Below are 72089 nucleotides of genomic sequence, written 5' to 3' on the forward strand. Positions count from 1 at the left end.
AGGTTCCTACAGGAATTACAGAGAGCCAGAAATGGATACAAAAGGCAATTTGAGGGACAAGGAAGCTTCATGAAGAACCTATAAACCCTCCTATAGTCTTCAAACCTCCTTGCCATCATTTCCAAGCCTGCATCACACCCCAAGCATCATTTTTCTTCCTGTCCAAGAAAAACACAGAAAAAAATAGCTTTTTAGTAAAAGAAAAAAAACAAAAAATAAGAGAGGAAGCAGAACTATCCACCTCACCTGAAGCCTACCTACTACCTCTCCATCTTTATCTATACCTATGGCATCATCCTCAAGATCTAGGCACAAGAAGAAGTTGAGGTTTCAAGGGGAGAAGCAGCTACAGGAGCTCCTGTAGGAATTCTTGTAGCAGTCAATCCCATCAAAACCTAGCACCAATAGCTGGAGAATGCACACATGAAGGTTTAGGAGGCACCTAAAGCTCGGACCCAACCATAAAAGAACCTGCACAAGACACAGCCACACATAAGCAAGTAGATTGCATGCATCAAAAGAAATAAAGGCATGCGGCAGAGAGAAAGCCACAACATCTCACAACAAATACATTCGGATGACAGGTAAGTAACTAAATCGCTTCTCTGTTTGCATTTGTATAATTAGAAGTCATACGAAATAAATAAGATGGTTGAGGTTGAACGAGGGAAAGGTGGCTAGTTAACTTGGCTGCCTTCATCTAGTTGACTCCACTCATCCAAGATGTCACCCACACGTAAGCACAATCAACTCCAGCACAAGATGCCAAGGACAGGTAGTGGATGAAGTTTCAACTTTGATGCAATGATGGGAGATGATTACGAGGAGAAGCCATGATGACCAAGCAGGTGGGGACCAACGATCTGGACATGGCCAACGTATACCTTGCCAACTCACCCCTCATCACTGAAAATATCCATAAAGGGTAATAAGTAATCCTCCCTGAGCATTCTCATCACCTTTTCCTTCATTCTCTCCTCGTAACTCAGCTACAACAGTCTCCTTATGCCCCCACAGCCTCGTAACCATCATCCTCCATCAATCTCTCCCATATTTATGCTCTCAACATTTTCCAAAGGAGCACCTACAGGTTCTACAGGAGCACCTACAAGAATTCTATAGAAGGGACAACAGGCTTCTACAGGAGGGGCAGTGAGTTGTTTTGAAGGGGGAAAACACAAGTTTTAGCACAATTTTTGGTCTAAAGAGGTAGGGTTCATGCATGCCCCCTATTGAATATCAATATATGCATGAAGTGGTTTCAATTTGAGGACGAAATAAATTATTTAGGAGCGGATAAAATACACAAAATTTTTTGTTAAAAAAAAAAATAGTCTCCTCTGTTTCTCTGTTTCTCTCAAAATTTGTTCTCTCCATCTCCACATTTAGTTTCCCAAAAGAGTATAAACAAAATGACAAGAGGGTTTATGAGAAAGGATCCCACTAACTCCACTAGGCTCCATGCACATTCACAAGTGGTGGACATCTTCATAAGGGCAAATTGGATGAATTTCTTTGAGAAATTCCAAGGGTTTGATGAGGAAATTGCCCAAGAGTTTGCTCTCTCTCTGGTACCCCACACAAGAACTCATGCCACTGTCACCTTTATATGACTTTCCATGGATATAACCCTTGAATTTATTAGTAGGGTCACTACCATTCCTCTTGGGCTGCCTTGGAGTAAGGATGAAAAATCAATTGGCCAGACTGTTAAGAAAATATTTTTCCAAAACAATGAAACCCCTGTAGAGGATAAAAATGGCATTAGAAGGGCTAGCATACCATATCCTTGGGATGAGGTTAGCTATCAAATAATCAAATACATTTCCTATGAGGGGAGGTACAACAATGTCTATGGTTATCACTTTAGAATCCTCCACGAATTAAGGTATAGCATGGACACTCCAGTACCTTAGAAGCTCAGTATCCCTTACTTCCTCCTACAGTCCCTCATTGACTCTGGCACTAAGGTTTAAGCAGTAAATTCAAAGCAGCTAGTTCACCATGGGTTAATGAAAATCCTAGTGGAAGAAGTCCATAAATTTACACTCCCTATAGCATGGTAATTTTTCCGAAACATGATAGCTAAGGATGACATAAAGGCCTTAACCTATGATATCAGTCCTATTGGTAGTTAGGAGGAAAAGCAGCAAGGGGGAGAAGGTGAAGCCATTGGTGACTTAGCAGGAAAAGAAAGGAAGGAGGAAGAAACTAAAATAGAGGAGGAGAGAGTTGAATAAATAGAGCAGGAAGAGACAGAAGGAGGAGAAAAAGAGGCAGAAAAGGCAGAATAAGGAAAAGAGTCCCCTGAGACTCTGGAAAGGGAGTCAGTAGTTGCCCTCACCGCCCTTAGTACACCAATCAAGTGAAAGAAAAAGAGGAAAGGACAAGCCTCCATGTATTTCAGGGCTAGGAAGAGCACAAGGATCAAGCAAACCTCAGCCCTCTTGAAAAGTGCCAATTACAATTGAAGATTCACCCTCTCCTAAGGGGAAAGAATCCCCTTCCAAGACACCTATAACATATGAAAAGGGGACTCCTATATCTTCCACATGGAAGGAAAAGGTAGTACTACAGGACCCAAAAATAGTCTTACAGGAGGCTTAGATAGTTCTACAGGAGACACTGTCAAAACTACAAGAGACCCAAAAGCTTGAGAAAAGGATGGAATGGCAGCCACAAGTGAAGGAGGAAGCAAAAAAGCTTCAAGAACCTAATCCCCATCCTAGTCTTGCCTCCTATTACAATCTACTTGAGGTAGGAAGGATAATCCGACAAAAATTTGCAATACCACTATTCTTTGGATTGAAGAAAGAAAGAGTAAGAAGACATAGGTGGATGCAAATAGCCAAATCCAAAGGAGTTGAGGATGTTGGCCATATGGAAAACAAACTCAAAGAAATGGACAGAGAGTTGAGTGCTATCAGAGACAGGGAAGCAATTACAAGAAGCCACCTTGAAACTGAAAATGATTTTCCAAGGAGGCAGCTGCAAGAGAAAGAGACTCAGCTGGCATGCATGGTCATCTTATCCATGGAGGCATTGCAATATAGAACACCAACAAATTCCTATGGCCTCTATCTCAAGGACCAATCGTTACAATTCCAGATAAAGACTCTGGCACAAAGAGGCACAATGCCTTTCCAAGATTACAGGCAGTTTATGGATCTGTGTGACCAAAGAACATCATAGGATAAGGCAAAGATGGTAGAATTCTACCTACATAACATGGCCCTCATAGAGATGAATGTGTTGGATCCTAATGCCAAGCTAGGGGACATGAAATTAATGGCCATGGCCTCATGGATGAACCATGAAGAATTGAGGGCAACAGAAATAAAAATATTGATGGTAAATGAGCAGAATGAGCCACTAATGATAAGAGTTGAGCCATTAGATCCTATGGCACTCATGAACACACACAACCTGCTTACTAATGACCCTTAGATTGCCCCTAGATATCTCACTAATCAGGCACAAGCCATTGCGCACTTTAAGGATATGCAAAGGCTACTTGAGGATGAATGTGTGCATACATGCATGAGGAGATGGAACACCCTACCACACGGTTTGTAGATCAGGGAATATCATTACCCCATGAGGCTAAAGGAGGCATTGAAAAGAGTGCCAATGTACAAGAATTCCATGCAGAGGCTGAAGGTCAACTGGATTGGCCTCAAACTGAGTCTCCCACTGATGTTAGGCATACTGGAAGGCAGAAAAGAAGAAGAAGAGGAGGAGCAGTGGAAGGAGATAGACAGGAAGGCAGGATTCTATGGCAAAGAAGAGGATACCACATCAGAAGCCTGGGATGCTAGGGAGGCCACCAAGGCCATAAAAGATGAAGAGATTGACTAAGTTGCTCAGAGGATGAGCAACACTTTCAGTAGGGGGTGATGACGAGCCTCATAAGTGGGTTATTATATGGGCTCATTTTACCTCCTAACCTAGTGAAATCAACCATTCTCTTAGCTTATTGTATGACTTTCTGATTATATTTATGCTTATAGAGTATGTTGAGTTAGTTATTGTGCCATGTGATGTAATGTGTATTTAATGCAGATTATTGATGGATTTTGAGGGAAAAGTCAAGGATCCAGTGGACAAATGGCAACAATAACTCGAAGTGGATAGAGGAGAGGACTTATAGGAGGGAATCCCCCTCATTTATTACTCCTCACTTCTAATTCCCCTTCATTCAGCTCAGAGTACAAGCAGCTGAATCATGCACTAGAAGGCAATCGAGCAAGTGGAGGATGACTGATGATTATCTCGAGTTTTAGGAGCCAAGCCTCCCTGATTTTAAGGAAGCTATTGGTAGCTTCATTTGTATAAGTAGAGGGGCATAGAGCCTCACTAGGGTCGGATTTTTGTTGGATTTTTTCTTATGTAAACTTTGCTCCAACTTCAAGCTTAGTATTTTGTGACAATTTCATGTAATCTTGCTATTTTTTTGATAATAAAGATGGAATCCTTTTTGAGCTAACACTGAGTTACCTCAGAGGGCTGAAGCTCTTGGGTTAGGGCCCAATCCAAGTAGCCAAGCTCCTCTTTACTTGTATTTATATGCTTTGTTTCAGTTGTACATTAGTTTGCTCTTAGATGTATTTCTTTTATGGTTAATAATAGGTTGTTTTTGATGATATAGTAGTTTTCTTCCATTTTTACTTTCTATAGTAGGTTAAACAATGATCAAAAAATATTCAAAAGGTTAGAAACAGGGCCTTGGCCTCTCTTCCTCCCTTTGGGACCATGATTTGAGGCAAATACCCTCTTGCTTCCCCAAAAACACAAATTTTCCTCCTTCATAGGACTTCTAGTGTTTGCAGCTTTCTAGTAGGTTAATAGTCTAGTTTTGCTTCACTTTAGATCTTCTTCATCATGCTCACTTCTTGATTTTCAATAGTCTTCTTTCATGCTTTCCTTTCCTACAAAATTTCTCAGCATTTCCTTTCATAGATCATAGTTTAGACCATTTTTATGTAAAACTCTGTTTTTCCTAAATTCATTCATTTCACTTGTTGCACGATTTCCTTGGTTGACTGTCTGTTTCTATGAAGTATATCTCTTCCAGCAGCAGGCTAGCTTATCAGTAATCACACCCTCCATCTGATCCATGCCCTATAGGTCTCCCAAATCTCACCTCAATTCTGCCCTAGTTTCCTGCACTTTTCCGTAGAACTTTTTCCTCTCTCCTTACGCAAACCAAATCATCTTTCTCTCTCCTGGTGATTCATGGTAGACCTTAGGCACCGTAACTCATTCCAACCTTCATCTACCATTTTCACCCACTCTCACACCCTCAAAGCAGTGAAAACAGCTGTCGGCCTCCTCCTATAGGCGTCCTGTAGATTCCATGTTTTCCTCGTGTAGATTTCCTGTGTCCTCCTGTAGATTTTCCCGTAGGCTTTCTTTTGAAATTGAAGTGTGGGAAAAGCCTCCAAAAGGTCACCTGAGACCTTCTAGGACCCACCCACACCATCTACATCCTCTCAAGTAAAAAAATTGCCCTTCAACATACAATAAATTACATGCATGTCAAATTCACATAAAAATACATAAAAATCCAAAAATATCTCTTTTGCTTATTTACTTCTAGAAATAGCATAGTTAGATGTTGTTTACTTCCTTGAATAGACAATGGCATTCCTTTTATGGTTTTCATAGTGCTTTATACAAAAATATAATTAGTTGGTTAATTATGGTTCACTAGATTTTCTTTACACTTCAGTCTTTTTCCTCTCTGCAGTTAGAATATCATCTATCTTTCTTTCATTTCATCACATATAAAGCTTCTTCTGGAATCCATAGAAGTTTGCTCGAGCTCCTAGTGATCTTGCTCTGGTTGATCAAGTGACAACCTACAGTGAGAACTAGTACTTGTGCATATAGCATCGATGCTTCCAAGTTTGTTACGAACTACCGGGTTGATAAGAGTAAAGTAGGCAGCCCAGGGGTTGCAACATTATTGCTGAAATACTGGTGCTCACTAGCAAGCTTACCTAGACTTGTTCCGAGGAGGGTGAACATCAAGGACAGTGTTCCAATTGAGAGGGGGAAGATGTGATGACCCCTGGTAATTCTAAATTACCGTAGCTAAATAGTTTGGTTCATAAGTTATCAACCAAGTATGGTTAAAAGACAAGGATAATATTCATAAAATGGAACATACGTTGATTTTATTTATAATATAACATGATTAACTTTTTTTTTGTTAACTATGGCTGAAGAAAAATGCTAGAGTAAGCATACCCCAGGCAATTAAACAGTTATGAGTAGTTATCTACTACTACTCGGATCCCTTCTGAAAACAAAAACCTCAAAAAAAGGGGCCAAAAGTATATGGGGAACCTGAGGCGAGAAGGAGGAGAAAAGAACATAAGTGGAAATGACTCTATAGTTGGATGGCCAATGGAGTCTATTTTGGAGTTGTGGCTCAGGATCTATGGCTAAGTGTGGTAGTGACCAGATAGCTTAGTAGAAACGGTAAATGATTATTTTCGAAACTCTCTGGGATAGTTGGCTCGGGGGAGAGGTGTAGTGAGACAACTGACCTCACATTTGGCAAGAGCATTGCTTGTACCAGTGACTACTGGCTCACAAAAAAACAGATAAGTAACTACAACAAATTGATGAGACTACAAGTGTGAATTTGAATAGGAAAGATAATAGCTGGAATTTCTTCCTTTGTATTTAAGTATTACATGTGTAACTAATGTGAATTGAGATATCATGGTGAACTGTTATATTTATTGTGATTACTCTGCAAATCATATTCCCGTTTTTCCTTTATTAATTCAATGGTTTACTATTAACAACATTACATATAAATTGTAAAGGAAAGAAGTGGCATTTATTAATAAGGTAGTTGTAAATACATAGGAAGGAGAAAAACATCTTTAACCATGAAATAATCATACTAATTGCCAAAGCATAACACGGTTTTGAAGCAAACAACGTACCCGGATGAATGAAGTTTGTTTACCATAAGCAATGCGAGAAATACCTGTAACTTAAACAACTTGGGATGTATCTAATAGTCCCAAAATTACAGTTTAATATTACATAATTTACCACTCGGCGGTGTCGAGGGTTTTAATAAAAGAAAAAAAAACCTTTGAATAATAAAAACCAAAAAAAGTTGATACCCTATAGAGAGACCTTGCTAGGGTAAGTGCCAAAGGAGGACTACAGACCTGGGAAACAGAAAAGAAACCCTTAGTAGTTCTAAAGGAAAACTAAAAACTTGTACGCATCAGTTTTAAGGAGAAGAACCTACTTGTAACCAGAAAAATAAAGCACTAGCGTCAGCTGACCAATGAAAATCCTGAACATGAAATTTACTGTAAACCCAAATAATGTTACATGTGGAAGGAAATGGGTTGTACAGAAACCCTGCTCCATGATGTGGAAATCAAAGAAACCAAATTAGAAAAATAACTCACAGGACCAAGACAATCTTCAGTCCATGACGGATGAAATACTTTTTGGAAATGAGTAGTGTTACATGCCAGGAGGAAAAATGGCCTTTTCCAGTTGTGAATCGGTAAGAATAGAAGCGGTAAGTTGGAACCCTCGCCACAAATCTGCAAAACCCTGGACAAGACTCCCAACATTATAAGCCACAATTTAACCACACGAATTAGGAAATTGCAAAAGAAAATGTAACATCAAAAATTAGTATAGCAATGATAGGTTACCATCTCCAGTTTGAAGGAAAGGCAAGTGTATCGGGTTTGGTGGCTCCCATAGCTGTCATAGGGCACCATAATTTGCAGGAACTCCAACCCTAAAAAACCTAACCTTTTCACCGGAGGTGCTGACTCTAAAATCGAATTGGACAAATGTGTTGGAAGAATCACCGCACCTCTATAGAATCCGTAATTTCCACCCTGGGGATCCTAGTTACTGGCTTGTAATGTTTACCAACACTTGCGAGTTTTGGTGTAACGGCAAACCTCCACATGGTATCAGAGCTTGAACCCAGGTTCGATTCCCCCAAGTTGCGTTTGATGGGGGGTGTTGGAAGAATCACAGCACCTCTATAGAATCCGTAATTTCCACCCTAGGGATCCTAGTTACTGGTTTGTAATGTTTACCAACACCTGTGGGTTTTGGTGTAACGGCAAACCTCCACAAAATAATGCCAGCTTGTAATGTTTACCAACACCTGCGGATTTTGGTGTAACAACAAACCTCCACAAAATAATGCCAGAGCGCAGAGAGTCGAGCCCAATTAGTTTTCCATGTACCTTCCCGGCTATTTCCTAACCGTTCGATCAGCTGCTCAAATGAGCACCATGGATGGGGATGTAGATCCCATGCTTTAATTTCCAAATGGACGAAGATGAAGCAGCCTCTAAACACTTCTACAATGGAATTCTTATCTATTGCAATAAAGGAACCAACACTACGATGATTGAAGTTATTAAATTTGAAACTACGATGATTGAAGTTATTAAATTTGAAATTTTATAAATATATTAAAGTCTTAAATATGCATTATAAACATGTTATGACTTGTGTTCCATAATGCACAAATTCAAAAGAACACTAATTCCTTTACATAGTATCATATATATATATATGTATATATATATTTATTTATTGTGGTAAGTATTTTATTGAGCTCATATCTATATGTATGTTGTGGTAAAGGTTTTGTTTTTCGCTATGGGTACATCGCACCTTCTTTGGACGTTTTTCTCCAATCCGTAAACTTTTGTTTTGTTCATATTATTTGCACTTCAAAAAAATATTTCTCCATCCTCTTTTTTGATGAAAAATTTTAGGTTTTTTATTTTAATGAATTTTTTTACTAAAAAATTTGAAATTTTATTTAGATTTATTGGAAATTAAATTTTTTATTTAATTTTTTTTATTACTGTTTTAATTAAAATACATCCTATCAAAACTCTTACATATGTTAAATATTTTGTTTATTTAAACGATAGTATTTATTGTAAACTACCTTGTTCTGAATAATAGTCGTTCATTACTGAGTAGAAGTAGTATGTAAGTGATGATGTTTGCTTCAATAATTACGAGTAGTACAAAGTTTTTTTTTATTAGTCTTTGCCCAGATGAGATTCTCCCCATACATTTGCTTTTGATTACCTAGTATGGATTGCTTATGATTACTTATTAGATGATGTTTTATCAATATATTTTCTAACGTTTAATTTTATTAAAAATATATAATCTTTTAATATTATAAATAAAAAATCAATTTGTTACTTTATTATTGGTTCATATTTTGTAAATCTTAATTTCATCTTCATAACAATGCATTGAAACCTGATAAAATAATTGTCTTCTCAAACAAATTCTATACATCCCCAAATTTATGTAACTTCACTTTCATTACTCTCCATTGTTCTTTCCACCAAGTTATGCTAAACTGTCAACCAACACTAAAACCTTAATAAATTAATTAATATTTTGTTTCCCATCGTTAGATTCAATACGAGCTAGAGGAGAAGTCTTGGCATGCCACTGTCCGCAGAATGTGGAAGCAAAAAGATATTGTCCAGCCTATCGCTCAAATTACGCACCTCTAGACAAAAGCGTTTACAAGTAAGACCCCATATTTAAATGCTGACTTATGATGAATAGAATTTTGATGATATAAGGCTCCTCACGCATTGGCAAATACACAGCAAAAGCTAACGTTTCACTGGCATTCAACACAATTCAAAGATTTTGGAATTCCTATTCTTTAAGTAAGAAAGTGAATGGATTTGGGATTTACTTTTGCGGCGGTGGTTTGAGCAAGGATCTTTAGATGTTCATAACAGTCTTGTAGACGCACTCAAATAAGTAGACGTAGTAATATCAGTAGTTAACATTCCTGAGCATTTGGATCAATTATTATAAACGCCATTAAGGACATTGAAATTGCAAATATAAAGGTATATATTCCATTATTGTTTCTCTAAGATAAACAACTCATAAAAAATGAACCAGGCTAGTTGGGAATGTGTGCCTTCATGTTTAAATGCTTGTGAACCCTTCAACGATGTGGAATGTCAATCACATATTTTTTATATCTATATTGTTTATACGAATGGTTGTTATCTTCATTTCTTAAAGAAGAGGTTCGTACCCTCAGAGTTTGGCAACGAGGTCGACATAGTACAAGATCTCCCTCCCCTTTAGAGAGTATGTGACAATAAAAAGAAGATTCATAAGGCCATTGAAGAGGTGGGCATCCCATTCACCTTCCTCTCTGCAAATACTTATGCAACAAAATATGTTGATTATTTCTTTCATCCCTATTGTTAGTTCAGAGTATACATCACACACAGCAAATTTATACTCAGAGACTTAGACGGCAATAGCAAAGAATAATTTCAGAGATAGACAAATGAAGAAACAACAAGATTACTCAATTAGAAACAATGGAATAGATAAAACAATCACTGGAGAACAGAAATCACTTTGCATTACGTAACAGGCCTAGACCTTGGCTTGCTTTCCTTGGCCAGAGAAATTACAAATTTTTAGAGGCGGAAGAAGGATTTATAATCCTGCATGGAGAGCTAGAAACTAATGGCGGTGTAGAAGGATCTAGAATCCTGCATGTGATTTAGATGGAGATCTAGAAACTAATGGCAGTGTAGAAGGATCTAGAATCCTGCATGAATTTGGCTTCACACTTAACATTCTCCCACTTGAAGCCAAATAAGAGTCATGAATCAAGTCACACCAAGCCCTACCATGCCTCTACATAACTCACGCTTATTTCATGGTAGAATCTTAGTGAGCATATCAGCAAGGTTCCTATCTGTATGGATCCTTTCCAATGATAATTGTTCTTCCTCCAACACATGTCAGATCCAATGGTACCTTAAGTCAATGTGCTTGTTTTTTGAATGAAATGTTGGGTTTTTTGCCAAGTGAATGGCACTCTGACTATCACAATATAACACATATTTGTCCTACTTTATTCCTATCTCTCCTAGGAATTGTTGTATCCACAACATCTCTTTACAAGCTTCTGTTGCAGCTATGTACAGTGCTTATGTTGTATAGAGAGCTACTATTCTTTGTAGCCTTGACACTCAAGATACTGCTACACCTGCAAATGTATACAAATAACCTGTAGTGGACTTTTTTGTGTCCATATCTCCAGCCATACCTGCATCTGTAAATCCTTCAAGCACAGTCTCATCATGACCAAAACATAAACAATAATGACTAGTACCCTTAAGATACCTGAAAATCCATTTTACTACTTGCTAATGTTGTTTGCCTGGATTGGCAAGGATCCTGCTCACTACTCCTACTGAATATGCAATGTCTGGTCGTGTGCATACCATGGCATATATCAAGCTGCCAACTGCTAAAGCATAAGGAATCTTGCTCCTCTCTTCTTCCTCCTTGTCATCACTGGGACATAATTCAATATTCAGCTTGAAGTGGGGTGTGAGGGGTGTACCAACTGGCTTGGCATACTTCATATTAAACCTGTCAAGCACCTTCTTGATATATTTTTCTTGTGATAGCCACAACCTTTTGTTTTTCCTGTCACACAGAATCCACATGCCCAATATTTGTTGTGCTGGTCCCAAATCCTTCATTACAAATTTAGTACTCAAATCTTTCTTCAACCTATTGATCTTATTCTTATCATGACCAACAATCAACATGTCATCCACATATAACAATAATATGATATACTTTCCTTGATCATACCTCTTGATATAGACACAATGGCCAGCTTCCAACCTCTGAAAACCATGTTCCAACATGAATGAATCAAATTTCTTGTACCATTGTCGAGGTGCCTATTTTAACTCATAGAGACTCTTCTTCACCTTACAAACAAGGCCTTCTTTGCCTTTTTCCATGAAACCTTCTGGCTGCTCCATATAAATTTTCTCCTCCAATTCACCATGAAGGAAAGCAATTTTTACATCTCATTGTTCACATTCTAAGTCTAAAGCAGCAACTAGACGAAGAATGACTCTAATGGATGACATTTTAACAACAGGTGAGAAAATTTCAATGAAGTCAATACCTTCTTTTTGGGCAAAACCTTTCACCACCAGCCTTGCTTTATACCTCTCCTTCTTTTCGTCACCTTCATGCTTAATTCTGTAAACCCATTTGTTTTGTAGAGCTTTTCTACCTTTTTGGAGGTTTACCAACTCTGAAGTTTTATTTTCTAGCAAAGAGTTCATTTCTCCTTCCATTCTTCACTGTGCTCAACTTTACAAGCTTCTTAAAAACAATTAGGCTCACCTTCATCAGTCAACAAAATATAGTTTGAAGGAGGATACCTTTGTGAAGGCTTATGAAGCCTAAAATATCCACAAACCAACTATGGTGGTGCATTATCAAGTTGAATCTCCTATAAAGGTTCCTACAAGATTCCTTTTTCTTGTTGTTCATCATTTTCCACTTGTTGTTCTTCATGCTCCTGAATTTACTGTTCATTTTCTTGTATTGGTGGTATGCTTTCCTGCTGCTCTTCAAACCTGTCAATAACCTTCTTGACCTCCAACTCACCTACAGTCCTGTTGAACATTTCTAAATCATTAAATATAACATCTCTGCTTCTAATAATTTTATGTTTGACTAGATCCCATAGACGATAACCAAAACCCTCATCCGCATATCCCAAAAAATTGCATTTCATAGATTTATCATTTAGCTTGGTTCTAGTTTCTTTGGGAATATGTACAAATGCTCACATCCAAAGATTTTCAAGTGAGAATAATTCAAATTCTTACAAGTCCAAACTTCTTCAAGGACACCGCCATCCAATGCTGTAGTTGGAGATCTATTTATAAGGTAGCAAGCGGTCCTGACTGCTTCAACCCAAAAATTCTTCTCCAAACCAGAATTGGACAACATACTTCGTACATTTTCCATAATTGCGCGATTCATCCTTTCTATGACACCATTCTGTTGAGGAGTACCATGCATAGACTTCTCATGTTTTATGCTAAATCTATTGCAATATTCCTTAAATGCGTTTGAGCAATATTCTCCACCATTATCTGTTCTTGAACACTTGAGCAATTTGTTAGTCTCTCTTTCAACAACAGCATGAAATTTTTTAAATATTCCAAACACTTCACTTTTACATTTCATAGGATATGGCCAAAGCTTCTAGGATGCATCATCTATAAATGTTACAAAATATGATACTCCTCCTAATGATTTGATGTTAACAAGCCCAAACACATCTGAGTGTACCAATTCTAACACATTTTTCTCTCTATCATGGCCACCTCTAAGAAATGAAACCCTTCTTTGTCTACTATATATACAATACTCACAAAGATCAAGATTGTAGGATTTCAAACCTGGCAATAAATTTTTACCAACAAGGATTTTTAAGCCCTTCTCACTCATGTGACCCAAACTCTTATGCCACAGATCTACTGAATTTCCTTCTTTGATGACAGTAGCCAAATCTATTTTTCCTATCAATGTCTTCAATGTGTATAAAGTTCTTGTTTTGGGTCCTTTGGCCACGACCAATTCTCTTTTGCTAATTTTCAACCCTCCTATTCCAAAGCTTGTGGAATAGCCTTCATCATCTAGTCGTCCCATATAGATTAAACTCTTGCACATTTATGGTACATGCCTAACCTATTTCAACAATATATTTTGTCCATCTTTCATCTTGATCTGGACATCTCCCACTCCAACAATACTGCAAAAATGATTATTCCCCAAATGCACTCTATCATAATCACCAGGATTATATGAAAAAAAACTATCTTTGCATGAGGTTACATGGTGATATTCCCTAGAGTCAAGGATCCAATCAAAGCTACTGCCTGATGTATATACACATGCATCCTCTACTGAAATAGTAAACAACACATCACCATCTATGGCTACAGTAGTAGTCTCACCTTCATTTGTGCTAGATGACTTGTGATTTGTATTAGATGGTCTCTGATCCTTTTGTCCTTTCTTCCAAAATCGACATTATTTCTTCATGTGCCTGGGTTTTCTACAATGAAAGCAGATGATCCTTCCTCTCCTTGATTTTGATCGACCTCTCGATCTTGATTGCCCTTGCTAGCCTCAATCCATTCTCCTACCATGATCAGCTAGAGCTAGAGCTTCTCCTCCTTGGTTTTTCACAATTGACTTGCATCGTAGTTCTTCATTTATTAAATTGTTGCTAACATTATCAAACTTCAAGGTATGTACTCCATGTTTTAGGCTTCATGGCACATTTCACCATATGCCCACGACCTTTTTATTTCTTGCAACAACTATCTTAACGTTCCTCAGCTAGTTCCTCATCTATTTCCTAAACAGATCCTTTTCCTGGACTCTCTTGTTTGCAGCGATTTATGATTTCCTAGACAGATCCTTCAATAGCTCTAGAGGTAACAACCAACATTTTAATGAATTCTGCTAGAGTAAGGCGATGGCACTAAGTAGCTTGCACAGTGGATATTCAATCCTGGCTCTAATACCAGTTGTTAGTTTAGAGCATACATCACACACAGCAGATTTATACTCAAAGATTTAGATGACAATAGCAAAGAATAATTTCAGAGACAGAAAAATGGAGAAACAAAAAGATTACTCAATCAGATACAACAGAATAGATAAAACAATCACTAGAGAATAGAAATCACTTTGCATTACATAACAGGCCTAGACCTTGGCTTGCTCTCTTTGGCCAGAGAATTACAAATTTATAGAGGCTGAAGAAGGATCTAGAATCCTGCATGGAGATTTAGAAACTAATGGTAGTGTAGAAGGATCTAGAATCTTACATGTGATTTAGATGGAGATCTAGAAACTAATGGCGGTGTAGAAGGATCTAAAATCCTGCATGAATTTGGCTTCACATTTAACACCTATCAAATCCATAACCAAAGGAAGTTTTCATCTATGGGGATGGTCTTAGTAAAGGTTGTGAATTACCCTCTTTCCATATGAGACTACTTTTAAATCGAAAACAAGAGATTATTAATATGTGGTGGTTGAGTATTACCTAAAAGCTAGAAGTGATTATGTTGTGTAACGTTTATGAATTCATAAAATCACATTGCAGCTCTAATGACCGAAAAATTACCCTAAAACAATGAATAAGCTGGTAGTTTCTAGGCCACTGTTCAACATAATCAGCGAGAGTCAGCTCGTCTCGTTGTGGGAAAAGATGACTAGAAGAAGTCTGAAGAGAGATTTTTTGTTGGAGATCAGGATGGTTAGACTCTAAGGAGTAAGATAACAATTATCTTCATTTATTTGTATCCACGGTTAATCTTTAATCCCACTATTAATTCAATATTTTGAATAATTAACATGAGATTTATATCTATGCAGCTTTGTCTTGGTCTAGATCAAAACATTCTCCTTTTGATTATGTCTTAGTATAATTATTATTATACTATAATTCTTGGGCTTTATTAATTCAACCATGTTTATTTTAGTATTTTTAATATTTATCTTAGGGTTTGTATACATTGGGTTTATAATATTAATCCCTTTTGTTTAATATTATTCCCTCAGGTTCATAATCCCTTGGGATTTCAGTAGTAATCCCTTGAGTAATAATAATATAATAAATATTTTGTTATTATAATATTTATTATATTATAATAATAATAATATAATATATTTATTATATTATATTATTATTACCAAAGGGATTAATATTAAACAAAAGGGACTAATATTATAAGCCCAAGGAATTAGTGAACCCAGCGTATAAATATTAAAAACCTAAGGGATCAAGAAGCACAAAGGATTGATATTATACACATGAGAGATTAATTGATTGATATTATAAACCCAAGTTAATAATAAACCTAGAGGATTAATACTAAAACCCCAAGGGATTATGAACCCAAGGAAAGAATATTAAACCCAAGGGACTAATATTATAAACTAAACATTGGTAAACCCTAATATAAATATTAGAAAGACTAAAATAAACATGGTTTATTTTCATGATGAGACAATCCTTGTCACAATGTGACATTCAACCATGGTTGACCATTGTTGGCTATGATTGACAATGGTTAACCATGATCAATATTATAAACCTAAGGGAATAATAAACCCCAAGGGATTGATATTATAAACCTAAATGAATAATTAAACTAGGGGATTAATATTAAAACCCCAAGGGACTAGGAACCCAAGGGAATAATATTAAAACCATGGGACTAATATTATAAACCGAACATTGGTAAACCCAAATATATATACTACAAACACTAAAATAAACATGGTTTATTTTGATTGTGAGAAATCCTTGTCACAATGCGACACTCAAACATGGTTGACCATAGTTTGCTATGATTGACAATGGTTGACCATGATTAATATTATAAACCTAAGGGAATAATAAACCCAAGGGATTGATATTATAAACCCAAATGAATAATAAATCAAAGGGATTAATACTAAAAATCCAAGGGATTATGAACCCAAGGGAATAATATTAAACCCAAGGGACTAATATTATAAACCAAACATTCGTGAACCCAAATATAAATATTATATATATACTAAAATAAACATGATTTATTTTCATGGTGAGATAATCTTTGTCACAATGTGACATTCAAACATGGTTTACCATGATTGATATTATAAACGTAAGGGAATAAGAAACCCAAGGGATTGATATTATAAATTCAAATGAATAATAAACCCAAGGAAAAAATATTAAAACCCAAAGGGAAAAATATTAAACCCAAGGGACTAATATTATAAACCTGACATTCGTAAACCCAAATATAAATACTACAAAGACTAAAATAAACATGATTTATTTTCATGGTGAGACAACTTTTGTCAAAAGGTGGCATTCAACCATGGTTGACCATGATTGATATTATAAACCTAAGGGAATAATAAACCCAAGGGATTGATATAATAAACCATATTAAATAATAAACCCAAGGGATTAATACTAAAACCCCACGGAATTATGAACCTAAGGGAATAATATTAAACCCAAGGGACTAATATTATAAACCCAACATTCATAAATCCAAATGTAATTATTACAAAGACTAAAATAAACATGATTTATTTTCATGGTGAGACAATACTTGTCAAAATGTGACATTGAACCATGGGACAAATATGGTAAACCCAAATATAAATATTACAAACACTAAAATAAACATGGTTTATTTTCATGATGAGACAATCTTTGTCAAAATGCGACATTCAATAATGGGACTAATATTATAAACCCAACATTGATAAACCCAAATATAAATACTACAGACACGTGAGACAATCCTTATCACAATGCGACATTCAACCATGGTTGACCATGGTTGGCTATGATTTAAAATGGTTGACTATGATGGATATTATAAACCTAAGGTAATAATGAACCCAAGAGATTGAAATTATAAACTCAAGTGAATAATAAACCCCAGGGATTAATACTGAAACCCCAAGGGATTATGAACCCAAGGGAATAATATTAAACCCAAGGGACTAATATTATAAACCCAAGATTCGTAAACTCAAGTATAAATATTACAAAGACTAAAATAAACATGATTTATTTTCATGGTGAGACAATCATTGTCACAATGCGACATTCAACCACGGTTGACCATGGCTGGCTATGATTGAAAATGGTTGACCATGCTTGATATTATAAACCTAAGGAAATAATAAACCCAAGGTATTGATATTATAAACCCAAAGGAATAATAAAATTAAGAGATTAATACTAAAACCTCAAGGGATTATGAACCCAAGCGAATAATATTAAACCCACGAGACTAATATTATAAACCCAACATTGGTAAACCCAAATATAAATACTACAAACACTAAAACAAACATGGTTTATTTTGATGGTGAGGCAATCCTTGTCACAATGCGACATTCAAACATGGTTGGCCATAGTTGGCTATTATTGACAATGGTTGACCATGATTGATATTATAAACCTAAGGAAATAATAAACCCAAGGGATTGATATTATAAATGCAAATGAATAATAAACCCAATGGATTAATACTGAAACCCCAAGGGATTATGAACCCAAGGGAATAATATTAAACCCACGCAACTAATATTATAAACCCAACATTCGTAAACCCAAATATAAATATTACAAAGACTAAAATAAAAATGATTTATTTTCATGGTGAGACAATCCTTGTCACAATGTGACATTCAACCATGGTTTACCATTGTTACCATGATTGATATTATAAACCTAAGGGAATAATAAACCCAAGGGATTGATATTATAAACCCAAATGAGTAATAAACCCAAGGGATTAATGCTAAAACCCCAAGGGAATAATATTGAACCCAAGGGACTAATATTATAAACCCAACATTCGTAAACCCAAATATAAATATTACAAAGACTAAAATAGACATGATTTATTTTCATGATGAGACAATCCTTGTCACAATGTTACATTCAACCATGGTTGACCATGGTTGGCTATGATTGAAAATGGTTGACCATGATCAATATTATAAACCTAAGGAATAATAAACCCAAGGGATTAATATGAGAAACCCAAAGGATTAATAAAATGAAGGGATTAATACTAAAACCCCAAGGGATTATGTACCAAAGGGAGTAATATTTAACTCAAGGTACTAATATTATAAACCCAATGTATATAAACCCTAAGATAAATATTATAAACACTAAAATAAACATGATCGACCATCGTTGTTTTTCATATTGAGACAATCCTTATCACAATTCCATGTTGGACCATGGTCGACATCATAATAAACCATGTTTGACTCGGGAATAATAAACCCAGGAAATTGATATTATAAACACAAAGGAACAATAAACCCAAGGGATTAATACTAAAACCCCAAGGGATTATGAACCTAAGGGAATACTATTAAACAAAAGGGACTAATAATATAAACCCAAGGGAATAATAAACCCAAGGGATTGATATTATAAACCCAAAGGAATAACAAAATCAAGGGATTATGAATCCAAGGGAATAATATTAAACCCAAGGGACTAATATTATAAACCCAATGTATATAAACCTTAAGACAAATATTATAAACACTAAAATAAACATGACTCACCATCATTGTTTTTCATATTGAGACAATCCTTATCACAATTCCATGTTGGGCCATGGTTGACCATGGTTGAAATCATAATAAACCGTCATTGAACGAGGAATAATAAACTCAAGCGATTGATGTTGGACAATGGTTAATCATGGTCGAACATGGTCGTTTATTGTTGACCATTGTTGAATAATATTAAACCCTAGGAATATGAACCCTTAGATCGATAAACCGAAAGGATTGATATTACAAACCCACGGGAATAATAAACGTAAGGGATAAAATTTATAAACCCAATACATATAAACCCTAACATGACTACTATAAACCCTAAAATAAAAAATGATTGACCATGGTTGATTTCCATATTAGATTAATCTATTGTGATATTGACATAATCATAAATAGTTGGACAAATATTTAACCCTTAATATTGGATTTTATAAAACTAAGAGATTATTAATATTACAAACCAAGGCATTAATATTATAAAAACAAATGATTAATAAATGCAAGGGATCAATATATCCAAGGAATCAATAAACCCAACGAGCTAATATTAAAAACCCAAATGATTAATAAACCCTAGGAATTAAGTTTTTAAGGTCACGAGATTAATAAAACCAAGGTATTAAATGATAAACCAAAGGAATTATTAATATTAAAAATTTGAAGAATGAAGAAACCTAAGCATGTGATATTATAAACCTAAGGAATTAATAAACCCAAGGTAAAAATATTAGAAACCCAAGGGATAAAAAATGGCAAGGGATTAATATTAAAAACATAAGGGATTAATAAAACATAGGAATTAATAATTTAAACCCACGGGACTATGAATATTATAAACCTAAGGTATCAAAAAAGCCTAGGGATTGTTAATATTATGAAATAAATAGGTTAATAAATTGAAGGGATAAACATTGTAAACATAAGGGATTAATATTAAACCTTGGTACTTTTATTTAAACCTTAATATTGGGGATTAATAAACCAAAGGGAATAAATGATAAACCGTAGGAATTATTAATATTACAAAATTAAAGAACCAATAAACCTAATCATTTAATATTATAAACCCAAGGAAATAGTAAACCAAACCTAAGCCCTAAATCCATGGCATCAATATTATAAACATTAATAATGCTATAACACAAAACAATAATAAAAAACATAAACCAAAATCAATATAAGAACCACATTGCAAATCAAAAAGCATCAAAACATGGTAAATCATCATCACATTAATAATAACACATTTATATCACTACATTAAAAACAATAAATAAATTTTAAGCCATAAATACATTGATATCAATACGTGAATGTATTATAGTATAAATCTCAAGAATATTGATATAAACGCCTAGAACATGAAAGCCCAACAATAATATTATAAATGTAAAAAATATTTTCATTTAAAAAAGATGTGAACAAAGTGAAGGGATCCACACAAAAGACCACTACAATCACAAATGAAAGAGAAAAAAAAAAGTAACACTGCCATTGGAGCAAAGGAACATAAATGGAAAAAGCACATCTAAATTGCACACATTGGATTTAAAGAAGAAAAAAATTCAATTTCACCAACATTAAACCATAGAAAGAACATTGAGTCTTAACATATACTTTTTGTTTTCTTTACATCAAATAATTCCACTACAAAATTGAACTTGAAACACTCCATCTTCCAAAAAACAGCCAAATCGATGACAAAAGCAGCGCCAATTCAAATCAACACGATAATGATCATGATGCTTAATGCTTTCCAACCAATTCCTTTTTGTTATCCTCCCAGACTCCCTCTGGTGCACATGTAACAAGTATTTTACATGTATTTTCATTTGATCTAGCTCACGAATATGATCATCAATAAAAGCAGGATGGAACCCATGTTTTCTATCAAACTTGTTCCAAAGATAAGAAAGAAAACTTATAGGTCCAACAATATTGCATACTGTTAAGGAATAACATATGACATAATTATTGTCCATATGTGCGTTCGAAAGACAAAAAAAAATCAAAATCAATAAATACATGTAAATATAAATAAACATACACATATATATATGTATATACATAAAACATAGGACCCCATTTGTATTTATGTTAACAAACTTAATGTTATAATGTTACATGAAATAAACAATGTAGTGTTACATGAACCAAGTGATATAAAAATTTCTACAAATATAAGCCTCATTTCATAATACAATAGAAAAAACTGTGGAAATAGAATAAAACCGTGGCCAATATTCAAAACCTCCATTTTTTCATTTCATGATGTAATATGAATCCACAATATTAATGTCAATCTAAACCAGTTATAAAAATGATTTTGAATGATTGGTTCATATAACTTGTTGTTTATGTCTGAATGGTCTGTTGCAAAGAAAGAACAATAGGTATTTAAAAAAAAAAAAAAGTAAATTGAACAACATGAAAAACGATGTAAACAACTTTCTCAAATAATAATATAAATATGATGAATTTATTAATCTCATAAATATATGAAAATGATTATTATATTAAAAGTAAATCAAGAGGACAATAAAAGAAATTCAAAAAACATACTATAAAGAAGGTCACAATGTTATTAGTCGTATGTCATAGCGATATGGAATTCAATCGCTCCTCTTCTTTCTTCGTAATTTTAACATATAATTTATCTTTCATCTTGGCATAACGTTGAAAAGAGAAAGGCAGTGCAATCTTGGCATAACGTTGAAAAGAGAAAGGCAGTGCAATGCGTAAACCATCTATTGATTTCACTCTTGATATGGTTGTGAAGGTAAGGCCTTTCTTCTCTTTATTCCCGATATCAACTGACGCTCATTCTAAAGTCAATCCCTATGGCATGTGGATTTTAAGAGCCCATTCCATCTTCAAAGGAATTTGTTTTCGATTTCCTCTTATTAATGGTGTGATAGGGATAATGTTTGGATTGCTTGCATCAAATGGAACACCAACATACTTATAAAAAACAATAGTTGTGAACATTGGAAGTTGAGGTGGCTTAGAGGTAGGCGAATAAAATATATCCTTAACATAACCAAGTGCACCATTCACCAAGCCAGATTCAACACATAAATTACATGTCAACATAACACGCTGACCACGACACAACAAAACGTCACGGGCTAATTGATCATCATCAACACCAATAATTGATGAACACCTTGAATTATCAGCAACACATCGTACAATTGGAGAATTTAATGATTTTAACATATGCCTATTATGGAAGGAGACCAAATTATTTGTTGGAAACATGTGAACTACTGAAATAAAACTCTTTCTCTAGGATGCAAGCTCATATCAGTCCGTGACATAAGAAACTACCAATCTTCAAGGATAGGTTCTACATTTCTTATGTTATTGATGACTCTACGAAATTAAGATTGTTTCTCATTATTCCCTTGTTGGCAAAAGATTGTGTCAAGAGCGAAAACAATGTTGAATTTGTTCCACAAGAATTTCCATGTTGTATTACCTGCATAAAAAGGCTTATCTCTCATTGGAGGCAATTGGCCAAGGTCACCCACAAGGATGATGGATCTGTCACCAAAAGGACAATTCCTTTTTCTCTGGAAATGCTTCTTGTAATCGAGCATCTATTTGCATAAACAACCTTGATCCTAGAAAGCTCATTTCATCAACCAATATATATCTAACATGTCGCATTTATTCTTGGAATACTGCAAGTGACTGCCCCTGTAGTGGCTACATAACTTTAATTGGAATTTTTAGAGGTAAGTGTATTGTTTTTCCATGTATATTAAAAGAAACTATTCCTGTTGGGGCAAGAAGAACCAAAGGGCTTCTTCCATTACATGACGAATTTGGATGAGCTTCAAAAATGCAATGGATAAGGAAAGACTTCCTAGTGCGTGCAGTCCCTAAACCATCATAATAAGAGCTTCACAAATCTCATATTGATCAAAGTGCCTTAAAAAATTTCAAAAGAAAGTTGTTGTTTTTCTGAAAAAGAATATGGAGATGCAAATGTTCTGTTTGAAAGGTCAACAATATCACCCCTTGATTTTTCATTCCTTATAAAATTAATCACTTCTTCTGCAACACCATCAAACATAGTTTTACTTTCCCAGTCAAAAGATATATCAAAAGATAGTTTTACTTTCTTCTTCTGCAACACCATCAGAGATAGTTTTACTTTCCCAGTCAAAAGATTTTTCATTCCTTATAAAATTAATCACTTCTTTTGCAATACCATCAGAGATACCTTTACTTTCCCAGTCAAAAGATATATCAATGTCCCTTCGACCAAGAGTGTGAAGATAAAAAACATTCACATCATTTGGTAGAATCAAGCAAGAGAAAATCTTCCATTCTTGAAAATCATCTTCAAGATTCATTTCCTAGTTAGAAAAATCACCATCTTCTTCATCTTCAATATTGTCTATAATTGATAGATTTCGATCAACATGCCATGCTTGATATTGAAAATTCCTCGAATTTTCAATAATAAGTTCAGCTGAAAGGCCAATTTCTGCAGGAATATCATGAAATGGTTTGTATATGAGAAATTATGTCTAGCAAAAGGTTTCAAATTCCTCTAAAGCCTCACCAGGAATAGAATAAAATTGTTGCCAAACTTGAACAAAAGCATGAACATCTCTAGGCTTCCATGGATCTTGTTTATGCTTGCTATCAAATGCCCAAGATCTTGTTGTTTCTATCAAAGATAGATGTTCAAGGAAAAAAATTCTCTTCTGATAATGTTGAACAAAAGTATTCTCAGATGAACATTACAACCCATCCCTTGATATTTTCCTGAAAACCTTTCTTCCAACATTTAAGGAAACAGATTTCTGACCACAAACAACAAGAGGTAGCTTAAGCAACATATGACATGTTCTTGTGCTCCAATGTCACGATCAACAATCATTTATGAAAGAAATCTTCTATATGCACATAAAGAATGATCCTGAGAGCCAATAGAATTTGAAATTCTAGTTAAAATATGATGATAACTTTCAGACCTTTTTTTGCTTTTGATGATTACTTAACAATATATTTCAAGACAACATAGCGAGAAATCACTAGCTGTCAATTAACATTTGCACGACACATTGTTAGAAGGTCAATGTTATGTAGATTAAGCTTGTCATCATTTCTTGTTGGCTCATATTCTTTCTTCCTTTATCATCTATGAACAATCTTGATTCATCACAAAGATCCCATGGAGCATTGTACCAACATGTCAGAATAGTGCCCTTTTTGTGCAAACAAAAATCTACAATACACATTGTGTGCCTTTGGACACGGTTTAACAATTCTTCGTAATCATTATGAGGATTACAAGAGAAAATACGACCAGTATTCAATAGGCAAGGGTCATCATTGAGGCTTCATGGAACAATTATGTTCTAATGATGTATGTCACATGGATTCCTCATTTATGGCATCCTTATTTTGTTGATAACGTAAACGACGAATTTCATTAGACCTCTCACCTGATTCTGGTGACAAATTTCATTTTGTTGTATGCTTGCTTGTGCCTTCAAATGACATGTCTACAATGAATAATAAAATATTCATTATGGATTAATAAACATTGAACATAGAAAATGTCTAATATAAACAAACACAAAAGAATGAAAAAGGAACAAGTTTTTTTTGGAAATTGTAAAAAAACATAAAAAGTGTATATGTCATTTTTTCCAACGATCTAAACTTATCAAAATGTATAAGTCCTTTTCCAAATTGCTAAAAACAAAAATGAATTTTCCAAAATGGCTAAAAACATAAATGAATTCTTCCAAATGGCTTAAACAAAAAAGTCTAAATTTCCATGTATCATATTAGACTAAGAATAAAAACCCATACTATTGGGACACAATACTCTAAGAATGATATGACTTGGAAGCATATCTAAAAATTTGGAACTATACACTATCAAAATATAAATGAAAATATTAAAATGTACATAAAGATATACATTGTTTGAGATCAATGACAAAAACCAATACAAATAACATGTATAATATAACTCATAACAATTATAATTATAAAAGCAAAGAAAAATGCATAACATTTACACACATTTACATGTAATTAAGAAAACTTTAGGAGAAACAATGTGAAATATTTTACATCATAATTTTAAAGTATTACAATAAAGACACATAATATGTATAGAAACAAAGAACATTATAACCATATTAGTCCCTTTTATTTAATATTATTGCCTCAGGTTCCTAATCTCTTGATATTTTAGTATTAATCCGTTGAGTAATAATAATATAATATTATTACTATAATAACAATATAAAATATATTATATTATAATAATATAATATATTGATATGTATGTATTTTTGAATTGAAGTGTGATATTGTTCGTGTTTCCAACACTAAAGATATTAGTGGATATTCGTAAAGGCCTCGACCTCTTATCAAATCTGTTGCAAAATGATCAATTGACAGTTTGTTGGTTTTAAAATTTACTTAAGATATTTCAGGGGCAAAATAATCAACCTACATTTGGTTACAATGTGCGGTTTAAAATCTCTTAAAAGATATTTTAGTGATATAGTCACGAAGGATGGACAAGGTATCTTTAAATTTAAATTAAAATATTTAGCAGGTAAAGATCGAGGGGGTATGTTAAAAGTTTCATTTAAAGAATTTCAAAAGTTTAAAAAATATATATGCTTTAAAGTTTAAAAAATATATGCTCAGCGAATTTTAATATATTAAATATATATGCTTTAAACCTTAAAAAATATATTCTCAGCTAACTTTAACATAATGGGCACTTCAGCTAAATATATAATAGGTTACCTAATATACTATGCACTTCAGCTAAAATTGCAAAGCTTATCGTAGAAGAAGAGTGGGTTAAAAAAAAGGGAAGTGTTGTGTACACCATGTAAAAGAATGAAAAGCTCTATATTTTGCATCTATTGGTAATTTCCGTTACTGTTATAACTATAATTTCTAAACATATTGTGAAATCTCTTCAACTACTTTTGGAAACTTTCATAATCTTTTACTTGTTCTTTTGAACTCTATTGTATATATTTTCTCAACAACTTCCAAGTATACTAACAACCTTTTAATATGTTTAAATACATAGCAATTGTTTCAGAAATTCAATGCATTTGCCTGGGAGTTAGATGGATTAGTAAATGGTAAGAAATGGATATGCCTTGGATGTAGATGGTAAGAATGGTGATAATGGAAGCTCTATATTGATAATCATTAACTTTCAGTATATTCGTTTAAAACAAATAAATACCTTGGATTAGATTTTTTTTTAAACTCTGGAAAGTTTGAAAGCTGTATCGAAATTTATGGCCGTGATAATTCTTTTGGTAACTCAACTGAAGATATGAATATCTGTATCACTGAGACGGATTCATGATTCTATTCTGATTGATAATACTTGGAATCGTTCCAGAATGGACAAGGATTTAATAAGCTCGATGTATTTATAATTCCCTGGAGGCTTCTCGCGACACATCTAGCGCGATGTGTTAAATAGACTATTGGTCTTTCAGTTGAGTCGTATATATTGTTGACAGGGCGAGTGAGCTTCTATTTCATTTTTTTTTCAAGTTAGTTCCTACTAATTTCAGAAAAACATATTACAACAGGAAATCAGATACTTCAAAGAACATACGATAGTCTTTGTTTTAGAAACGAGGGTCAATTATGGGTTTTTATTTATTACCCTTTCTCCTAGAAACATCAATCTATCGTACCTATTATCGCAGTAGAGGATTGTAACACCTTAAATATTAAATAAGACATAAACAAAACAAAAATGTTTTCACTTGACCTAACTTATGAACTATATATATAAATCATTAAACATGCCAAGGTGGGGTTGATGATGTTGATTTGTGATATTTGTTATTTCATTTCCCACAGCCGGCCATGAGGTTTTTGCAATGCATTAAAGAGGCACATGGCCTTACTCGAGGTATAGAACTTATCCCACTGCTATGGTGTAAATGCACTCAGTACCATCCCCACCTGGTGATTTGGGTCTGTCCTCTGGCGGACTTTCGACCATCGATGAAACATCAGCTCGACAGTTGTGCTCCCTCATATCCGTCGATCTGCATGGAGGAGATCCAAAGGCGGATGATTGTTAAGTTGGTTCCAACTACCCTGCTCCCACCTCCGACTGGATCGAGCGCCATTTACGTTCGAAGCACTGAGGGTTTTGTCACTGTGCAATGAGTTCGACTATCAGGTCCTTAGTCGATTCTACAAAGGTGTATGTTGAGAGCCATGGTGTCGAATGAATGCTTGTCATGGAGGTAATGGAACCCTTTCCTTATTTTACAGTCTATTACATAACAGTGGTTTATACTGCCTGCTTTACTGCCTCAATTTTTGTAAGGGTTTGATAAGTGACTTTCCATATGTAGAGACCTCGCCACACGGTTCTGATTTATCGAGGGTTGAAGAGCTTCAAACCCGAATCCGAAGAGGTGAGCCTGCGTTCTAAGGCATTGTTCTTTAGTTTCAATTAACTCCGCATACTGTTAATACACAGGTCTGGTTGCCATGCAAGTGCATTACTTCTGGATGGAATCTTTAGGGTTCAGGTGAGGCTTCAAGCTTCAACCACTCTATCTTTAAATGATTCTCTACTACAATGCATACCTAGTTATTGATATAATGATAATGATGATGTTGCACGTAACTAACTGCCCTTACCATGGTTCTTATGGAGTGAGTCCATGCCCTCCGAGGTCACGAAGACTAATACCCTACTCAGTTGTCTACAGGTTGGAACGTTTCACTGAGGTTTACTCAGTTTGTTTGCTATGGTTTTGATGCTTGCGAGAAATAGCTTGCGAGAGGGCTTCAACCAGACCTACCCAGTTCTTAATTTTCTTTATAGAAAAGATTGTTTAAACAATTTAAAAGTCATTTCTGCTAGTTAATATGGTAGCAAGGTTGATATAACTACTCTGCTCTCTGGGTTTAGGAGGCTATTTAGTCTCTAATTTTTTTTTGTAAATTATGGGGACACAAAACCCCTCAGGAACAGTGATTATTTAGCTGTGCTATGAATACGAGGGTTTTCCCTCTTTTGAGGGTTTCATTGCTTTTTATGATTGCTTGGCATACTCGTTAGTAACAATGTCTTTCGATGAGAGCGTCTGACAATTGTTTATGAATAGGTTACAGTTTGAGGGTTTTCGTTGAAGTACTTCCTTTATGATTAGGCTAAGTTGAAACTCTTTTCCTTGAATGCTGAATTAAAAGATTTTCCTATTCTACTATGACAGAAGGTTTTCCTTGTTAAGCTCTATGAACATGGTTGTATTATGCCAGAGGTAATGAGATTAATTTCTCTTCCAATTTATATCTGCATGTTGTAGCTAGAAAAGTAGGAACCGAATGCTTTTTGGTATTTCGAGTTTTACTAGCTTACAACTTTATTATATAATTGCTATCATTCTCGAGCCTTGAATTTCTTTCAGTTTTTGTGTTGATCATCGTAATTATTTGTTCTTGTTACAAAAGAAGTCCTTCTATTTAACTTATTCTGTCATTATTTTAAATATATGTACTATGATCATGTAATTAGCTTATGAAAGAATTCCTTCCATTGAACTTATTTTGTCATTATTTTAAATTAATGAGCTATTATGCTACTTTAAGAAGTATTTACTCCATTAATCTATCACTATCAGTACTTAAATAAAATTTATGATACTTATCTAATTAACTTATCATAAAATACCGAAGATATCTGGAAAGTCTCTCCTCCCAGCCACAAGCCTGGCGATTACATTCAGGCTCTCCCCCAAGCACTTTCTCTATTTCACACTGGATTATATACAACTACACTCGGTGCCTTGGGCCTCAGGATTCCACTATCCAGCCTCAAGTCCTGCACTCTATTTGAATGTCAGTGAGTAACTTCCCACTCGTCTCCTCTTTTCCCAGCTCTAGGATAGCCCCCATTTTTCCTTCGTTTCCCCTCTATATTTCCCTTTATGGGGAAGGGGTGTAACTATTTCTTGTTAACTGTTTCTTTTAATTATAGCAAAAAAATTATTTTTATTAACATGTCTCAATTCATAATTAATCATAAATTAGGTAACAACTTCTTATCTGGCTTTCCAGCCTCAGTCATTGTCATAACATAAAAGAAATAAATGCAATAAATCACTAACCACAATACTTCTTTCATGGAGCCTCGGGTGTTACATCTCCCCCCCATGTGAGGAACATCGTCCCTGGTGTTCTTTCTAATTTAAGAAAATAACACTAGATAAGCTTCCCGCATAAATCCCTCCTCTTCCCAGGTAGCCTCATCTGAGCCAAAGTGCTTCCACTGCACTTTAACTTGGGTGATGGACTGCTTCTTGTTTGACCTACACACACATAATTCACAGTCATAATTTCCTCAAAACAACTTATATAAAAAAAAATGTATATATTCCCTTAGATTATTACCTAAATAGTTTCCCAATTTATTATATGTTGGGGGTTGTACACATATTTTTTTAACAAAGAAATATGAAAAACGTTGTGGACTCAAATGCGGCTTGGTAACGCAAGCTTATAGGCTACTAGTCCTATTCGTTCTAAGACTTGAAAAGGTCCACAGTATCGGGGTGCTAACTTAGCACAACCCCTCCACTGTAGAAAAAATTTTCAGGGCTTTACCGTTAGATATACGTGATCCCCTGGCTAAAATTCTATGTATTTCCTCTTTTTATCTGCATACATTTTCTACCTATCCTAGGCACCCCTTAGATTCTGTCGAACCTTCTTATATTTGCTAGCATATTGGGGTGCTAACTTAGCACAACCCCTCCACTGTAGAAAACCTTTTCAGGGCTTTACCCTTAGATATACGTGATCTCCTGGATAAAATTCTCTGTATTTCCTCTTTTTATCTGCATACGTTTTCTGCCTATCCTAAGCACCCCTTAGATTCTGTCGAACCTTCTTATATTTACTAGCATGTGGGGACCCAATCCTGGCTTATTAACAGGATTATTCTAGTCCATTGGTACTCTGCACTTTCTTCCATATAACACCTCAAAGGGGCTCATACCCAGTGATTCATGATGTCCATTATTTTATGCAAATTCCACGAGGTGGAGGTAATCCTCCTAGTTATGTGGCTATTGCATCACAAAAATGCGTAGCATGTCTTCTAGCACTTGATTTACCCGTTCAGTTTGTCCGTCCGTTTGGGGATGGTAAGTTGTACTAAATTTGATATGGGTACTCAATCCTAAAATGAGGGTTTTCCAGAATGTGGATGTAAATTTCACATCCCTGTCTGACATTACCACCTTCGGTAGACCGTGCAGGCGAAAAAATTCCTTCATAAATATGTCTGCGATTTCCGCATTTTTGTAAGTGGATTTCATAGGTATGAAGTGTGCGATTTTTCTCAATTTGTCTACTACTACCATAATCGAGTCATGTTGTTTCCTGGTTCGGGGTAAACCGGCGATGAAGTCTAATGATATGGTCTCCCATTTCCATTCCGAAATGGGAAGTGGTTGCCACAAACAAGATGGATGTTGACGCTCTGCCTTCACCAACTAACACTCCAAACATTTGGACAAGTACTCGGTAACATCCTTCCTTAATTCGGGCCAAAAATACCCTTTTTTGATGGCTGATAATAGCTTCTGGTAACTTGGGTGGCCTGCACATGGTTTTCGATGAAACTCATCCATTATTAATTGTTTAACAACGTTTTGGTTAGGAACATAAATTCTGTTTTTGAAGGTAAGGATGTCATCCATATTTATTTCAAAATATGATTTTTCTCCTTTTAGCAGAGATTCCTTTGTCTGCTACCAAAGAAAAGTGTATTTTGGATCTTTGACCAATGCCTCCTTTATAATTTATGGAATGTTTGAGCGTGCTTGACTGATATGAACATCATAAATGCAATCTACCTTCCTACTCAATGCATTAGCCACTCGATTTTCTTTCCCCTTAAGATGCTTCATTTCAAAATCGATCTCACTTAAAAATGTCATCCATCTGGTGTGTCGAGCATTTAAGCTAGACTAATTGAAAAAATTGGTAACGCTCCTATGATCCATTAACAAGAAAAATTTCTTCCCCAACATGGAGTGTCACCACATTTTAAGTGTGTGCACTACTGCTGTTAATTCAAGGTCATAAGTGGAGTATCATTGTTCATACTCCAATTTGCATGATTTGTAAACAATAACTTTTCCTTCTTGTGTCAGCACTCTGCCAAAAACCTCTTTACTTGCATTCATGAAAACCACAAAAAGCTTTTCTGGATCTACTAGTTTTAGCATGGGTGCAGTGGTAAGTAGGTGTTTTAGTATTTCAAAGTTTTGCTGACACTCTGTCGTCCATTGAAAGGTGCGTCCCTTTTTCTGTAAGGAGGTCATTGGAAAAGAAATTTTTGAAAATCCTTCAATGAAACAATGGTAGTACCCGGCCAAACCTAGGAAGGATTTGATATCAGTGACATTATTTGGAGCTGTCCATTCCATAATAGTATTGATATTTTTCGGATCCACCACTATTCCCTCTGTTGATATAATGTGACCCAAGTATTAGGCCTGATTTATGAAAAAGTCACATTTGCTAAATTTAGCATATAATTGGTTCTCTCGTAAAGTTTGTAGCACAATTCTCAAATGTTCTTTGTGCTCCTCCTAATTTTTAGAGTATATCAAAATGTTGTCAATAAAAATTACCACAAACTTATCAAGATAGGGCTGGAAAATATCGTGCATCCAAATCATAATGGTAGTTGGGGAATTTGGGAGGCCAAATGGTAACACCACGAACTCGTAATGACCATAACAAGTTCGAAATTTTGTTTTGTAGATGTCCTCCTCATGTATACTTATTTGGTGGTAACCAGATCTTAAATTAATTTTTGAGAATACTTTGGCTCTTCGCACTTGATTGAATAAATCATCAATACATGGCAAGGGATACTTATTTTTGATTGTCAGCTTATTTAACTAATGATAATCAATACACAATCTCAATGTTCCATATTTCTTCCGTACAAATAGTACAGGGACTCCCCAAGGGGACACACTGGGGCGGATGTACTTTTTATCCAGAAGCTCCTAAAGTTTCATTTTGAGTTCTGTCAGTTCAGGTATGCTCATGCTGTAAGGGGCCTTGGATACCGGGGCTGCACCCAAAATTAGTTCAATTGTGAAGTCAATATCTCGCTTGGGTTGTAATCTAGGAATGGATTCAGGAAATACATTAGCAAATTCCTGAATGGCAAGGATATTTTCCGAGGAGGTAATTTTACTCTTGGTGTTGGTAAATCCCACTTGAACAACATATATTTTACAACCGTGCCTAATACATTTTCCTGGTTGACTAGCAGTAATAGGGTGCAATTTCGTATTGGTCTTCATTCCTTGAAGTTCCCTTTTTTGTCCTGATTCTGAAAACTGACAGTTTTTTGTTTGCAATCAACCAAAGACTAGCATTTTTCCAACCAATCCATTATGATTAAAATGTTATACGAACCCAAAGGAAGAATGTTAAGGTTCATGTGAATGGGTTCTCCTGGGATTGTTATGGGACATTGCTCTATTTTGGCAACTATATTTCCTTTTTCCCTAGTGGCTAGTTGAACTAGCCATGGTTTTGGAAACTTACTGCTCTGCAGTTAACACTTTTCTATCACTTTAGGACTAATATAACTTAAGTTAGCAGCAAGATAAAATAAAACTGAAACAGGTTGCTTAGCAATCATACCTTCACATTCAATCATGGTGGGTTGATATTCTACTTGATGATCATCCAGGGCAGCATTAATTTTGGGTATGTTCCTCACCACATCTCCTACAGTGGATGCTTCCTGCATGTTTGCAAGTTGTTTCGTTCTTTGCTTATGCCGATAGTTTTTGTAGTAGTGGGTTCTCTGCATCCCCAACACTGCAGCGACGGTTTTGACTATTGATCATTACTAAATTTATTAACCCCTTCTGATTGTCTATTTTTAGAATAGACAGCCTTGGGTTGGTTCCTTGCTAGGAATTTACTGAGAGGCTTTTGCTGTATATTTCTGCTATTAGAAAATTTTGGGTGTCTGCTTGGAATCAGGCTTCTCCCCTTCTTGTTCGACCCTCCTTTAGATCCTTCATTTTTCTGTTTCATTTGCTCATAACATATGCAGGCTTTTCACACCACATCATCCATTGTTTTCGGGTATTTGAACTCAAGTTTCTCCTTCATGAAATTGGGTAAGCTACTAATGAAACGTTGAATCTTTGCTTTCTCTTCTTGCATATAAGACACATAGCGTAGAAGGGAGGTGAATCGTGCCACATATTCATCCATAGTTATGGCCCCCAATCTTAATTCATGAAATTCCTTTTCTTTTTCATCATAATAACGTTCAGTTAGATACTCAACTCTAAAAAAATTTGGAATTCGTTCCACGTTACCTATTCCTCGTCAATCTTCCTTACCGTTTTGATTTCTTCCCACAAAAGGGTTGCCTTACCTCTTAACTGAAAAACTGCCAAACACACCTTCAACTTATCGGTGTATTCGTAAATCTAAAAATATTTGCTCATATCAATTAACAAAGCTTTTGTGGCTTCTTCAGATTCCCCTTCAAAGAGTGATGGTTTAATCTTTATGAATTCTCCTTGTAATTTTGATTTTTGTCTGTTTGTTTTTCACTGGTCGAAGACATTATCCGAGCGTCCTTCTTCGTCCTCCCCATGTCTCTCAGCTGACTTAGCATTTTCCTCACCATGCTAAGCTATTGGGGTATTTTCTATGTCCTTAGAACTTGGGTCTATATGTCTTTGGTTCTGCTGATTAGACAGACTTCTGAGAGTCCTCTCCTGTTATAGGTGTAATCGTTCGTTGTCCATTCTTAAAATTTTCATCTCAACACATAATTGCTGAACAATTTCGAGTAAAATTGCATTAGCTTATCGAGTCAGCTATATCCTAATGTCAGGGTTAGCATTCACATAAGTTGGTTCTGGAGAATGGGGTGGCATTGAACTTATTTTCATTCTTCCCTTTTGTATTGAGACCATCTCTATGTTCACATAAATTTTTTATTTAGTTAGATTTAAGAAATCATAGTCTTTGCATGTACACACACACATATATATATCCCAAAGAGTCTCAATGTGCAATCCTGAGCTATGATACCATTTGTAGCACCTTAAACATTAAATAAGACCTAAATAAATAAATTATTAAAAAAAAAAGTTTCACCCAACCTAACTTATGAACTATATATATAAATTATTAAACGTGTCGAGGTGGTGGTGATGTTGTCAACAACACGTTGATTGATTTGTGATATTTGTTATTTCATTTCCCATAGCCAGTGATGAGGTTTCTTCCATGCATTAAAGAGGAACATGGCCTTACTCGAGGTATAACACTTATCCCACCTCTCTGGTGTAAATGCACTAGGCACCATCCTCCACGTGACACAATTTAGGGCTGTCCTCTAGTCGACTTCCATCCATCGATGAAAAATCGACTCGATAGTTGTGCTCCCCCACATTCGTCGATCTGCTTGGAGGAGATCCAATGTCAAAGGATTGCTAATTTGGTTCCAAATACCTTGCTTTCGCCTCTGACTAGATTGAGAGTCATTTGCATTCAGAGGACTGAGGGTTTGGACGCTTTGTAACGAGTTCGGCCATCAGGTCTCTAGTTGATTCTGCAAAGGTGTATTTTGAGAGCCATGGAGTCAAATGAACGTTTGTCTCAGGGAGGTAATGTAACCCTTTCCTTATTTTACAGTCTATTACATAACAATGGTTTATCATGCCTGCTTTACTACCTCACAGTTTGTAAGGTTTTGATAGTTGACTTTCCATATATGGAGACCTCGCCACACAGTTCTGGTTTATTGACGGTTGAAGAGCTTCGAACCTGGCTCCAAAGAGGTGAACCTACATTTTAAGGCATTTTTCTTTAGTTTCAATTATCCCCACATACTGTTAATACACAGGTCTGGTTGCCATGTAGGTGGATTACTTCCGGATGGAATCTTCAGGGTTCAGGTGAGGCTTTAAGATTCGACCGCTCTATATTTAAATGATACTCTACTACAATGCATTACTAGTTATTGATATAATGATAATGATGACGTCGCAGGTAACTAACTACCCTTACCAGGGTTTTGATGGAGTCAGTCTCCCTTCCTCCGAGGTCACGAAGTCTAATACCTACTCGGTTATCTATAGGTTGGAATGTTTCACTAAGGTTTACTCAGTTTGTTCGCTATGTTCTTGATGCTTACGAGAAATAGCTTGCCAGAGGGCTTCGGCCAGATCTGCCTAGTTCTTAATTTTCTTTATAGAGAAGACTGTGTAAACAATTTAAAAGTTGTTTCTGTTAATTAATATGGTAGCAAGGTTATTAGAACTGCTCTTCTCTCTAGGTATGGGAGGCTATTTAGTCTCTGATATTTTTTAGTAAATTATGGGGACACTAAACCCCTCTAGAACAGTGATTATTTAGTTGTGCTATGAATATGAGGGTTTTCCCTCTTTTGAGCTTTACCACCGTTGGCTACGTGATTATCAACCGCGCATCTGGTTGCTGTAAGACTTTGCTGATAAAACTATTTGTTTAATTGCAAAGTTTCTACATAGTTTTCTATTAATCGCCTATGAACGGTTTCACTCCTTTTTGTGACTGCTTGGCATACTTGTTAGTAACAGCGTCTTTCAATTCGAAACATCTGAAAGTTTTTTATGAATAGGTTACAGTTTTAGGGTTTTCGTTGAAGTACTTCCTTTCTTCTTAGACTAAGTTGAAACTCTTTTCCTTGAATGCTGAATTAAAATATTTTCCTATTCTACTATGAAAGAAGGTTTTCCTTGTTATGCTCTACGAATATAGTTGTATTATGCGAGAGATAATGAGATTAATTTCTCTTCCAATTTATATCTGCATGTTGTAGATAGAAAAGTAGGGACCGCATGCTTTTTGGTATTTCGAGTTTTACTAGCTTACAACTTTATTATATAATTGCTATCGTTCTCGAGCCTTGAATTTCTTTCAGTTTCTGTGTTGAGCATCATAATTATTTGTTCTTGTTACGAAAGAAGTCCTTCTATTGAACTTAATATGTCATTATTTTAAATGTATGTACTATGATCATGTAATGAGCTTACAAAAGAAGTCCTTTCATTGAACTTATTTTGTCATTATTTTAAATATATGTACTATGATCATGTAATGAGCTATTATGCTACTTTAAGAAGTATTTACTCCATTAATCTATCACTATCAGTGCTTAAATAAAAGTTACGATACTTATCTGATTAACTTATCATAAAATACAAAAGATATCTGGAAAGTCTCTCCTCCTAGCCACAAGCCTGGCAATTACGTCCAGGCTCTCCCCCGAGCACTTTCTCTGTTTCACAATAGATTATATCCAACTACACTCGATGCCTTGGGCCTCAGAACTTCACTGTCTAGCCTCAAGTCCTGCACTCTATTTGACTATCAATGAGCAACTTCCCATTGGTCTCTTGTTTTCCTAGCTCTAGGATAGCCCCCATTTTTCCTTCTTTTCCCCTCTATATTTCCCCTTCTAGGGAAGGGGTGTAACTGTTTCTTTTAATTATAGCGAACAATTTATTTTTATTAACATGTATCAATTCATAATTCATCATAAATTAGGTAACAACTTCTTATCTGGCTTTCTAGTCTCTGTCATTGTCATAACGTAAAAGAAATAAATGCAATAAATCATGAAACTGAATTTAATAACCACAGTACTTCTTTCATGGAGCCTGGGGTGTTACAAGGATAATGCGGCCTTTGCATTTTGTTGAGAAAGTTATATAGCATCAGGATTGAGTGAATTTGATAGATCATTTTCACTATCAGAATAATTCCAAGCACAATTATGGCCGAAAATCTCTCATTGTCATTTGCCAAAATATTTACCTCTAATGAGGATTGTGTCAATGCACCTTGGGTTGCCTGGAATACTAAGAGGCTAAATTGTTAGGAGATGGGTTTTGATTTTTGGAATTGTTCTTTTGACTTGCATAAATCTTTTGATTTGTTGCGGCCTTTGGATCTTTATAGCTGCAGTAGCTTCTCTTAACTAATAAAATCCAACAATTAATACTTTACTTGGCTATAAAATTGTTACATGCAAGCGAATTTTCCCAAAATTCTTGAAATACCTAACTCAAAAGTGTCTTGCAAGAAATTACACTCAAACAAGTTATCACGTGTGACGTGTGGATCTGTTTATCATCCTTAATTTTACATAAAACGAAGTGCATGTCATCAAATTAGGTTAGGCATTTTACCATCACTGAGTGTTTATCTCTTGGAGGAAACAAAGATAATATTATCACATTTTAATAATTCAATTTTATGTTAGAAATAGAAAGAGGAAGATTTTACGCATTCCCCATCAGACAAACTCATAAACTATGGTAGACTTATTTTAGGGTCCCAATATAGGTTAGAGGAACACATGTATGTGATGCTATAAAGTTTCAAATCTATTATGTAATAAGATTATTTTGTGATCACTTGATTATATTATTCGATCAATTATATATGTCATTGTAAAAATAGTTTATGTTATTGGACATACTATGCATGTATATTAACAAATGATGCATCATAGTTATAAGTAGTTCTATGATGATGTAAATTACTCAACATAATAGATAATGTGTGTGCAAAAGAGATAGTTCAATGTTTTTGACATGTTAAATAAAAGCCTCAACATGTTACTTAGGTAGGATAATAATCATTGCTCTCGACCATCCAACATTTTATATATATAATATTTTTATTTCAACTATATATTCAATATTTTAATTTCAACTTTATATTTATCTATAAAATAATTAAAAATTTAAAATAATATGAATATACAATTCCAAAACATTCTATATAAAATAAATAATTATAACACAAAAAAATAAACATAAATATATTTTAATTATGAATTTACCATATCCCTAAATAAATGAAGTTAATAAAAATAAAATTCTCATTTTTAAGTTTTTCAAAAACCATAAAATAAAAAATCCTTTATAGATCTTTCCTAAGTATACGAGAATAAAATTAAAGTAAATTTAAATGAGTCATGGAATACTTTTTTCCTGCTTTCCTTTAGACTTATTTGATAATTATAATTAATTTTTTTTTTTTTATCTCATTGTTATCTTTAATTTCTTTTAAAATTATTTGATAATTATATTTAATTACCTTTTCATTTTATTTAATTGTATCATTCAACATTAACATTTGATCCTAGAATCACGGTTATCCTTCCTTCCCCATTTAGACAGTTGAAACTATTGAGTATATAAATTCATCACATTGTCCCGGTCAAGTCGGCGAAACAAATGCAGGATGCTTGAATGGTGTGTTAATCACCCACTTGAGGTGAAATATTTGTATTGTACGAGTAGATTAACCGTCTAGAAGCTTGGACCGGTCAGAGGTCATGTCTCTTTCTGTATTGCTTTCCCAATGGTCAGGTCATAGCTTCAAACTTGGAAGCGTCAAGGCTCACTACCAGTTGGATGTCACGTCTCTTTCAATATTGCTATTGCTTTCCCAGTGGTCGGGTCATACCATAAAACATGAAACCCTATATCCAGTTGGATTCTAAAAATCATTTCAACGGTCAAAACTGACCGTTTTTATATTGTAAAACATTTAGTCCGAGGATCTTAGAAACTGTAGGTACGCATATTTTGACAAATGGCCGCTTGTTTCTATGAATTGTTATAATTATTAACAGCGTTCGAAGAACAAGATGTTCCGCGACTAAATTTTTCTAACACTACTCGCATCTAATTGAAATTCATACAAGACCGTTCAAATCTACAGAGCTCTGTACAATGAGATGGTCTACTAGGTGAGGACTAAGACTAGTCTTTAAAAAATTGAATTGCAAATGGTCATGAAATATTCGAGTAGCTACCAATGGTTGTGAATCCACAGGTCGTCCCACTAATTTGGTTTCGTTATAGATATGGATGGATTTCCTGATAAATTTGTGCGTATTTTTTGGATCTCTGGATGCAGATACAGAGGGTATATGATGTGCAGAAGAAGAGGAGGCGGTCTGGCGCGGGCGAGATGACACTGCCCTTATGCTGTAATCTCAAAGTTAACACATTTTCTGCGTGGGTGCAGTAGAACTCTGAAGTTTCATTTCTGAGATTTTAGGTACGAGGTGCCAATGAATAAATAATGATCTCTGTAGTTCATATTGATTAAAATTTCAATCAAATCTTGTGTACATATATGAATTTTTCATTATTAACATGAATGTTATTTAAATATATAATATCATCTTCAAACTATAAATGAAAGTTTCATAAATTCTTATAGGTTCAAAAGACAATTAAAAAAATTAACCATGTAAACACATAAATAATTTTGTGCTTTCTTGTATATATATATACCCCCACACTCTCTTAAAAATCTATAACAGTATCTCTCTTAAAAATCTATAACAGTATATAAATGCAAGATTAGAATATAATTGCAAGTTTGATACGATATGAGAATGGCCATTTGCTGGAGAAGTCGTTAGGAGCCAATACCACTAATTTAAATTTCGGCTAGGATGCGATGCATTGTTTTAGTATTGTAATTTAAATTTTGGTTATGTAATAGTTCTGAAATAAAAATATGTAATTTATTAGATTAATCATGCGATTTATAATCAACACGCAATTTATCAACTAATTGACATCAAATTTCAAAAATGTGAGTAGAGACATTTACGTGTGGCGACGATGTTTTTCACTTGTGATTTCGGTTTGAATGCTAGTTGAATTCTGCTAACTACAACAAAGTTTTGGGAAAGACTCTCCACCCAACCGTAGGCTCAATTGCACAAAATCTTGCTACAACTAGCCATCCTCAAGCTCTCAATCAACATACTACTGCTAGGGAATCCTTTGTCTCAAAACACTATTCTCCCAAGAGAATGGATGATGGAATCATGGAATGATGGAGTGCCTCTCATCTTCCTTACCATCTATTAAATAGAACAAACATTGGAAGGGGAACCACATGCACGCACTCCATGTGTCGACATGCAACTTTATTGCTTTCTTGTTTTATTTCTTTTGTTTTTACTTTTTGATAGCTTTACTGATTTTTACTGCTTTCTAGTTTTATTTTTATTTATATTTATTTAGAACTTTAGTATTGTTATTTATTATTTTATTATTATTTATTATTTATTTTCTTGTATTTTAATATTATATTATATTATTTATTATTTATTATTACTATTATTATTTATTATTTATTATTAAGGGACATTACATACTCCCCCACTTTAAGGAACTTCGTCCCGAAGTTAAGTTGAATTATTTAACATTTTATTTTGTTGTTTATTACTTCATGTTTGCAGACACCCTCTGTTGAACTAGTATAACCAGTGGGCATCAAAAGTTTCACAACACCCAGGAAATCCCAAGGAATCTCTGTCTTTTTTCCCACTTTCAGAACCAAACATAAGCCTCCCCGGTCTGTATCCTAGTCTAAGGCTAGCTCCAAGGCTTGCGCCCGACTCAGACCTCATCTGCCCCAAGGTAGGCATCCGGTATGGTACTCAATGAATCTGGGCATCTCGCAAGGTTGGCCCACTCCCTCCACAACTAACTAAAGCGCACAACCCCAGGCATCGAAGTCCTTACACCCCCACTAGACTTCGGCATCCCAATCCAATAACAAGCACCTAGCCTAGAACATCAGGGACTTGGCCTCCTCAAGATGGTCCCATAGCCCTTCAAGAGCTATCCATCAAGATCTACACAAGACAAATGAACCACTGGCATATGTAGTGTTGATTGAGTTTGTCCCCAACCCATATGGTGTTACTTATTGTCCCTCATGCGTATGTGCTCGCACGAGATCATCAAATAAACCGGCCCTCTCGACCCATTTAAGGAGTCCTGTCAATCATCACACCACAACATGCAACCAATGCATTAGCTATAACATCATAATATCATAGAAAGTAATCCAAATGCCAAGTTTTGCATGTCATCATGAGAACATTCATCATTGTTGATCACAACATTATGAATAATAACGAACTACATGCTCATGCATGTCATAAATTTGTATGAAACTATCACATGCTTCACCTCATGAAATACCATCATAAGTTAGAACATCAACATATTTGCATTAAAGACATATCATGACTTCACATAATAAATGAACCACATGTCAATAAAGCTCATATTATAGCATCATAATTCTTATGCCATGTTATGGATATCATATCCATCATGAGTATTCAATATTAAATACCTATCATCACGTAGTAAATGAATATGTTAATATACCTCGACATAACATCATAATGCCTATGCATATCATCATCATCATAAGCATACATCATCACTATAAGAATCACATGTGCATCATTATCCTCCTACCATTATACCACGAAACCTCATGTAACATTATACTCAACATCATAACGGTTAATTAAACTACACTGAAATCATAGTGTACGATTAAATTTTAAACAATAAAACATGATTTAGGTGCTCCATAAAAGTATCTATCTTAGTTAAGTAAGCACTCCTAATTAGTTCATCACATCTTAATCATCAAGGATTTGTTGTCATCATTAGAAGATCATATTTAGAGAGTTGTGTTCTTTCAATAATAGACCAGAGAAATGCCAAGCAAACTGTTATCGCTAAAGGACAATCCAACCCAAATAAATAGTGAATAATATGATCAGCCTTCAAGGAATTTTATCTCTATGTTTTTAGATCATATTGAAACCATAAAATAATGAACAGATGAAAGGAGACAGAGTCAACAATTTTGCCACATAAACAACGATCATCTAAAGGTAATAAGATATCAAAGTTTATACCATTGTGAATTGGAACAGATTTCACTATTTTAGAGCACTTCAAATGGTGACGATATTACAAATGTCAACATCAATTATCCAAATACTGTGTTGTAAAATGAACCAGTGGTGAGTAGTTAAGAAAATACACCAGTATTAAAGATTTGTTCCTCCACAAAAACATGCCAGTATACCATATCAATAGTGCTAAATTTTTTTAGGGAAAATGCCATCCAATGTGGATCGAATCATGTCAGTTGGTGTATTGTTCAATCACAAGAAATGAATGTTTAGGATGTGAAATTTAGTTGTTTACAATGTTCAGAAATGACCATCATTCAAGATATGTTTAACATCATAGCATGGTATCACAGGATTCTCAAGGCAAAATTCATGTGAAAATAAGTTGATAGACAGAAAATATACCGATCTTTCAGAGAATTATACATCATCAATTATGGGTAGATTATCACCATCCACAAGTTTATTAAGTGTGACCATAACTAGAGAGAAAGAATTCAGAATTTATAGCCCATGAGGATGTAGGAAAGCATGCACCTCAACTACCCTTTTAATAATTCACAAATAAAACCAAATCATTCAAAAAAACTCTCGTACAATGATTCAGTAGGCCTAAGCAAACATCTCTAGGATTGTGAGAACAAACTATATGACCTTGACTTTTTTTCTATTCCTTAGACTTAGATGTTGCAGTCCTTAAAGAACAAACAGTCACTTGAACCAATCAATTGTTAGCATCTATTAAAAGGTCATTCAAGCATTGTAGGGTTTGTTTGATTCTTAATGGTGTTTGGATGGAAGATGTTGCTGAAAAGTATGAGTTAGAACATGAACATCCATTCAGAAATAAATTACTGAGCTCAATGAGGAACAAGACCAGTATTCACCATATTTTTTCCAAACTTGAATAACAGTAACTCACTTGAAATGACAGCAGACTATGCATCCTGGACTTATCTTATTTGATAGAGGGTAGATCCAGAAATGAGTAAAAAAATAAAAATGAGATCTACCCTAGCCTGTGCCAAATTTAATTGGTTTGTCATGAAAGGACTAGTTAGCAACAATATAAATCAATGTTTTATAAGATATAACAGTTTAAATAAACCAAGATCCGGCAACCTATTCAGATAAAATGGAGAAATGAAACCATTAAATTTCTCAATAAAGAATGAAAACAAATTTAAAATTTAGTGAGAGTAAGGAAACAAGGAAACAGCTGAAAGAGAACTCAAGAAAATTCGTGCTCATTTATTTAGCATCTACGTAAAACTATTCGTTCCTCTATAAATTGTTTGCAAAGTTAAATGGTGCCAGGTCTCAAATGGTCATAAGGGTGAACTATTTAACTCAGTTAATTACGAAACTGTGTTTGGGTTTCTACATCAGTAATGAGAGATTAGTTTCATAGACACCACAAAACTCTATTTAAAGAACCGATTTCAGTTGAAGAAAATACATGCAACGAGAGATTGAAATAACAACAATAAATTAATTCTAATGCAAATAAGACATTCATTCAAATAAAATCTTTCAAATCTTAGGCCGAACAATAAAATGATTTCATTCCCCGACAAACAACAACACTGAATGGCTTCAATACACACCAAGAAAACACCAATACAAGACTCTCAAAACATTTTATCTTTGTTAGCACAATAGAATATCAAGACAAGAATTTTACCAACTAATACCAACAGTCTCTGTCGAGATGCATCAGTTCAATGTTCAGTGTTTTCTGTAATAGATAAGATACAGCGTGCATTATGGGCTTTCAATTTCATTATGACAGTTGTTATAATACATACCTATTGCTTGTTAGTTTAAATAATGACTAAACAAAGTCGAAGGAACTTTAGCATGACTAAAAACAATATGATAAGTTCTACCAAAACAGAATTGGCTAATTCACTATGGAATTCTAAACATTAAGGCACCCTCGAACTTTAATACATAAGACTAGTCCAAACACAACAGCGCCTTCGGGACTGTGTTAACAAAAATTGAAGTAAGAACGAAACAAGATATGGGTATAGGGTTTCTGGAAATACAGAACATGAACATCCTGCTCCACTTGTCCATCGAATATTATTAAGATAAACTTGATTAGAAGTGCACTGATGTAGTGTCAATATAGGAATTGGCCCAAGATACATGTCTTCTGGATTTGGGGACTGGAACACTCCACTCATTCTCGATCTAGCCCCAAGAGGTTCAAGTTCGATTCTCAGAATGCCCCAGAATGACAAGAAAATAATCATAAATTTGAAAAATAATAAGACCCAAATATACAAAAATATGCCAAAATCAACACCAAAAGGGACAGATACCAATACTGGTCAAGTATAGGACTTTCGATACATTCAATGATTTTATGAAGACTTAAATCTCTTAGCATTTTAGAGATCGAGATGCACTAAAATAGAGTATTAGTGCCTTCAAACTTTCCAGGCACTCATACAGGACATAAAGCCTTCAAACTCATTAAGTAGGCTAATATGGTCAATTCCGGAAAATATCTACGTGGAGCAGTTTTTCGAGACCAAAACTCAACAAAACAGTGGATCTAACATCTCAGAGAACATATCTTTCCAAGGACTGCATTGATTAAACATAGAAAACAGCACGGGAAGAAAGATTCAAGAAATTTTACCATTCAAAACACTTTAGAGGCGTGAATAAAAGCTTCTATAGAAAAACCACCAATCTAGGCATTAAGAAGATGAATCCTCATACAACTTTGGACAAAAAGAGCAGAGACAAACAAAGATTTGATAAGATTAAGGATTCAAGAAAGAAATCTTGGCTTACAAATTTTATGACCAAGGTTTATAAATATAAATAAAGAAAATTTATCTACTATCTTAAAAGTAATTGTATTACAGACCCTGTCACTGCTGGATTGGCTCATGGCAACCGGAGGGGGTATGCCTGAAAGGCATGAAGCCTAAATTCTTGGGGAAAAAGTGCTAAAAACCCGTGATAAAGTTTGGTGTTTCCTTCAAATCTGGAATTAATTTCTTGAAATCAGAAAAGCTAAATTGCAGATTGATGATTTAAATTGTCAAATCAACTCGAAAAAACATAAATCCATGAAATTCTCTGCCTGTTTTCTTTTTCCAAACTAATTGCAAAACAATAAGTTTGGTGCCCTATAAATGGCGGATTTTCACTTTAATATCAACAAATTAAGGTGAATTTCTAATATTACAGCTGGTCTTATCAATTCCGGTACTTTGCTTTGGGAAATGGAGTCAAGAAAAGAAGAAAATTAGTAAGGTGAGTCTGTCAAATCTCGTTGATTTGAACAACACATTGAATTCCAAATTGAAAACTAAGAAAGCATTTAGAAGATGAATTTTTACACATGTAAACACTAGTGCACAGTCAAACTATGTGATTTCCATTATTCTGAATGAAAATACGAGTACAATGTCCAATCAATAACAAAATCGAATCAAATTTTCTCTTAAAAAACCAAGAAGGGTTACTAACAAGCTCTAAGCAGTTAAATCCAATCATTCATCCATGCAATAGTATGGATCTCTGTGAAACTTGGTGAACATGCGCTACCTTCAAGTCAGAGAGTAAGTGCAGTAGAAAATGGAGTGGAAAATGAGGAGGAAAAGAATGAAGGAAATACCAGAGTTTAGAGAGTAATGGAGCCCCCCTATAAATTTTGAGTCTATATTAATAGACTAGTCCTCACCAAGTGATGTACCTTGCCTGGCTTGTTTTTCTTTTTTTTCTTTTAAATTAGTACGTCCATGCATCTAAATTTATTTAAAATATATATATAATTATTGTAAAAAGAAAGGTTAGATTTGTATTTATTTCTCTCAAATTTTGTTTGACGAAATTTTTCTTGATCATCACAAATAAAATAATTGGAAAAAATAATATAGTATTTTTCTCAAAAATTTTACTTAGAGGTCACACAGAGTTGAAAATCGTTCTGATACCATATGTAACAACCCCGAAATAAAAACATGTAATTTACTAGATTAATCATGTGATTTATAATCAACACGTAATTTATCAACTAATTAACATCAAATTTCAAAAATATGAGTAGAGACACTTACCTGTGGCGATGATGTTTGTCACTTGTGATTTCGGGTTGAACGCTAATTGAATTCTGCTAACTGCAACAAAGTTTTGGGAATGACTCTCCACCCAACCATAGGCTCAATTGCACGAAATCTTGCTACAACTGGCCACCCCCCAAGCCCTCAATCAACGTACTACTGCTAGGGAATCCTTTGTCTCACAACACTACTCTCTCAAGAGAATGGATGATGGACTCATCGAATGATGGAATGCCTCTTATCTTCCTCACCATCTATTAAATAGAGCATACATTGGAAGGGGAACTACATGCACACACTCCATATGTCAACATGCAACTTTATTGCTTTCTTGTTTTATTTCTTTTGTTTTTACATTTTGATAGCTTTACTGATTTTCACTGCTTTCTTGTTTTATTTTCATTTATATTTATTTAGAGCTTTAGTATTGTTATTTATTATTTTATTATTATTTATTTACTATTACTATTTTTTATTTATTGTTTATTATTTATTTCCTTGTATTTTAGTATTATATTATATTATTTATTATTTATTATTTTTATTGTTATTTATTATTAAGGGACATTACAGGTTATTTCAAATTATATATATTTATATTAATTATTTAGTAATTAAATTTTTATTATAATTATTTTATAAATTTATAATTAAAATATAATTATAACCGTGATATGATTTTTGAGAATTTTTTTAAATAAATTTATGTTGTTAATTTAAAATTTAGATAGGTTTAAGTTTATAAGGTGTTTTTTTAAAATACTTTGTGATTAAAGGTTAATAGTATTTTCAGAAAGATATTAATCATGGTAAATTCGGTATGACCTAAGTGTGATTTCAAATTGATTTTAAATCTTAAATGTATAAATTAATTGTATAGTCATTTCAAAACTTATATAAACTAACTAACAAACAAAAAAACATATGATTATAATTACATTTTAGTTACTGCATTATATATTTAATTATCAATTTACAAAAATTTCCTAATTTTAAATTTTACAAAAATTTCCTAATTTAAAATTTGAATCTTTAAATAATTTTTACACACATGATTCTAGCATTAGTTTTACACAAGTTTATCACTTCTTCTTATTAGTCCCTGCCGCCTGACAACATGGGACTATAGTAATCAAAATGCTCAAGTTAACATTAGTTGATGCCAAAAGTATCTAATTATTTCATCCCTTCATCTAAGCTTTTCGGTTGTCTTATTTTTGAGGACCAATAAAATTCCAATAAAAAATCTGGCCATCTTATTTGGCCTCTTCCAGAGGCGAGGAGGCAATAAGCATGGATATTATCTCATATGTATTATTCATATTTCATAACCGCAAACGTATCCTAGTGTTAGTTCACAGTATTAAATGCTATCTAGTTATTTAAATTATAAAGCAAAATAAGTCTGTATCATCCATAGCTTAGCAGTCATTCACCACTTCAATCGTTCTGTCTTGCTCAAACCATCACATTTGGCTATTGACGTGACATTTGGTTGTTGGGGTGGCTTGCTGGAATCATTGAGACATCTGGATGTTGGCTTTCGTGACATCTGGCTATTGGTGACTAGTGACAGTTACTCACTAGTGACATCTGGCTGTGGGGACTAATGACATTTGTGCATATTTTTGGAGAGCTCTTAAGAAGAATTGGCCGAGGTGAGATCTTAACCAGCATAGTAAACTGATCCATTTGTCCAACCACCCAGCTCAACTATGCAACCCCAGCTCCACTATGCAGCGTTGTCGAGTCATTCGTTTTTGCAGTAGATTGGGGATGGTTATGATCCCTCCCTATCATGTACCTCACTGCTACTAGGCTAAATAAAATCTTGCTACTGGGCTGAAGCAAATCTTACTGCCATTTATTTGACATTTTTCTCCATGGCCTGACCCTCTTCTAGCTGGTCAGCACTTGCCTTCTTCTCGTATTCAATGGAAGTTATGTAATTATACCATTGAATAGTATTCAATGGAAGTTATGTAATTATACAACTCAGCAGTATTCAATGGCAGTTCTGTAATTATACAATTCAACAGTATTCAATGGCAATTATGTAATTATACAATTCAACAGTATTCAATGGCAGTTCTCTAATTATACAATTCAATGGTAGAATGCAAAAATACACTCATCATGTTAAGAGAGCTTTACAAATTAGAATTATAAAAAAAATCAAAAAATAACTTTTCAAAACAATTTGGCAATTCAAATGTAAGAAACATAAAATAGGTATGACATGCATGAAATCCCCTTACTGACCTTGCTTTCTAGTGGAATGGGTTGGCTGGTCTTGCTTTCTAGGGGTGTTGGTCCTGTCCAAGTGTAGTTGGGGAGGTGATCCCTATAACTGGTAGTAGAAAATATATAAGGCTTTTCTAGCTTGTTCATCAAGATTTCAAGGAAGCATCTCTATTATAACAACATCAAAATCGCTCTGTTTATTTTTGTCTCTCCTAGTATCAGCTGCTTCTTTTCTTGTGCATCAACTAGCAACAACTCACCAACACTTTGTATTCCCCATTGTCATGGTTATGCGTCAGTTAACACAGTGCTCTCGAGTATCGAGCGCAGTACTAATTCATCCAAATTGAGTAACCTTAATTGTGTAACCAAGCCCCGTCGCAAGGGATTTTTTCTTTAACAACGGATTTCCTTTAACCAAAGCTCTTTAAGAAGGGTGCCTTCCTATTTTACCAGGGCTTATTCACTAGGGCTCTTACTCACTAAGCTTCTACAATGTTTTCAGGTTTGTGCCTCACTTGAGCTCCTCCTAGTCTGATTGTTTGTTAGGAATAAGAACAGTTCATGTGGCTGGGCGAACATGCATGGTGGATCATAAGTCAATGTGGGCAAGTGGCCAACAAATGGACCCACTCTTTCATGTGCTTCTACATATGTCCCTACTCATTAAAGTGTGTGGCATTTTGTCCATACCTTGGACAGTGTTCTTTGAAACTATGAATACGTGTCTATGTTTATAAGTATTTGTTGTTATTTTCCATTTCATGTATTTAGAATTGGTCTCTTGCAATTTGAGGTCAAAAATTTGTTTTCACAGACCTATCATATTTGCGTCCACCAAGTTCAAACCCCTGCATACAAACACAACATGTACAATGGTTTATAACTGTATAAAACATTAAATGGTCAATTCACGTGGAAGTTTTTAGAGAAATAACCATAAATGTTTGAATTAAGAATATAAAAACTAGTTGAACCATATCCTTCTCTCCCAGAGTTTGTAGCTTTCACGACAACCTACCTCTGGCTAACTCGCGTTCACCCATCTGAAACAAAAACAAAAAGCAAGTCTCTCAAACTATTTCTACTGTAGTGGTGTAATTGCTGAGGATTTTTGGGTTAGAAACGCATCAAATACTGATGATGGAACTGAAATATTACACAGCTATAGTCTAAACTCTCATACCACTATTGCTACAAACACTATCTTAGATTCTTGATCTATATCAACTGCAGACAAGGATTCCAGAGAAAAGCCAGATTCAGACGAACACCTTTCCACTGAACTAGACACCAATTCAAGTTGTCTAACTAGAAATCGGACAAGCTATTTAACGTGAACATATGTCAATCCAGGTTACTTAGCTCTATGTAATCTTATCTTTCACCTAGAAGAATGAAAATCGATGGGTCCTACATTTCTTCCATTCGCTAAAAAGAGACAGACACAACCGAGAGGGACTTGTTGCCTCTGCAACCCTTCTTGTTATATCATTTAACTGATTGAGAAAAGAAATATTAATAATGAATGATTAGAATTATAGTTTTAGCATTTTTTTATAGATATTTTATAATGTTATCATTTCATAATAATCATCTTCTAGTAGAATGTGTCATGTGAACAAGTATCTTCATTTTATCAATTTGAAAAGGGAAATTGATTGAGAAAATAAATATTAATAATGAAAGATTGGAATTATAGTTTTAGCATTTTTTTTTTTTATATAGATATTTCATAATGTTATCATTTCAAAATAATCATCTTCTAGTAGAATGTTTCATGTGAACAAGTATCTTCATTTTATCAATTTGAAAAGGAAAAACATTAAAAGATAGGATGAGTATTAGATACCAGTTTAGGTAAAATTCCTATAGAATTTTTTTATTCCTTATATAAAATACATATTATGTATTTAACCTCTAATATAAAAAAAAATTCTAGAGTTAATGAACACTTTGTAAACCTAATGTTTACTATTTTCGATATAAAATAAATATTTTCCCTTGATATAGTGGATGTGGTAATATCAATAATTTTAGGTATTTTCTTGTTGATGCGGATTTGATGGATTATTGTTATGTTATTTAGAATGAATTTAATATATTTGATGTTCATACCAATTGAGGATGTGGTTTTTCATTTTTAATGATATTATTATTTTACATGTTATCACTGTTTATTTTAATTTGTGAGCAACCATATAAATTTTTGAAGCGCTTTAGATATAGTTCTAACATCTAATAATATTTTTCGGTGAATTAATTTTATAAATTTGTTATTTTGTTATTTTTTATTTAAAGGTATTGTTAATATGAAATATTTTAGAAATTAAATTTACTCATTTTTTCGATGTTTTTCTCCCATTCTTGAACTTTTATTTCGTTCATATCGTTCACATTTAAAAAACTTTGGAATTCTCCATCCTTGTTGATGAAAAAATTAAGCCTTTTTATCTTAATGATTTCTTTAAAAAAAAATGATTTTTTTTTTATATTTATCAAAAATATATATAATTTATTGATATTTTTTATTACCATTTTAATTAAAATACATCCCATCAAAATTATTTTGTTGTAAATAATAGTTTTTCATTACCTAGTAGAAGTAATATGTAAGTGATAATTTTTATTTCAATAATTATGAGAAGTACAAAGTTCTGTCTTTATTAGTCCTTGCTAAAGTAGGACTCTAGCAATCTATTTTCTTTTGACTACCCATTAGATAAGGTTTGACCAATATATTTTCTAGTGTTTAACTTTATAGAAAATATATATATTTTAACATTAAAAAAATTAATTTTTTATTCTCTCATTGATTCGTATTTTGAAGGACCTTCATGATATGTGCATTGGAGCATGATGAAAGAATCATCCTTTCAAACAGATTCTATACCTCCCTATATTTGTGTAACTTCCATCACTATCATTACTCTCCATCCTTCTTTCCACCCAATTCTGCTAAATTGAACCAACACTAAAACCCTAATGAATTAAAAAAACTAAATATATTCAATACGAGCTGGATATAAGAGATATTGTCTAGCCTATCACTCAGATTACACACTTCTAGACAAAAAGTGTTTAAAAGTAAGACCCCATATTTAAATGTTGGCTTTTATCATGTATTTACCAATGTATCTGGTCAACAAACTCTCCTTCGGTAGTGATGAATAGAATTTTGATGATACGAGGCACCTAACACATTGGGAAATATATGACAAAAGATAGCATTTCACTGGCATTCAACACAATTTAAAGATATTGGCATTGCTATTCTTTAAGTGAATATTCAATGCTATTATATTCTTCGTTCCTTATCATATTTGGAAAAAAATAGTATTTATTATGGGCCACAAAAAAAGGAGAATGGGTTTTAGATTTATGTACAAGCCCAAATAAACTCCACAATAAAAGAACACAATGAAAGAGCGCAAGGAAAGAGTGTTATATTAATGATAAAATTACTTATTTATACATGTGCAATCTAGGTACGAGATAGTTGTGTCTCAATAACTTATTAATGGTAAAAATGGAATGTAAAACTAATTACATATTATACAATATACAATAACAATACCGAAGGATTAGTTAACATTCCCCCCACTAATCCGAAGGGACATCCAACATGCTGAGTAACATTCTGAACATTTCAAACTTTTCACGTCCCAGTGGCTTTGTAAATATGTCTGTGATCTGACTTGAAGTAGGACAATATGTCAAATGAATAACTTTGGCCTCTATCATGAAACTTGGAATTCTTGACCAATTGAATTGCAGAAGAGTTTTCGACGAGTAGTGGAGTTGAAGCCTTTTGTTTCTCTTGCAAGTCTTCAAGTATTTTACGAAGCCAAATGATTTCTTTTGTAGCTTGAGCTGCTACAACATATTCGGCTTCGGTGGCAGAATCAACATGAAAAAATTGTTTGCGTGATCTCCAACTGATGGTTGTTGATCGAAGACTCATAAAAAACCAGAAGTAGAGACTCCATTCTCCTTGTCTCCATCAAAATCAGAATCTGAATAGCCAGTGAGATGGAAATCTACAATTTGGAATATTTGATGCCATATATTTGAGTGCCTTTCAAATACTTGAGCACTTGCTTTGCTGCATTCCAATAACCTTCACATGGCTTATGCATGAACCTGGAAAGTATCCCTCCAACAAAAGTTATGTGAGGTCGAGTAGTAGTTATAAAATTTAAACTTCCAACAAGTTGTATGTACTTTGTTGGATCTTCAAACATACTTCCTTCAGTGGAAGTAAGCTTCAAATTCTGCTCCATAGGAGTAGTGACAGGATTACAATCCTGCATCCCAAATCTATCCAATAGCTGTCAAATATAAAAAAAAAAATGTGAGAAAGGAAAATATATTTGGGTTTCTGATCAACTTCAATCCCTAAATAATAATGTAATAAACCCAAATCTTTCATGTCAAAAACTTTCAATAATTCTCTTTTAACTGAAACTATATAGTCATCATTGTATCGAGTGATCATTAAATCATCTACATACACAACCAAATATACAACTGACTTTCCAATTTTTTTTAACAAAAAGTGTTGCATCATCTAGATCAAATAACTTATAATTCAACTTGAGAAGGTGTTCTATTAAATTTTCATACCATGCATGAGATGCTTGTTTCAATTCATACAAATCCTTAACCAATTTGAATACATTTTTCTCTTTTCCTTTAATAGAAAAACCTCCAAGTTGAAACATATATACATCCTCCTTCAAATCGCCATTCAAAAAAGTTGTTTTAACATCCATATGGTGTATCTTCCAGCTATTCTAAGCTGCAAGAGAAACCAGAGTTCTAATTGTGCCCCATTTTGCTATAGGAGAAAATGTCTCTGTGTAGTCAACGCCCTCCTTCTCAGTGTAGCCTTTTGCGACAAGTATTGCCTTGAATTTATCAATCAAACCATCTGCTTTGTATTTGATCTTATACACCCATTTACAACTAATGGGTTCGACACCTGTAGGAGGACTCACTAACCTCCAAGTTCCATTCTTAATAAGTGCATCATATTCCTTTTTCATTGCATCCTTCCATTAATCACAATTAGTAGCTCCTTCAAAACAATTAGGTTTTCTAATTGTACAATGATTGAATTCACAGCCATGAGAAACATTACTTGAACCACCTTTATAAGACTTTCATGTTTCAAAATCATCATACTTGCTTGGAACTTTTCGAGCACGTGTAGATCTTCGTAAAGGTTGCTGAAGTGGTTGTGATGGTTGCTCATCTTGAAAAACAGGCTCTTCAAGAGCAATTTCTGGTCCTGCAGAAAAATTACTATCATCCAAATTTTCTTCAAAAATAACATTCTCATGAGTCAAACATGGAAGAACCACAGACTGATCCAGAGTGGGAACCCCCCCTTCAGTGTGTGGAACAACATTATCAGATTCAAAATACAACTTCTTGGATGCAAATTTCTCCAAATGAGACAGTTGCTTATCAACAGTGGAATTACTTTTCTCTGATTCAAGGAAAATAACATCTCTAGAAAGAATGAACTTCTTTTTCTCCTCATCATACAACCTATAATCTTTGGAAGTAGCAGAATATCCCAAGAAAATACATTTGCAACTGCTAGCACCCAACTTGTTGCATTGATGTTTAGGAATTAATGTATAGCATAGAGAACCAAAGACTCTAAAATGTTGAACAACAGGAAGATGCTTATACCACATTTCATAAGGATATTTGTTATCGATGATAGAAGAAGGACAATGATTTCGAATATAAGCTACACAAAGCACTGCTTCTCCCCAAACCATCAACTTAACATTCTTAAAGAACATCATAGATCTAACCATATTAAGAAAAGTTCTATTCATGTGTTCTATGACGCCATTTTGTTGTGGATTATAAGGTATGGTAGTATGATGTTTGATTCCGTTGTCCTTCAAATATTGTTCAAAAACATGAGAATTGTACTTGCCACCATTATCAGTTCTCAGAATTCCTATATTCTGTTGAGATTCATTTTTAATCATCGAATGAAAATTTTTAAAAACATCAAACACTTGTGACTTATTCTTTAACAAATACACCCAACACATTCTCGAGTAATCATAAATAAATGTCAGCACATATTTATTTCTATTCGCAGTTTCAATAGGCATAGGTCCACATAAATCTGAATGTATGAAACCTAATTTTAGTGTAGATCTGAAAGAAGAACTATGAAAAGGTTGTTTACAATTCTTTCCTAGAATACAAGCATCACAAGGTGTAATCTTTCTTGGAACTGTAGGAAGACCTTTAATACCTTTCTTTTTCATAATTTTGATGTTGTCATAATTGATGTGACCAAATCAAGCATGCCACAACAAGCTAGGAGATAGGATATCACTTTGTTGCGCCAAAAGAACAGAACTTTCATGAGAATTAGTAGAAGAAATACCATTTAATTTTAAAAGCGTACCTTCTTCCACACTAGTCATAACAACTGCATGATCATGTGTTTTTCTTATCTTGATGATGCCATCAAATATATGAATAAAATGCCTCTGCTACCGAATATGGATAAGAGATATCAAATTTCACTGAAATTATGGAATATAAAGTACATCCTGCAGAACATAATTCTACAAAATTCGATATCTTCAAACGAATAGACCAAATTCCAGATGGTTTAATTTGAGACTTGTCGGCAAAGTAAATAACACCATCAATATCGTCACTGAATGTTTCAGAAAAATCTCACCTAAATGTCATGTGACAAGTGGCTCCTGAATCCAAAATCCAAGTATCTTGCCATGAATAAAATGCAGTGTTGAAAACATCATTCATATTAAAGTTACAATGAACAACAATATAATGTGCAGACTGTGATCATTTTCCCTTGTCTGGTGGTGGTTGATCTTTATTTTCATTTAATTGTTCTCTCCTTTCAATGACTTTCTCCCAAGGGATTTTGCAGTTAGTAGAAGTATGACCAATTTTACCACATCTAAAACATTTGATAGCTAGTCTATCATTAAAGTTCCTTTGTTGTCTATCTCCCTGATTATTTCCCCCCCCCTACCTCTATAATTTATCCTACCATGACCTCTACAACTTTTATCACCTCTATAAGTTTCAGCATGAGACATATGATCCTTTTGTGCAGGGGACAAAGTTTCTACATTAGAGTTAGGTGGAGCCTCTTTCTTCCCAAAGGATTTTTCTCTCTCAGCTATTTTGCTTACTAGTTTATAAAATGTAATGTCTTTTACCTGCCCACTAGCTTGGAGAGATTCCAAATAATTTGAATGATAGGGTGAAGCAATTTTGTAAAATTTGTAAGTTGTAAATCTACCTTAATTCTAGTGGCTTCTATATCATGAACAATGGCTTCTATTTCAGAGCCACTCTTCAAAGGATCATTATCCTTCATCTCCAAATTAAACAACTTTAACAATAACTGAATAATTTTGAGTTCTGAGTGTGAATCATACAATTCTTTCAACTTCTTTAGTGCTTCAAATGCAGTATCACAAGAAACGATATATCTTATTACCTCTTCTGTCACCGATGCAGTTATTAATGCATATGCCCTGTTGTCTTTTGTCTCCCAAATTGCATGTTTCTTCTCATTATCAGGCGGCTTTGATGCAATTTCTTTTCCATCACTATCCTTCTTGCCTTGACAAACTTCCTACAAATTGTTAAAAACCAGGGCACTTTTAAGCTTTCTAAACCACTCTTGATAATTTTCCTTTCCATTAAGAATAACTCCAACTATGGAAATGATTGAAGTCATAATTGTTATGTAGCCAAATATTCTTCAAATCCTTTCAAATTCAAAATATATGCAATACTTCTGAAAAGATATAAATTTGTTTCTCCTCTTGTTTTAACAAAGTTAGCTTTGTGGTTTCGTGGTAAGTTTCAAAAATAGCCTAGCAAAGAGCTAGGGTCAAATCTTATTAGCCTTCAAAAATAAACTTTTTTTTTACCAATGGCCTCTTAAAAAAATATGTATTTTAAATCACCAGAAAATTGAATACTCTTTAGTTAAAAATTTAATTTGAACTACCAAAAATATACATCCTTGCCAGAAAATTAACCACTCCTCAATTAAAATTTCAGCCACCAAAAAATATATATCCTCGCCAGAAAATTGATCACTCTTCAATTAAAATTTTTATTGAAGACACCAAAATATATATACTTCATTTTAGGTATCTTTCACAAATACTTCAGTAAAAAATTTTGCATTCTTCAGAAATATTTCTATAAAAAACTTATACCCTTCAAACTTCGTATCATTTTCAGTAAAAAAATTGTATTCTTCAGAAATATTTTTGTAAAAAACTTGTATCATTCAAAATTTGTATCCTTCAGTCGTCTCTCGTTTATAGTAAATGTATCTTATTATCCTTCAAAAATTTTACTGTAATTCAATTCATGTTTACTGTGGTGAATACAAATACCGTGATTAAACTCTTGTTTACTGCAGTAAATGTAAATACTAAAAAATTTACGCCACTTAATTTCTCCAATCGTCTTTCATTATGACTGAAAGATATGAAACTTACAGAGAGTCAATAGTTTGGGCATCCCACTGCATTGCTCCACTAGATTAACCTTCTTTTGCACTCTCCACTGGATTAACCTTTTGCTGCACTCTATCTTCACAGTGTTCACGCTCTGCGTCTCCTTTACACCATAGACTTCAAATACATGGAGTTTAAGAACAATTCAACCAAGGTTCTGATACCACTATACAAGCCCAAATAAACTCCACAATAAAAGAACACAATGAAAGAGAACAAGGAAAGAGCGTCATATTAATGATAAAATTACTTATTTATACATGTGCAATCTAGGTACGAGACAACTATGTCTCAGTAACTTATTAACTGTAAAAATGGAATGTAAAACTAATCACATATTATACATTATATAATAACAATCACAAAGGATTAGTTAAAAATTTACTCTTGTAGTGTTGGTCTAAGCAGGGATCTTTAGATGTTCACAACAATATTGTAGACGAAATCAAATAAGTAGACATAGTAATATCAGTAGTTGCCATTCCTGAGCATTTGGATCAATTTCATATTATAAACACCATTAAGGAGGTTGGAATTGAAAATATAAAGGTATATATGCCATTATTGTTCCTCTAAGATAAACAACCCATAAAAAATGAACCAGGTTAGTAAGGAATGTGTTCCTTCACATTTAAATACTTGTGAACCTTTCAATGATGAGGAATTTCAAATATATCCTTTTTATATCTATATTGATTCATGCGAATGGTTCTTATCTTCATTTCTTAAAGCAAAGGTTTGTACCCTCGGAGTTTGGTGATGAGGTCAGCACAATACAAGCTCTCCCTCTCTTTCAGAGAGTATGTGATAATAAAAAGAAGATTCATAGGGCCATTGAAGAGGTGGGAATTTTATTCGCCTTCTTCTCTACAAATACTTATGCAACATATTTTGTTGATTATTTCTTTCATCCCCATCAAAAACCATAACCAAATGAAGTTGTCATCTATGGGGATGGTCTCATTCAAGTTTGTGCATATACTCTCTTTCCATATGAAACTACTTATAAATCACAAACAAGAGACTATTAATATGTGGTGGTTGAGTATTACCTAAAATCTATAAGTGATTATGCTATGTAATGTTTATGAATTTAGAAAATGACATAGCAGCTCTAATGACCATGACGACAAATGACCCCAGACCAGTGAATAAGCTGGTAATTTATAGGCCACTATTCAACATAATCAGTGAGAATCAGCTCATCTTGTTGTGGGAAAAGAAGACTTGAAGAAGTCTGAAGAGAGATTTTCCATTGGAGGTTGGGATGGTTAGACTCTAAGAGAGTAAGATAACAGTTATCAATTCATTTATTTGCATCCACGGTTAATCTTTAATCCCCTATTAACCCAATATTTTAAATATTTAACATGAGATTTATATCTATCCATCTCTGCCTCATCCAGATCTGAATATTCCCCTTTTGATTTTGCACAACATTTTTGTGAAGGGTAACCAGATCAAGTTTGAGTTGGGAGAGGAAGACTTGGAGGCATGTGAACTTTATCCAGAGTATAGACACACCATGATAGACTAGCTACCTGATATCATTGTTGTCGATCTGTTGGAAACAAAACTGGCATCATTCATATGAGGGATCTCAACTTATGTATTTTTGAATTTAGGTGTGATGTTGTTCGTATTTACAAATATTAGTGGATATTAGTCCTGCAGTGAAAAAGTATGTCTTTATGGCAGGTGTAGGGTAGCCAAATAGTTTAGGTATAAGGGCCTCGACCTCTTTTCAAATCTATTGCAAAATGATCAATCGACAGTTTCTTGGTATATTGTAGGGTTTATATAAGTGATGGAAAAATAATCAATCTACATTTGGTTACAATGTGTGGTTTTAAAATCTCTTAAAAGCTATTTTAGTGATATGCTCATGAAGGATGGAGAGGGTATTTTTAAATTAAAAGATTTAGTAGCTAAGGATCAAAAGGGTATTTTAAAATTTTAATATAAAGAATCTTAAAATTTTTTAAAAATATATGCTTTAAAGTTTAAAAATAGATGTTTTAATTTCTTTTTTACTTTTTCTCTTTAATACTTTCATTCTCTTCAATCTTTTGCAAAATTTAACATAATTTACTAGTTCTTTCTTTCTTTGCCTTGTTGATAATGGTAATCTTGTGGTTAGTATGATTGTATGTAATACAACAAGAACCTTGGATGCTTGTACATGGTTAGTGACAATGAAAGACAAATATAGTTAATTAAATGGATTTGGAGAACTATGAATTGAGGTTATAAGAAATTTGGCTTAGTTGAAAGGAGGATGGATTTTAGGATTTTATCTTTATTAGAATTCCTTTGCTCCTGATCAAGGAAACAATGTCAAGTTTTCCCTTTCGCATCTAGAAAGAACAAAATAACAATATGTGTGTTAGTCAAATTTCAGTTTGTCAATGGTTAAGGTTATAAATAATGATCAAAGAAATATGATCCAATTCAGCATAAAATGAATTTCAATTTATTTTGTAATGAGGTGTTTTTATTGATATGTTATTTTTAGACTAATGTTTGTGGGTCCTAATCAAAATATCATTAATAATTCACTCTATAAAATAGAAATTTTTGTGACAATGGGACACATAGCTTTTCCTTTCTTTTAATATTTTTGTTGTGTGAATTTGAACGAAGGTTTTTTATTAAATTAGAAATGGATTTAAATATGGCTGGTATCTATATTTCTATTATCTTGTTATTTGTGAGCACAATGTTGACCCCATATCATTTTAGAGTTAGAGGCCCAAGGGTTTAGATTATGATTATGAGAAGTGAAGATGAGATTGAAAATCAATAGGCATAGCACAACATGTTTCACCTCATTGATTGTATCTACTTCTAGTACAAGAAGCTAAATGTTTAGGTGCTTCTCTTCATGGAGGTGGGTTACATAACTTGCAATACATCAAATATTATTGCATAATATAATAATGACAATATGATCATTGAGTTGCACGGTTTGTGTCCATTCTACATTAGGAATGGTGCTCAATACATCAAATATTATTGCATAATGTAATAATGACAAAATGATCATTCAGTTTCAAGATTTGTATCCCTTCTACCTTATCAATGATGCTGTAGAAAACTGCAGCAAGTTATAACTTTTTTTCCCATAGGGATTTTGTATCTCTTTTCTTCTTCCATCTTGTTTTCCTCTAGAATGGGAAATGGAATCATCTGTAGCATAACTTTTATTGGTGCTGCTAGTTTATGGGCGTTCTAGCTAGGCACTTTTCCTTAATTGTTGAAGGTATTTTGTTTATCTAACAATTTTCATTAGAGACTACATGCATCCTTTCTAATGGTTGTGTTCTATAAGAAATATTTATTATTAACGAAATATTGTATGCTTCCGACTTACTAGCCAACAACAATCTACAATGAAGTCATTGTTAACTTAAGTTGTTAATTATGTTACCAAGTTTTAGAAAGAATTGTAAACTTAAAGGTTATATGGTGGACTTGAATCTTTAATTTAACTCATTTTATAACTTTCTACAAGCATTAATTGAAGCAATTTTAGAATATTTAATTATTTTAGATATTAAATTTTGGTAGTAATTTCTCTTATTTTCCTTGAATATCTAATCAAGAAACTTGATGGTATAATACAATTACATACATCCATTGTATCGGTATAATTTTTCCCTTAGATTCCTTCATAATCGCTTCGAAAACAATGGATTAGCCTTACAAAACTAGCTTGGTTTGAATGAGGGAGAAATCACCATTCCGAAAATAGAAGAGATTTGGCAACACAACACAAATATTTAGACTAGGAATTGCACCACATGCTGCAAAGGAGACGTCATAAGGCCATAGCATAGGAAAGAGGAGCATAAATGAAATAAGTAAATATGAAGCCACTAGTATCTCTGAAAGGGAAAGTTGATGGACTATAAGAAGGACCTACCATTGGATGATTAAACATGCATTTCGGTTCAAACTTACGTATACCATAGTGGTTGTAATAGGTTCTAGTCCATCATTTTGGTGGAACTCCACTATTTCTCATCTTAAGGTTTTTAGGTTGTTTATTTCCTCTAGTATAATGCAACCCCTTTATCAAACTTGCCCCTTACTTCTATTGCATTCACATCTAGAATTGAGTTTTCTACAAATCATTTTCTAAATTCCTCATGTTGTAACTTAAGAATAGGGAAAGTTCTATTAGGAAAATCTAAAATAGGATAAGGATCATCAATTAAATTTAAATGGTATTTATTTTTCATTTGATTAAATTGTGCAATTAATAAGCTTCCATCTCTCTTGAATGCCCATGTTTTGATGAAATCATCATGTAATTGATCCAAAATTTTGATTCACCTATCAAGAAAATCTTGGAACCATGATGTAGCACTTCCTTCAAAATAAAGTGAAAAGAGTTTCATGACAACATCCTCTTCTTCAATGTAATAGCCACCAACACACTAGTAAAATTGGACTATATGTTCTTCAACTTTGACGATATTATATCCACAAAATTTAGGTAACCATTCATCAAGTTTATCGGGAATTTTATTGGGGTATCTTGGAAAGATAGTCATATACAAAGATTTGAAAGAGTTTTCGATACATGGACTAACCAATGGAGTTGCTGTAGAAGAATAATTGAAAATATACTTAACTACAAGAGACTTACAAGTTGTCATTATTTTATAGGTCTTAGGAGGATTAGCAAATCCCTTACTAGGAATATGACTAGAATTTCTTGAGATTGAATGATATTGTGGAGTTTCCAAATGAGAAAGTAAATAATGGCTTTGAGAAATACTCATCAAGGATAAGATTGAAGCATAGAATTTGAATCTTGAAGACAAAAGTAAAATCCTCCCTAGCAATGGTGCCATAAAATTGACCAAAACGTCTAGTACCCTAGGTACAAAGCCTCATTATGCAACCTAGATTGAACATAAAAATGGGAGTGTTACCACTATCATCTTGGAAACAAATCCTTGTTTTTTGATTGTGAACTTAACTGAACAAAATGGAGGACTCATCGGTAGACTTTAGGGATTAAGTAACACAAATTTTCTTAAGTTGAATTCCCCTTAAGGGTTCTACAACAAGATTTCTCTCAAAAACAAAAATATAAAAATTAGGATCTTGGGTGGATTAATGTATAATTCAAAGAATGTGAGTTCGAGGGTTCCTATGGCTCAATATAGGGGCTTAGGTCAACTAGTAGAGGCTCAAACAAGTTCCTAAACACATAAAATAAAGGAATTATACTTGGCTATCATAAACTATGGTTTTAAACTATAAACTTTAGCAAGAAAATGGTTTGTAAAATTAATAATAAAAATCACTCGAATCTATGATAAAGAAGGGTAATCTTAGGGCTAAGTAGAGAATAAAAAAAAATTACAACAAATTCTCTATGGTAAAATTACAAATAATAGCACAAGAAACCCCATACATTGGCCCTAAATTATGGTTAAAAATGCATGAGAATAGATATTTTTCTACTCCAAATAAATGCAAACAAGTCAGAACCATAGGAAATAATATCCAAGGAAAATGGTGTTGAATTTTGATTATTTTTCTACCATTAAACCATAACTTACTTTAGAAGAAATAAAATATAAAATTTTAGAGTTCTAAAGGATTGACACAAGAGATAATATTTGTTTCCTTCTCAATGTAGGGATAATGGAGTCTATGAATAACAATTGTTTTTAGAGAAGAGATGGATGTGGATTCCAAGAAATTGAGGCAGAAAAACTAGTGTGCCTCAATCCTTTAACCCTGTCATCCTTGTATCTTATTTCAAATCTTTAAAGGGAGGGAGATAAATCTAGCACATTACAAGAGAATTCAATGAAGAATATTGTGCAAGGAGATTTGAAGCCACAATACATCAACAATCTTCATGAAAATTTTAATGAACTCTAATTCATTAACAAAAACAAGATTGTAAGAAGATAATTCACATTTTCATACATATCGACAAGGCCACAAATAATCATCCAAGAGAAAGAAGCAAACACAAAATATCTGCACTTGTCAAGGTAAATGTTTCAATACCTCTCTTAAATTGGTCAAATTGGAGCGTTAGAGAAATAAAGGAAATAAATTCTTTAAATTTGATTAAAAAACCTAAGCATCCTCCTCTAATATTACCAAATATTCATTATCCTTTCTCTCCCTTTATATCTCTCTCAGTCTCTCTTGTCTATTACAAAAGAGTGTATATATATATATATATATCTATATATATATATATATATATATATATATATATAAAATAAAGGAATTTACAAATTTAAATAAAACATAAAGCTCACACTAATCAATGAATTGATTTATTATCTATAAATTTTTAAATTTTTTAAATTCTAATAATTTTATAAAAATATTATTTCTAATTTACTTTAAAATAAAATTTCTCAATTTTCCCATAAATATAGTAGAATGATTTTTAATTTTTTTTTTATTTATACTACATATTTAAATTAAAATAATATCATATATTTCTTTCACTAGAATTTTTTTATTTATTTATATTACATATTTTAACTTAAAATAATATTATATATTTGTTTCACTAGATTTTAATTACATTTACATTTTAATGTGGTTAATGCAAAACATCTATTATTATGATTATTTAGGTTTGCATTTATAAAAATCTAAATAAACAACATTATTTTTTCTCCATTCATTTCTCAATTTTCATATAAATATAATAATATAAAAATATTTTTTATTCATATTACATATTTTAAATTAAAAAAATATTATATATTTATTTGGCTAGTTTTTAATTACATTTACATTTTAATGTACTTAATGAAAACATTAAGTATTATTTTAAATGTACTTAATGAAAATATTAAGTATTATTTTAAATTTATAAAAATCTAAATAAACAAACATTATTTTTTCTCCATTCACAATAATCCATATATGTATATAGAAATATATTTTTTTTACAAGTATTTTTCTTAATTTTCTCATTTTTCACATAGGTATAATAAAATAAAATATTTTTTATTCATATTACATATTTTAAATTAAAATAATACTATATATTTGTGTGAATAAATTTTAATTACATTTACGTTTTAATGTACTTAATGAAAACATGAATTATTATTACTATTATTTTGATTACATTTATAAAACTCTAAATAGACATCATTATTTTTTTCCATCTTTCCCTCTTCCTCCATATTTTCCTCTCCCTCCCTACCTATACCTCCCCTTCTCCCCTCTTTCTCTCCACCGCCCCATCCCCCCTCTCTCTCACCCCTACCTCCCTCTCCCCCTTTCTCTTCCTCTTCTCTCTCTCTCTCTCTCTCTCTATTTTCTCTCTATATCTCCATACACCCATCTCTCCTTCCCTCTATTCTCCCCCATCTATCTATCGATACCTATCACTAGCATCTCTCTCACTCTACTCTTTCTATTTATCTCTCACTCCCTTAATTTATCTCTTCCCTCAGCCCCACTCTCTCTGTCACTCTCTCTCTCTCTCTTTATCTCACTCACTCCCTCTCCATCTCTCTCTCCACCACCACCACAACTATTCCTCTCTCCTTCTCTCTCTCTACCTAACTCACTCACTCTTCATATCTCTTTCCATCACCCCCCACAACTCTTTCGCTCCCCTCCCCTTTTCTCTCTCTCCCTTCTCTCCCACCCCGCTGCTCTACATCCTCCATTAAATCTCACTCCCTTGATACCCCTCATCCATACTCTCTCTTTTTCTCTCTTCTCCTCCTCCTCTCTCCCTTTCTCCTTCCCACCTCCTATCTCTCTCCTATAAAAATAATAAACCTAATTTGAACTAATGAAAGAACGTAGAACACAAAAATCTACGTCGCTCAAAAGAAACAAATTAAATTTTAAAGTGAACACAAGTCCATGACATTATTATGGAGGCATGTCATCAAAGTGCATGTCCTCGGGCTTTAAATATCCTAATTTAAAGTAAACAATGCAAACTTCTCATATGCTTATAGTGGTTTATCCTAAGTTAGGAATGCACAATTCTCGTATGTTCATATTATGGCATGTGTTGATATTTTATAGCTCTACATTTATAACTAATCTGGCCAATATTGTCGTGTGTACATGATAACTCTATTAATAGAAAATGACAATATGTCATTTTCTTTTCAACATCTTCATTCTATCTTTATGGAATACAATTTTTGGTTCAAAACAATAATTTTCATAGTTTATATATCCGATTTTGATTATATAATTTAGAATTTAATATAATAATATAGTTAACTACAAAGAGTATGTATGTGTAAAATAAAGGAATTTACAAATTTAAATAAAAAATAAACTTCAGACTAAGCAATGAAGTGATTTATTATTTATAAATTTTTAAAATTCTAATGATTTTATAAAAATAGTATTCATAATTTACTTTAAAATGAATTTTCTCAATTTTCACATAAATATAATAAACAAAATATTTTTTTTTGTTAATATTACATATTTTAAATTAAAAATTTATTATATATTTGTTTTACTATATTTTAATTGCATTTACATTTTAATGTGCTTAAAGAAGACATTAATTATTATTACTATTATTTAGGTTGTATTTTTAAAAATCTAAATAAACAACATATTGTTTTTCGAATCATTTCTCAATTTTAACATAAATATAATAAAATAAAAACATTTTTATTCATATTACATATTTTAAATTAAAATAATATTATATATTTAATTGGCTAGATTTTAATTATATGTACTTTTTAATGTACTTAATGAAAACATTAATTACTATTTTACATTTATAAAAATCTAAATAAACAACCTCATTTTTTCTCCATTCACAATAATCTATATATGTAAATTAACTATTGGGAGATCAATGAGAATGATGCTTTGCAAAAGATAAATAACATTAAAGATATTGTTACTTCTAAGTTCAAAGAAAAATTGTGGTGTGAGAAAGATTTAGCGTCTAAAAGAAAATTAAGTTATTATAAGAAGGTCATCAACCCCACCCTTGAAGATCAAAAGTATCTCTCTATTCTAACTAGCTCAAAAAAGAAAATTAATATAGCAAAGATTAGAACGAATTCTCATGAGCTCCATAGCGAAACTGGCCGCTGGGTAGTTCCTAAAACGCCATGGATGGAAAGGATCTGCCATATTTGTGAGAATGGGAGCATCGAGGATGAAAACCACTTCCTCTTAGAGTGCCCTGCATACAACCACATTAGATCTCAATTTCACAACCTTTGTTACAATACCGACCATCCTAGCCTTTTACAATGCCAAAATTATAGTGAACTCGGTAGGCTTCTCTCCAAGCTTTTTGAGCATAGGAATAAAATCTTAAATCAAAATAAATAATTTATCTTTTTAGGTCCGATAGATCATTATTTGGTCTCACGGGACGTTAACCACCACCATCATCATCATCATAGAAATATATTTTTTCTTGGGTATTTTTCTTCATTTTCTCAATTTTCACTTAAATATTTTTTATTCATATTACATATTTTAAATTAAAATAATATTATATATTTAATTGAATAAATTTTAATTACATTTACATTTTAATGTAAATAAGGAAAACATTAATTATATTTATAAAAATCTGAATAAACATCATTATTATTTTTTCCAGTTCACAATAATCTATATATATAGAAATATATCTTTGAGAATAAAAACCTGTAAACGAGCATAAATTCATGGTAGGGCTTGTTCAGCGAATATGAGTAAAACACAAGTTATGGAGACAACAAAACGATGTTATGGAGATAACAGAATGATGACATTACCTGTGGAATGGTGATATGCTTTTTCTATTCACGTTGCAGCAATCGTAGCATGCAACAACTGACCCAAAACAAGTTAACGGCTTAAAAAACCAGAAAAGAAAAATTTGAACAAAACCGCTTAAAAAACCAGAAAGGAAAAATTTGAAAAATGAATTATAATGAGATGCTGTGTGTAAACTCCGGAAAAGAAAGTTTGGAACAATAAGGCGTCTCATGTTCCAAAAGGGACGACTTTCAAATAAACCTCCCACAGCCATAAAAGTCGAATTGCGGTAAAAAAAAAAACAAAGATAGGCGTGTCATGTTCCGAAAGGGGCGGCTTTCAAATAAACCTACCACAACCAGATAAGCCGAAGCGCTGCAAAAGAAAAAATAAAGATTCAGATTATTACAGTTGGACAGGAAACCCTTTTATTAAAGGAAACAAGAAGAGAATGATTCTAAGGAGTTATTTATACAAGCATGAGGGAGGAATGGCTTAATTATTACTATTTTTATTTACACTCCTTAATTATTAGTTTATCAGTTTTTGTTTTAACTATTATTAATTATGGATCAATGCTTCAATTGTCTAACATTTGACTTAATAGTGCAAACAGTTACATACAGCCAGTTGAGGGAGTTGTTCCTAAAGGAAAATGCTAGGGGAATTGTTCTCAAAGAAAAGTGCCTTACTATATAAATATTGACCATTAAATAAAGTTAATTGATAAAAGAGTACTATGTACAACAAAGGGATTAATCAGTAATGTAAAATCCCACCTAAATATTTAGAATGACGTCGATATGCTGTTATACTACCAACACTAGCTCTAGCATAAAAATCCTCTGTATTCAATGCTACTTTCCAATTATAAATTCTTTGCCATTGTCATTGCTCTGAAGCTACGTCTTACCAATTAACCATTGAAGTGGAAATATGGCTATCCTCTGTATTCAATGTTACTTTCCAATTATATATTCTTTGGCATTCTCATTGCTCTAAAGCTACGTCTTACCAATTTACAATTGAAGTGGAAATATGGTTATCCTCTGTATTCAATGTTACTTTCCAATTATATATTCTTTGCCATTCTCATTGCTCTAAAGCTACGTCTTACCAATTTACCATTGAAGTGGAAATATGGCTATCTTATTGATAATAATAAAACACTTCAAAAACTTGAGTACATCTACCTTAGCCATCAGACTTTAAAGAGGTTCTTTTCATAAGACTCGTGTAAATTTTATTCAACCATGAAAAGGTTGATAATACCACATTATCCAACAGCTCAGAGTTTCGTCCACGTTCTAGAAGATTAATGAATCTTTAGCTGAAGTGCATCGTACATAGTATATTAGGTCACCAATTATGATATGGATAATGAGTTGTTTAACTATTTTATATTTAAAGTTTTTGTTGATTTTTAGTTAGATAGTATTTTTTTGTTATTTAAAATTTATTTTAAAATTTGGTATTTTGAAACATATTTTTGTGTATTCCAATAGTGTAAAGTTCCGAAATAAAATTTGTTACTCCAATAACTTCTCGCATGATTTAAGACATTTAAGAGGAAATTATGCCTATATAAAAAAAAAAAAAAAAAAAAACAAAAACATTAAACAGTTATACTACTACAAAAAAAAATAGTATCATTGCAGTGAGCACTCAATTAATTGAGAACAATTTTGTTTGTTTTTTTATGTTAGGCTAAGCCTAAATCAAATCTAACCAATTTATTAAATGGAGAAGAACCATGAGTTTCACTGTTAGTTAGATTTATATTTGTGTGTTGTAATTGTAATATAATATTTATAATAATATGGGTTCATATATGTAAGCATTTAGTGTTTTCGTTATTTGGATTTAAAAAAATTATACTCGAAATCTTAAAAATGGAAGAGAACACAACTTTATTAGTTCCTTCATAAGCAATTTTGCTTGTTCCATTGGATGAGCTTTGATCAATATATTATTTAATGTTTAGCTCTATATATATATATATATATATATATATATATATATATATATATATATATATTATTTAATGTTTATGCTTTAACTTTCATTTATTTATGTGTAAATCACAAGAAAGAATGGAAGACAAAATTGAATGAGAAAAAGCTAGCAGTCCTCAAGAGAGGAGACCCCGAGGCTATCCATAATGATATGCAAATTCATTGAATTTACCAATCAATCAATACAATCTTACATCATGGCATTTAGTTAGGGAGATGAAACAACCTACTAGAAAATAAGAACTACTTCCTAATTACAAACACAATCTTAACAATTACGGTTTCTCCATTATTTTCTATGTTCCCCCCTTAATGGAGAAAGGGTTGATTTCGAAACCTAGCATCTCCATAAAAAAATAAAATTTCATCTTCCCAAGGGCCTTTATGAAAATTTTCACAAGTATTACAATATTCAATAAAAGTTTCCTTAGACTTTATCTTTTCTCTAATAAAATGAAATTGGGCATCAACATGGTTTGTCCTTGCATGAAAGATTGGATTATTTTCCAACTTGATTGAGCTCTCGTTGTCACAATTGATCACTGCATCCTTTTTTTGTTCTTCTCCAATATATTTAAGAACTTGCCTCAACCAAAAAACTTCACAGGTCGTTGCACACAAAGCTTTATATTCTGTGTCCGTAGATGAGAAAGTTATAGTTGGTTTCTTCTTGCTACTACATGAAATTATCTGGGATCGAATACTGAATGAGTAACCTGTAGTAGATCTTCTATCATCCGGATTACCATCCCAATCTGAATCTGAGTAACATGTCAACTCAACATCAAATGAATCAGTATATTTATGACCAAAATCAAGTGTACCTTTAAGATACCTGAGTACTTCTTTCGCTGCTCTCTAAAGGATTTCTAGAGGTCTCATCATAAACTAACTAATAGCACTAATTGAATATGCAATTCCAGGCCTAGTCGTAGTAAGATAATTTTGAGTTCCAACTAGTTTTCTGTACAATGTACCATCAACCTATTTTGAAACATCATCAAGATGAAGCTTCACGTTCTGTTGCATAGGAAAAAAATCAACTTTACAATGATCTATCTTAAACTTTTTAAGCACTTCCCTGACATACTTACCCTTTGAAACAAAAGTCTGACCAACATCTTGCCAAACTTGAAGACATAAAAAATAATGCAACTCATCGAGTTCTTTCATCTCAAATACTTGAGACATATGCATCTTAATTTCATTAATTAACTTCACTGGATTTCATGTAATGATTAAATCATCAACATACAAAGAAATCAACACCACATACCCCTTTGCATCAAATTTCGTATACAGATTCGGATCACTTTAACTTCTCATAGAACTCTCATGGAAGAGAAACGAATATATCTTCTCATACCATGACCTAGGTGCCTGTTTTAGCACATAAAAATATTTCTTTAATATGCAAACTAAATTTTCATGCCCTTTTTTCACAGATCCTTGAGGTTGTATCAAATACGCCTCCTCCTTTAAGTCACCATTCAAAAAAGTATATTTTACATCTAGTTGGTGCAATTCCAATGATACTTTGTAGCTTAATGTAATTAACAATCTAATAATGTTCAATTTAGCTACAGGTGAAAATATTTCTTCATAATCAATACCCTCTTTCTAAAAATACTCTTTTTCCACCAATCTAACTTTATATTTATCTATGCTGCCATCTTCTTTCAACTTGGGTTTGTATATACATTTTCATCCTATAGGATCTTTTCCTTTAGGCAATTAAGTCAATTCCTAGGTTTTATTTTTTAATATAAATTCATATTATTCCTCCATAGCTTTTCTCCACTCTTCATATTTAATAGCTTCATTAAAATTCATGGGTTCTATGACATTTAAAACACTAGTCATGAGAGCATAGTCCTTGTACCTTTCAAGTAGTCGAATATATCAAGTGGATTTCCTTCTTGCTTTACTGATTTCACCTCTGTTCTCTGAGAGTAATCCTTCGCTTCAGATAGTGCTTTGACTGTTGACGATGTCTACATCACTAGATTCTTCCGCAAGATTTTGCTGCTCACTCTGTTCTATTTTTTCTTCTTCTTTATTGTCTTCAACCTCATGAAGAATGTGCCATATTTCATAGTTGTTATCATTGTTGCCTTCATCTGCCTGTTCATAGAAAATTACATATCTACTTGCAAATACTCTATGAGTAAATGGATCAAACATTTTATATGCTTTAAATTTTGAACAATATCCTACAAAAATACATTTGATACCTTTAGCATCAAGTTTCTTTCTATTCTCCTTTGGAATATGCACAAATGACTTACACCCAAATATCCTCAAATAATGAAATGATGGTTTAAAAGAATAAGAGGCCTCAAATGGAGTCTTTAAATCAAGATACTGTGTTGGAATTCTAATATTTAAATAAAAAATAGTACTAATGGCTTTAGCCCAAGAAGAATTTGAGAGGTTCTTACCTTTGATCATACTTCATGCACACTCAACCAATGTACTGTTTTTCCTTTCTGCTACACCATTATACTATGGAGTGTAGGGTACTGTGAATTGTTGTATTATTCCATGATCCTTGTAGCACATGAAGAAGTTTCCTAATATGTATTCTCCTCTTTGATCTAAATGACAAATCTTTATAAACTTCCATGTCTCGTTTTCTGCCATGTTTTTGAATTTTTGAAGTACTCAAAAACATCACTCTTTTTTATGAGGAATTACACCCAAGTCTACTTTGTGCAATCATAAATAAATAATAGAAAATAATAGGCTCCTCCTAAGAATCTAGTCTGCATGGGTCCACAAACATTAGAATGCACAAGTTCTAATACATCTCTTCTTCTCCTATCAGAGTTAGAGGGGAGTTAATCTCTGTGAATTTTACCTATTGCACAACCTTCACTTAGAATAATCATATTTTAACATAGGGATACCTTCAACCATACTCTGTTTCTGCAGCAACAATAAATCATGATAATTGATGTGACCATACCTCGGATGCCAAAAAGAATTTGTTGACATAGTTGTAGAAGTCAGTAGTTGATGACTTTTATTGGTAACATTGAGCTTGTACAGGCCTCCAATTCTGACTACTGAAGTAATAGGTTTGCAGTGATTGAAAAAATCTTTCACTTGCAATGTGTTTTGAAGAATTCAACCTTCAAGTTCTGTTATGTAATTGTAGACACATAGATCAAATTTTTCTTGATGCCATGCACATACATAACATTATGGAATAAACTTATGCTACCATTTGGTAAATTTATAGGTATATCACCATATCCAATTATTTTATATGCACTATCATCTCCAAGGTATATGTTTCCACCATTTCTAATTTCCTTGAATTGTTTGTGCCAGTCCTTATTGCATGTCATAGGAATTGGTGCTCTAGTGTCCAAAAACCATCTATTAGCATCATCCATTTCAGTGGACAACACAACATTAGACACAAGTAAATTGAGATTTTTGAGATCATAATTTAGGTCTTCTCTTGCAAAATTTCCTAACTGTCTTCTATGTTTATGTTTAGATTCATCAT

The 72089-nt window shown here is 33.3% G+C and overlaps 1 pseudogene; it reads left to right on the forward strand.

The window, feature by feature from the left end:
* Positions 1–27317: 27317 nt before the first annotated feature.
* Positions 27318–58338, forward strand: LOC149140279 (isoeugenol synthase 1-like; annotated as a pseudogene).
* Positions 58339–72089: the final 13751 nt, after the last annotated feature.

This window comes from Pinus tabuliformis, chromosome X (genome assembly GCF_031772625.1).
Source record: "Pinus tabuliformis cultivar Carrire ecotype Pingquan chromosome X, CPIR1, whole genome shotgun sequence".
Classification (NCBI taxonomy): Eukaryota; Viridiplantae; Streptophyta; class Pinopsida; order Pinales; family Pinaceae; genus Pinus; species Pinus tabuliformis.